The following is a 72,089-nucleotide window of genomic DNA, read 5'->3' as shown; positions in this document are numbered from 1 at the left end:
TAATTATCAATGTCCATAAATGCATCTATGGTTATTTAATTTGCTAACTGACAAAAAAAATTGCCTCTAAATGAATATTCATAGCTCTCTACTTCAGCTACATGAAGGCTATTGTAAGCTGAATAAATGACTCAAATATGTCCAATTCCCATTGCCCAGAACCTGTGAATGTTATCCTGCAAAAGGGAAATTACAGATGGGAATAAGTTAAAGATCATGTGATAGACTGTCCTGCATTATCGGACTGGACCCAGCATGATTGCCACAGCACTCCATAAGAGGAAGGCAGGAGGATTAAAAGGCAGAGGAGTAGGTGAGGCGATGACTGACACAGCAATTGAAGTGATGCGCTCTGAAGCTACAGAAAAGTACTACAGGGCTACATAGAAGGAGTACAGCAATCCCTGGAAGCTGAAAGAATAAGGAGATTCCCCCTCAGAGCTTCCAGAACGAACAAACCTGAAGACACCTTGACTTAGCCGACTAAGCTAACTTTGGACTTCTGGCCTTCCAAAACATGAAAGATAGATTCGTGTTGTTTTAAGCAACTAAATTTGCGTGGTTTTGCTGCAGAAGCAATAGAAAACATGCAAATTCTTTGCCAAATCATGAGCTTGTTATTTGTAGAGCAATGACAATTTTCATTAAAGGTGAAATAGGCCTGGAATTTCACTGAGGATTTTAGTTCTAAATTGATTTGGAAGCTTTAGCATAACAAGCCAAGACCATTTAATAGGAGACATACTCTGATTAAGTACTAGGCAATGTAGTCTTTATAAGAAATTAATATTCATGATTATGGTATATGTTTATAGGTAAATAATAAAGTAGAAAGTGAGCTAAATATACTTTAGTGGGTAAGTCCTGAACCAGTTCCCCTCTTACATTCTAAGGAACTAATGCTCACTTTTTTAAGTAGACAGAAAGAAGAAAAAGAAAAAAAAGCAAATATTAAAGTGTACACAAGAAACAAGAAGCAATATGAGAGTGGGTTTTAATTATCTTCTGAGGAGTGATGATATGCTCAAAAAGATGATGGTGAGGTTAAAAAAAAAGGACTTGTGAGGAATGTTTGGGATGAACTTTGGGAGCGAAAGAAAATAAAGAGAACAGGAAAATATATACCGAGACTCCTGAAAACTTAATCAGTAACAAATCTAATTTCTCCTCCTACCTTCTCCTATACAAGCTCATGGAACAGATGAGTATATGTTATCTAAATAAGATGACAACTTCTATGCTGCTTTTAGTATTTACATTAACCTTTTATTAAAGAACTTATGTCTCTAACAGAGTTCAATGTGTGCATAGGCAGGAGGGACAGGCATGAGGACGCAGGACGGAGTCAGGGCTCCCCTCAACAGCTGGTGGACCGCTGAGCACACCCCCGCCCTTAGAGGAGCATGGCGGTGTCTCTGAGACCCGCATGGAGAAGAAAAGAATCCCTTGCTTGGGGAAATTGAAGCCCTATTCTCTGATGTTTTCTTTTGTCTTCTCTTGAGGGTAATGAGGAAAACTTCTGTGTGGCACAAAGGTATATTTTAAAACTATGAATTAAGGTTAAAAATACCAAACTCAATATATATAAATGACAAGATATTTTTAAAATTCTAGGTCAAAAGGAGGTTAGAAGTTAAAAAAAGAGAGAGAGAGAGAGATACAGTTAGTTAGCCACAATTCCAATTAATCAATATTTAATTATAGTAGTAAACTCTCCAACCAGAAAGCTTGAGTTTTTCTGAAAATTCATATCGTTCTCTGCCAAAACAAGGAGTTCACGACAATTCACTGATCTTCCAGTAAAGTGAATTTCTCAGAAGGATTAACAAAGCTTTAAAGCGCAGATGTGGTGTCACCATGCTTGCAAGCATCTCTAATCTTTTTCTCCATCCCCTTCCTGAATCTGGCCAGGATTCTGAGGACCCAGTTTTATAAGAGTTGAGCACATAATAACACATTCATAAATATGTGTGTAGCCTAAAATCCAGTCATTCTCCAACCAATCTGCAAATATATAACCACTCTTGGATCAATTTTAGGATAATCTAACAAAAATATTATGGATATCATATTTATCTCTTCACTCTTTTCCTTATTTATTGATTATGATGAGATTTCCTAACATTAAGGTTTAACAGAAGCTTTGTTTTTCATTCCACTTGTAACCATTAGGTGGCAATATAATGCAAACAATAAAATCATTTAAAAGGAATTTCTACTTTGCTTTGCCTCACAAATAGTGTTATGCTTATCTAAAATTTAAATTCAAGAATTAGATCCTATAATCTATGTACTCATTTTGTATTTATTTCCTCCTGCCATGTTTTTAAAATTATGAATTGCATAAGAGAAACCATCTGCCTTACACACTTGAATATGAAGTTACTTCTAGATACATAATTACAACACAAAGTTATAATAATGATAATATTAAAATGAAACATATGAAGATGTAAATAAAAAATACTAGAGTATAGGAATATAAGTTCCATTTTGCAGTAAAATCAAGAAATAAAATTTGTAGGGGGGTTTTGTTTGCTTGTTTTTAAAAGAATAAACATATCATATCCAAAATAATTAAAAGATTTAAATACATTATCTTCTTTAATTCATCTTTGATATTCTAAAAGAGTATCTTGAAGATCTGCCAAGATACCTGAGACTTAAGTCCCAAGAGTCATAAAAACTCAAAGCCTCAGTGAACTGAGGAGCACAGATAAACTCCACAATTAGGGAGCTCAAAACTGTAAGACTGACTGACATTAAGCCCTTTAACCTACAATGTAGATAATCTATAGTTCAGATAACGTTTCCCACTTCTACCAACATCCCCCAAACTGCCTTTCCTTGTTTATTATCCTCTTAAAATTTCCTGTGCATATTAAGGCTAACCCATTTTCACTACTATAAAAGTTTTGGAGAAAATGAAAACACATACAGTGTAAATTGTTACAATTCCACAATCTTATTGCATTTGAGATGATCTTATTAGTAGAAAACCCTAAAGATTCTTTAACAAGAAAACTTTTAGGACTAATAAATTTAGCAAAGGGGCAGGGTACAAAATCGACACACAAAAATCAGTTGTGTCTATAGAAAAGGTAAACAATCCAAGATGGAAATTAAGAAAACAATTATATTTCTAATAACATCAAAAAGAAAAATACTTAGGAATTAATCATGGAGGTGAAAGACATACAATAAAAACAGCAAAATATTGCAGAAAAATTAAGAAAGACATAAATAAATGGGAAGACATCCATGTTCATGGACTGAAATACTTAATATTATTAAATGTCAGTACCCCAAAGCAATCTACAAATTCAACCTAATCTCCACCCCAATTTCAATAAAGATTTTTGCAGAAATAGAAAAATCCTTCCAAAATGCATATGAAATTTTAAGAGGCCATGAGTAGTCAAAACAATTCTGATAAAGAAGAACAAAGTTAGAGGGCCCATACTTCATGATTTTAGAATTTACTACAAAGCTACAGTAATTAGAACAATGTGGCACTTGCATAAAGACACATATATAGACCAATGGAGCAAGTAGGGTGACTTGCTTAAAAAGATATTACAGAGTTAAAGTAATAGTGACTGTGATATTGCTTCAAGAAGAGAAAATTGAACAATCTAACTGAGTAGAGATCCTAAACTATAACCCAAGGATAAAGAAACACTTAATTTTTGGTAAGTTTGGCACTTTAATGTAGTGGGGAAAGCAATCCTTTTTAATAAATGATTCTGGGAAAAATGAATACCCATATGGAAAAAAGGAAAATTCATTTTTTGTCCATATTTACACAAAAATCATTTAAAGGTGAAGTTGAATCTCAATAAGAAAGGTAAAATAATAAAAAATTACCAAAAACGCACAAGACAACAAAAGAAAAATCATAAAGAAAATATCTACAAATGTGACTATCATAGAATTATAAATAATTATTTATTTATAAACACTGTGGAGAAAAGAAAACCTCTTTAATAAATGGTGCTGGGGAAAATAGGAAAGCCACATACAAAAGAATGAATCTAGATAATTGTTTGTTCTCAATGTACAAAAAAATTAACTCAAAATAAATCATAGGCCTAAGTATAAAATCTGAAACAATAAATTACATAGAAAGAAAACTTAAGTACTAAACTTATGGACCTTGGTCATAGAGAACATTTAATGAATTTGACCTTAAAGGCATAGGAAGTAAAGTCAAAAATACATAAATGGGACTGTATCAAACTAAAATGCTACACAGCAAAAGAAGCCACCAAAAAACAAACAGCAACCAGCAGAATAAGAGATATTTGCAAACAAGACCTCTGAAAAGTGGTTAATATCCAGAATACATAAAGAACTCATACATCTCAAACACAAACAAACAATCCAATTTAAAAAAATGGGCAAAGGACCTGAACAGATGTATCTCCCAAGAACACATACAAACAAGCAGCAGATGTATGAAAAGATGTTCAACTTCACTAGCTATTGGGAAATGCAAATCAAAACTACAATGAGATACCACATCACACCTTTTAGACTGGCTATTATCAACAAGGCAGGTAACAACAAGTGTTGGAGAGGTTGTGGAGAAAAAGGAACCTTCATTCCCTGCTGGTTGGAAGGTAAACTGGTACAGCCACTATGGAAAACAGTATGGCAGTTTCTTAAAAAAATTAAGAATAAAGTTACCACATGATCCAGCAAACCCTCTCCTGGGTATCTACCCCAAAAACTTGAATACATTTATTTATCTGCAAAAATATATGCAACCCTATGTTCATTGTGGCATTATTAACACTGACCAAGACATACAAACAGCCAAAGTGTCCATAAAGAAAGGATTGGATAAAGAAGATTTGGTAGACATATGATTTTGCTCATGTGGAATCTAACAAGCGAACTGAACTAACAAGCAAAATAGAGACAGACTCATAGATAGAGAACAGGCTGACAGCTCAGGGTGCGGTGGATGGAAGGAGCAGAGGGATGGAGCAAAAAAAATAAAAGGACTCATCAACACAGACAATAGTGCAGTGATTCTGGGGTAGAATGGAGGTGGAAGAGGGGAAAGGAGGGATAAATGGTAATGGAAAAAATATAATAAGAGTGAAAAAAGAAAAAATTATGTGGTATTTATATACTATGAAATACTACTTAGCCATAAGAGAAGATGAAATACTGTCATTTGTGACAACATGTATGGACTTGAGACTATTATGCTAAGTGAAATAAGTCAGACAGAAAAAGCTAAGAACCATACACTTTCACTCATATATGGGATATAAAACTGAAACTCACAGACATAGACAACAGTATGTTGGTTACCAGAAGGGGAAAAAAATAGGAGGGGGGTTAGTAAAAAATAAAGGGGGGCAAATATATAGTGATGAAAAATTATTTTATTTTGGGCGGTGGACACAAAATGCAATATACAGATAGCATATCACAGAAATGTACACTTGAAACTGACACACTCCTATTAACCAATGTCACCCCATCAATTTTAATACAAAAATCAAGACCCCACAAATTCTATTAAAAGATATTTATATTACAGTGCCATAGAGTGCATTATATATCTTATTTTTTTCATATAACTTTTATCTTATTCTTGATTTCTAATTAATAAAAGTTAAAATGAAGATATTTAAATATCCAGAAAAGATATATAAGAGTGTTCAACTTCATTGATCATGAGGGAAATATAAATTAAAAATAAAATTCACCCTGGCCAGGGTGGCTCAGCTGGTTAGGCATTGTCCTGTAAACCCAAGGATCATGGGTTTGATTCCCAGTTAGGGCATGTGCAGGAGGCAACCAACTGATGTTTCTCTCTCACAATGATGTTTCTCTCCCTTTTTTTCTCTTTCCTTTTCCCTCTCTCTAGAATCAATAAAAGAAAAAAGTAAATAAAGAATTAAAAAACAAAATCCAATACTACTTTATATGACAATAGCTAAGGTTAAAAATAACTGACAAGGATTTCCTCCCAGGAACAAACTGGAATTACAACTAAATTGTGAAGAAATCACCTGGAAAACTACAGAATGATTGCAAGAGAGGAGCCTTGGAGCCTCGGACAGACAGTGGAATTGGCTTTTGCACATCCTAACGGGTGAGAAGTGAGGTGGAGGTTTGAGAGGGTGGGCTGGGAGCCCACAGGTGCCAACACCAGAGGCATATTGAAATGGCCATTTGGATCCCCCTAAAAAGAACAGGATCTGAATCATAAGTGGGGACCTCCAGCCTACAGCACAAGGGCCCAAAAAGCACACAGACAAAAGACAACTGCGAAAAGCGTAGTGGTGCTCTCTGTCAGAGACAGGTGGCTGGAGACTCAAAGAGATGCTAAAAGGGCCAACACAAAAATTTGCAGTGGCAGCCACCTCCCTTGATCTCTGGGCAGAAGCAGGGAGAGAGTAGGCTGGAGCCTGAGGAAAGATTGTTGAGGAAAGCTTTAGGGAGAGAACTGAGACGGTGGCCAGTGGGGCCCTGGTGAAGACTCACCACCAACTCTGCAACTTCCATCTTTCTCAGGCATAAAGGAAACAATAGCCCTGTCCTCAGGACACTCCACCCCGACCAGGGGTTTCACGCAGGTCTCGGTGCTGAGTGCAGAACAGCCAGCAGAGATAGTAGATCCCTGGCTAAAGGAGACACAGAGCTGCCTAGAGACACTTGAGGAGAGACTGGAGTCAGAGGTATTGGGGAGAGATCTGAGGGAGTAGTCGGGGAGTTTCCGGTGCTCACTCCTTCCCCATTCCGCGGTCTCCATCTTGCTCAGGCAGACCACTCCCCTGAGTGGCAGCAGCCTGCAAGGATACAATAGCCCTGCCATCAGGAGGCACTGCCCCACCCAGTGGTGCCTAAGCCTCACAGCTGAGGGGAGAGTGACTAGATTAACAATTGCAGGAGACAGTCACAGACAGTAGATTCCTGGAAGTCTCAAACAGACTGCCTAAGGTCAGATGGGGTCAACATCTGACATCATCAGAGGCAGACCCAGAAAGACAAGAAAAAAAAATAAAGACCTGCCTACTATTATAGAAGTTCATACCACAAAGTCAGGAAATTGAGACAGATCAATTTAAGAAGCAGAAGCAAAAAAAGAAGGGTCTCATAAATAATGGGAATGAAAAGAAACACCCCCTGAAACGAGGGGACAGGAGGAATCTCCACAGTGAGAACTAAATGAAATAGAGGCAAGTAAACTATCAGAGATTGAGTTCCAAACAACAGTTCTAAGAAAGCTCAATGAGCTCAGCAAGATCAAAGAGAACTATGAGAAACTACAGGGAAACTATCAGGAACTTACTGCAAACTATATCAACATGAAAAAGGACATAGAAACTATCAATAAGAGACAGGAGAAAATGAAAAATACAATTTTTGAATTGAAGAATACAGTAGAAACAATCAAAAGCAGGCTAGATGAAGAAGATTGAATCACCGAGCTGGATGATGAGGTAGTAAAAACCTCCAAGAAAGCGCAAGAAAATGAAAAAAGACTCAAAAAGAATGAAGAGGGGTTTAGGGAAATGCAGGACAACCTGAAACAAAATAATATCCGTATAATAGGGATACCAAAAAGAGAAGAAGAGGAGCAAGTGATAGAGTACCTGTGTGAAAAATTAATGATGGAAAATGTCCTTAATTGGAGGAGAGAAAAAGTCTCACAAGTCCAGGAATCTCAGAGGACCCCAATCAAGAGGAACCCAATGAGGCCCACTTCAAGACACATCATCATTAAAATGGCAAATATTGAAGACAAAGAAAGAATCCTAAATGCAGCAAGGGAGAAACAGGGAGTAACATACAAGGGAGCCCCAATATGGCTAGCAGCTGACTCCTCCCAAGAAACACTACAAGCCAGAAGGGAATAGCAAGAAATATTCCAAGGAATGAAAAGCCAAGGCCAACAACCAAGACTGCTCTACCCAGCAAGGCTCTCAATTAAAATGGAAGTGACATAAGGAGTTTTCCAGAGAAAAGAAGACTAAAATAATATGTCTCTACCAAACCAGCACTACAAGATATGCTAAAGTGACTGGTTTAAGAAGATGAAGAAAAAGAGTGAGAAAGAAAAGAACACAGGTTCAAAGGGAAAAAAATGAATAAGTACCTATCAATAGTAACTTTAAATATAAATGGACGAAGTGCCCGAATCAAAAGACACAGGGTAGCTGAATGGATAAAAAAACATGATCCACCTATATGCTGCATACAAGAGACCCACCTCAGAACAAAAGACCTACACAGAATGAAAGTAAAGAGATGGAAAAAAATATTCCAAGCAAATGGACAGAAAAAAAAGCAGGGGTAGCAATACTTATATCAGACAAAATAGATTTCAAAAAAAAAAAAAAAAAAAAGGCCATTAAAAGAGACCCAGAGGGACACTTTATAATACTCAAAGGAATTTTCTCAGACCACAAGGGCTTGACACTGGAAACCAACTTCAAGGAAAAACCTCAAAAATATTCAAACTAATGGAGACTGAATATCACGCTATTAAACAATGAATAGGTCAATAATAAGATAAGAGAAGAAATCAAAAAGTTTTGGGAACAAATGCAAGTGAACATACAACAGTCCAAAACCTATGGGACACAGCAAAGGCGGTCCTGAGAGGGAAACTCATAGCAACACAGACCTACCTAAAAAAGATAGAAACATTTCAAATAAAAGACCTAACACTACAACTTCAAGAACTGGAGAAACAACAACGAATAAATTCCAGAGCAAATAGAAGGAAGGAAATAATCAAGATTAGAGCAGAATTGAATGATGTAGAGACTAAAAGGACAATTTAAAGGATCAACCAATCCAGGAGCTGGTTCTTTGAAAGGATAAACAAAATCAACAAGCTTTTAAGCTGATTCATCAAGAAAACAAAGGAGAGGACCCAAATAAATAATATCAGAAATGAAAGAGGGGAAATAACAACTGATACCTCAGAAATACAATGGATTGTAAGAAATTATTAAGAACAATTATATGCCAAGAAATTTCATCGAAAACCTTGATGAAATAGACAGATTTCTAGAAAAGAATAACATTCCAACACTGAATGAAGAAGAAGCAGAAAGCCTGAACAGACCGATAACAGCTGGGGAAATTGAAGCAGTACTCAAAAAACTCCTGACACACAAAAGCCCTGGACCAGGTGGTTTCACAGGAGAATTTTACAAAACATATAAGGAAGAGCTAACCCCTGTCCCTCAGACTATTCCAAAAAAATCCAAGCTGAGGGAAGACTCCCAAACTCTTTTGATGAGGCCAGCATCATCCTAATCCCAAAACCGGATAAAGACACAACAAAGAAAGAAAACTGCAGGCCAATATCACTGATGAACACAGATGCTAAAATCCTCAACAAAATATTGGTAAACCGCATCCAGCAATACATTAAAAAGATCATCCAGCATGGTCAAGTGGGATTCATCCCAGGGATGCAAGAGTGGTTCAATATTCGCAAATCAATAAATGTAATACATCACATAAACAAAAGGAAAGACAAAAACCACATGATCATCTTGATAAATGTGGGAAAAGCATTCAATAAGGTACAACACACATTTATGATAAAAACACTTAGCAAAATGGGAATGAAGGACACATACCTCAACATAATAAAGGCCATATATGAAAAACCTACAGCCAACATCATACTCAATGGACAAAAACTAAAAGCTTTCCCACAAAGATCGGGTCAAGACAAGGATATACACTTGCACCACTTCTGTTCAACATAATATGGAAGTCCTAGCCACAGCGGTCAGACAAGAAGAAGAAATAAGAGGCATCAAATTGGGAAGGACGAAGTAAAACTATCATTGTTTGCAGAGACACGATAGTGAACATAGAAAACCCTATAGACTCCACCAAAAAACTACTTTACCTAATAAGTGAATTTGGCAAAACAGCAGGATACAAAGTCAATAGTCAAAAATCAAAAGCATTTTTGTACACCAACAATGAATTAGCAGAAGAAGAAATCAGGGAAAAAAATCCCATTTGCTATAGCAACAAGAAAAATAAAGTACCTAGAAATAAATTTAACCAAGGATGTAAAAGACCTTTATGCAGAAAACTACACAATACTGAAGAAAGAAATTAAGGAAGACACAAATAAATGGAATCATATACCATGCTCATGGATTGGAAGAATTAATATCATCAAAATGTCCATACTACCCAAAGCAATTTATATATTCAATGCAATCACTATTAAGATACCAATGACTTATTTCACAGAAACAAAACAGACATTTCAAAAATGTATATGAAACCATAAACGACCCCGAATAGCCGCAGCAATTCTGAGCAAGAAGAATAAAGCAGGAAGGATCACAATACTGGACATAAAACTATATTACAAGACCACTTTAATCAAAACATTCTGGTATTGGCACAAGAACCAACCCATAGATCAGTGGAACAGAACAGAAAGCCCAGAAATAAGCCCAGGTCTTTATGGTCAATTAATATTTGCAAAGGGGGCAGAAGTATAAATTGGAGTAAAACTAGTCTCTTCAACAAATGGTGTTGGAAGAGCTGGACAGCTACAAGCAAAAAAAAATGAAATTTGATCATCAACTAACACCATACACAAAAATTAACTCAAGATGGATAAAAGACTTAAATATAAATCATGACACCATAAAAGTCCTAGAGGAGAACATTGGCAGGAAACTCTCAGATATCCCACGCAGCAACATTTTCACCGATATGCCCCCTAAAGCAAAGGACATAAAGGAAAGAATAAACAAGTTGGACCTCATCAAAATAAGAAGCTTCTGCATGGCTAAAGAAAACATCAGCAAAATGAAAAGGGAACCATCGGTATGGGAAAATATATTTGCCAATGATATTTCAGATAGGGTTTTGATCTCCAAAATTATATATAAAGAACTCACACAACCCCATTCCAAGAAGATAAACAATCCTATTAAAAAATGAGCAAAGGACCTGGGCAGACACTTCTCCAAGGAAGAGATACAGAAGGCCCAGGGACATATGAAAGAATGCTCAGCATCACTAGCCATCAAAGAAATGCAAATTAAAACCATAATGAGAAATGACTTCACACTGGTCAGAATGGCCATCATAAACAAATCAACAAACAACAGGTGCTGGTGAGGATGTGAAGAAAAGGGAACCCTAGTGCACTGTTGGTGGGAATGCAGACTGGTACAGCCACTGTGGAAAACAGTTTGGAATTTCCTCAAAAAGCTAAAAGTGGAACTGCTTTTTGACTCAGCAATTCCACTGCTGGGATTATACCCTAAGAATCCCAAAACACCAATTCAAAAGAACCTATGCACCCCAGGGTTCATAGCAGCATAATTTACAATAGCCAAGTGTTGGAAGCAATTTAAATGCCCATCAGTAAATGAGTGAATCAAAAAAACATTGTACATTTACACAATGGAATGTAATGCAGCAGAAAGAAAGAACTATTACCCTTCATGACAGCATGGATGAAACTAGAGAGCATTATGCTAAGTGAAACAAGCCAGGGGGCAAAAGACAAATACCATATGATCTCACCTATAAATGGAACCTAACCAACAAAACAAACAAGCAAGGAAAATATAACCAGCAACATTGAAAGGAAAAAGAAACCAACAGAGTCAAGAGGGAAGGAGGGAGGTGGGCCAGGGTAAGGGAAGGGAAGGGTCAAGTCAAGGAACATATATAAAGGGCCCAGGGACAAAGGCAAAGTGGGGAAAGATTGAGGAAGGGAGGTGGGAGAGGGGCAGGGGAAAGTGGTGGCGGGAATGTGGAGACAAACATATTTGAACAAATAAATAAATAAATAAATAGTTTAATAGGTTAAATTATTGACCCAAATTTGACTTCTCCTTTTACTGAAAGAAAAAAAAAAAAAGACTGACTATAAAAAGTACTGGTGAGGATGTAGATGAGTTTTCATACATTGCTTGTGGGCTTAGAAATTGGTATAACATCTTTAGAAAGCAGTTTACTTTCTATAAAAAATTTAAGAAACACATAATCTAAGAGCCAGCAATTCTACTCCAGTATATGCACTAGTCAGATAAATTTATTGTGTGCACCAAGAAACACATGTGAAAATGGACATAGCAGCATTACTTGTACTAACAAAAAAAAAAAAAAAAAAAAAACCACTATCCAAATGTCCATCAAGGGGAGAATGGACGACATATATGGTGAAATCCATTTAGCAATGAAATTAAGTGAACTGCAGCCACATACAACAGCATGGGTGAATCTCACAAATTAATGTCAAGGAAAAGAAGCCAGACACATTGTACATAATTTTGTTTATGGACAGGTAGAGTTAAGACATAGATAGGATTTAGCAAAACAGATTTCGGTAGTGGAAAAAACAACAAAAAAAAGGACAGTGATGACCTGGAGAGGAGAGTCAGGGAACTGATTACCCTTAGTGAAAGGCCAGGACTAGGGATTCCAGGGTGAGACGTACAGCATAGTGGTTACACAATCGTATACTTTTCAAAGTGTTTCCCCCGATATTTCTAGTACCCACCTGGCACCATACATAGTTATTGCAATATTATTGACTGTGTTCCCAAACTGCACTTTACATCCCCATTACTTTTTTGTAACTACCAATTTGTACTTCTTAATCCCTTTAACTCACTCAGTCCCCCAATCCCTTCTCCTCTGGCAACCATTGGTCTGTTCTCTGTGTATATGAGTCAGTTTCAATTTTGTTTGTTTATTTTGTTCTTCAGATTCTTCATGTAAGTAAAATCATATTATATTTGTCTTTTGCTGACTGATATTTCACTGAGCATAATACCCTCAAGGTCCATCAACGCTGTCCCAAATGGTAAGATTTTATTTTATTTTTCCTATCACCAAGTAATATTTCACTGTATATAAATACCACTGCTTTTTTTACCCACTTGTCTATTGATGGGAACTTGCTTTCCCATCATTATTCAGTTGCTTTCATATGTTGGCTATTGTAAGTAATGCTGCCATGAACACAGATGTGCATCAAATTAGTGCTTTGAGGTTTGTTTGTTTTTTTTCCTTTTAGATAAATCCACAGAAGTGGAATCTCTGGGTCATAAGACAGTTCCATTTTTTTTTAATATTTTTGAGGAACCTCCTTACCATTTTCCATAGTGGCTGCACTAATCTGCATTCCCACCAGCCGTGCATGAGGGTTCCCATTTCTCCACATCCTTGCCAACGCTTGCTGTTTGTGAATGTATTGATGATAGGCATTCTGTCAGGTATGAGATGATATCTCACTGTGGATTTAATTTGCATTTCTCTGATGATTAGTGCCATTGAACATCTTTTCATGTCAATTGGTCCTTTGTAGGTCTTTGGATAAGTACCTATTCAGGTTCTCTGCCCATTTTTTAATTGCATTCTTTTATTTGTGGTGTTGAGTAGTACAAGTTCTTTATAAATTTTGAATTTAACTACTTAGCAGATGTGTCACTAACAAATATGTTCTCTCATTCAGCAGGTCTTCTTTTCATTTTGTTTTTTTTTTATTTTTGTTGTTATTAGTTTTGTTTTGTTTTGTTTTTTGCTGAGCAAAAAGTTTTATTTTGATGTAGTCCCATTTGTTTATGTTTTCTTTTGTTTCCCTTGTCTGAGGTGATATATCAGAAAAAAAAATATTGCTAAAAGAAATGTCTGAGAATTTACTGCCTGTTTTCTCCAAAGAGCTTTATGGTTTTGAGTCTTACATTTAAATTTTTAATCCATTTTGAATTTATTTTTGTATATGGTGAAAGAAGACGGTCCAGTTTCATTTTTTTCCCAGTAAAATTTTTAAACATAAAATATACATTTATTCTCATTTTGTTCTTCTTTTTATTCACTAAGAATAATAGAAATTTATCAAAATCAAAACTAAAAATTCACAGACTTATAAAATTAACCCAAGTATAGTTGAGTTTTTTAACTTGAAATTTTAACCCAGGATAAAGCCATTTCATATTCATTCTGAGGATCTGATCACCCAACCTAAAGCTGCCCTCATGATTTTCCATGTCATCTTGTTTTATTTTTCATCAAAGACCTACTTACTAAGTTAAATCTTACTGTTATTTCATCTGCTTCCTTATTTATTGTTATCTCTGTCCCCACGTCTAGAAAATAAACTCCAAGGAATAGTGACCTATGTTCCTAGTATTAACAACATTGTCTAGCATATACTAGGAGTTCAGATAATATTAAGTTAATGTTGGTGCATGTGACATTTCTCAAAATGTACATATGAATATTGTCAAGACATATAACAGAGTTCTCTGTTTCATTAAATATATCTTATATGTTACTTATGGTGATATTCAATCTCTAATAGCATGTCAAGGGCTGTTATCTTAAAGTGAAGTGAATTTTTTAACTGTGCTGATCAGGGCATTTTCCACATCTTGTATGAAATATTTTCTCACAGTAACAGGCTAGAAGCTTGTCCAAAATGAGCAGTGTGAAAAATATATTCTAAAAAAATTATGGCAAACTCAACAAAGCATACAAGAGTTTTCAGGCTGTGGAAATATTTGGTGAAAGTGGCTTCTAAAGTCCCTAATTCCTCATGGAAGACACAGTTGGGTAGCTGGGTATGGTGTTTTGCCAATCCTGGAAGAGGTCCTCTGGGTCACTGTGAACTCAGAATGGATGTTTTCAAACCTCTTGCACACTAAACATGTCACCATGAAACCTCAGCATAATTTACCTTATATGGTGGCAAAAACTACATTTTATAAACTGTATCTCCTGGATCTCACCTCTGGGTTTACGATATAAATGCCTCCAATGGCTTATACTATAATTATGATCAGGCATCAAACACCATGGATGTCAACTGACCTTACACTGTGATAGCAGTCCCAGGACATATAAATTTTTTGTTAGCACTATCTTGCAGGGAATGACCATCCTTGACCATACTAGGCCTATTGGCCTCCTCCACCAAGAGAACGCTTTAAGAAACAACAACCTTTAATATTCCAGGGAACTAATATTACATGTCAATGTTTTAGAAACACTAAGCTAGGCAATACAATAAATGTGTAAATATTAACTGAATATTTTTATCGAAAGTGTATTCTATGTAATCCTTGGGTGAAAATACAATGACAATATTTCAATTTTTCAGGCATGTATTTTGCTTTCCTATAAATATAGTCAATGTTACCTAACTTAATGTTTTTTAGGACATTCCAACTTACAGGTAAAACTTGTGTCACTCTTGATTATTTCAGAAAAAAAGTTCAAAATATAGCAAACCTTGTATTTTGTTCAATTTTCCTTTTGATATTGTAAAGTTAAGCAATTTCATCACTTCCTGTCATTGAGCTACAGAAAGGAGAAAAGCTTTCTTCCTCCACTTTTAAATTGGCATAAATTTCCCTGCTCCGTTAAAAAAAAATTACACAGGCTATTTTCCTCTACGTATTTATGGCAACCTTTCTGACCTACGGGCCAGAGCATCTAGGGAAATGCATAATTCTATCCCCTTCCATCAGCTAATGAGTGTGACCTTGTTGCAGAGGCAGAATGCTTCTAGGAGCTATTTCTCCAGCTTTTAGCCACAAGTAATGGAGGCAACAGAAGGTTTTGCATCATTACTGAAAACTCTTCTAGACTGATGCAGCATGCTGATTGTTTCAATAAGAGCTGCAGTGAATGATTCTCAGAAATCACCTACTGTCAAAAGCATACAGGCAGCCTAGCTTGAAGCATAACCCACCACAGAGAGATGTAGAGATTCTTTTCAAAGATGTAGACAGCACTGTACTGGGTACTTTTCATCTTTTCATCTTGCTGAGGCATCCAAATAGAGCTGTGTACTTGTTTCAAAGACTGGGCCCCTGGGAAGAGGGGAAAATAAGAATTCCCATAATCTCCTTGCATCAAATCAGAAATTGTTTTGAAGTTGTTATGCTCCTTTGTAGATCATATAAATGTCCAAGATACATGTTGGGTTTTTTTGTCCATAAATATATAGAGATTCTGACTCTGACCCTGGTCTCAGCATGTTTACTTATTTTATTATTTCTCAAAATAGGATTGAAAAACTGAGCAAAAGTTGAAAAGGTTGTCAGTGGCTGGTGGAAAAAAATTAGTCTGGAATAACTCTAACAATTCTCCAAAGTAAAGTGTTTGTTTTTTTTTTTTTGAGTATCCATTCAGAATATCTTCATTCTAAATCCTCATAACTCTAACCACCTGACACTATGCATACAATGTAGGAAATAAATCTTTAAATTGATTGTTATTGGATTAAAAGAATGAAAGAATTTCAGTGAATTTCAGCCTACCAATTTTGTTTTAAAAGGTAATGTGTTTTCTTTAATTAGCAATTTTCATGTTTCTGTCTCCATATACAACTTATATGTTCTTTCAGATAGTTAAATAATTACATTATGAATGGGTGTGATTCTAGTCATTTTTCTTCAATAAAGCTCAAGGTGCAGTCTTTAGTTCTCTTCTTTTTACTATAATTTCTTAATTTACATCAGCACTGCATCTGACATTGTTAGGTAGCAGCTAGAAATGAACGACCAGCCATAGGGGAAACAAACTCTCACCATTACAATCTAACAAAGAACTTAATATAGGAGATTGGAAGCAAAAGGAAGACATGTCTCACCAATTAACTCAGCAGGCCTGGACTCAGTTTATAAGATTGCCAGATGTCCCCAACGCCACAAGCAAAATAGCACAAGAGGAGGGGAGAGTGCTTGCGACAGTGCTGAGAAAGTTTGCTGGGTGTTCTAAACATCACAAGGTGGGAATTGCACAGGAGGAAGCGGGGAGCCTGTGCTGGGAATGGGGGCCTCTGTAACATTTTCACTAACTAAGACAAAGAGCTTGAATCAACTGAGAAAGAAAGTCTTTGTAGCTGGCCATTATCCCCAAAGGTAAGAAAGAGCAGCACCTAGAAGCCAGTGGAGATATATAATCCCTGAACCCCAATAGTCAGCATACTTAGTTTAGCTAAGTACCCACTTGTAGCCTCGGCCCAAGTGTACAATACAAACTCACTAACTTCCTAACAACTTTCTTTCCTCTGTATGTGGGACTTTTAGGCTAGCCAAATGCCTGCTTGTAGCTCCATGACTGTATCCATTTCACAAATAAACTTGCTATCTCATTTCTGCTATAGTGTTTGTTTCTTGCTTGAATTATCTTCTTGCCAGCAAAACAAGAACCAAGGCAGGGGAGAAAGAGCTCCTGACTCAGATCTTTCTCTCCCCATCTGTAACAGCATCCACTACGACCTATTTTTTTTTAAGCTCTGTCTCCTATATTCAGCCACTTAATAGACAATTTACATTTGAGAATAGCAAAGGGTGTCTCAGACATACATAGATCCCAGTTCAAGCCGTCAGCTCCTGAGCTGTGACTTGTTTATGGGTTGAATTGTGTCCCCTGTGAAAACCATATGCTGAAGGCTTAACCCTAGTAAGGATTTTCCTAATACATTGTATCACACTGTGAAAGGTACTATTAATAAGATACAGACAGAGTAGTGTGAGATTCCAGAGCAAGTGCCCCTTATTTAGCACTGTGATGACAATAAAAGACTCCTGGGAGTGGTAGAAGTGAAGCTGAATTACGAAGAGTAGCATGTGTCAGATCAGGGTGAAGGGCATGTGCTGGAGGACACATTAGAAGCATAGAGAATATGGTTCATTTATGGAATAGCATGAAGTAATATGAAAATATTAGGTTCAGGTAATATATGTGAAATGGCTAATCTGCCACTTGCTAAAAATGGGTTGTTTAGCTTTATACCTTCAAGTTAATTAAGCAATATTCAAAAAATTTGAACACAGAACTGATATGAACTCTTAGAAATATTCTGTTTCTTAACTTCTCTGTCATATTTTTTCTCTATTATGCATGATGAATAATTTATATTACTTTATTTATTTATTTATGTTTTACTTTAAATTTTAGTTGACTTGTTGGTCCTGTCACAGAATGCTTTCTGAGGAAATAATCTCTGGTCTATACTATAGGATTTACAAGGCAAAAGGGGATTGGAAGTGATTTGATCATACTGAGTTTCGGTTCAGTTAACAGGAAACATTTAGCAGCTGAACAAAACATAAATATTTATTTATTTCTCTTGTAAAAATCCAGAAGTACATGATCCAGAGATGGTAAACTGGCTGTGTTTCTCAGGGACCTAAGCTTCTTCCAGGTTACTATTGTGACACACGTATTGTGCTTCTCTAGACATTAAAGCCCCAAAAGATACCTGTGTTCCAGCCGGCAAGATGGGGGAAAGATCAAACAGAAGGTACAAAGAATAAGTTTCAGTTGTCCGTTAAAAGAAATACTAGGAAGCTACCATGTCAACACATCCTCTGTTAACCCAGTGGCCAAATTTAGTCACATAGGCACAGTATGTGATTTGGGAAGATATTTGCACATGATAAAAAGTATGTCTTGAACTCGGTCTTCCCCATGGTAGGCGCAGTGCCTCAAATAGTATATACTCAGTATATTTGTTAATTAAAAGAATAAATAAAAGAATAAAATTTGAAAAACTAAACTATTTTCTATCTTGATGAAATAAGGATCAGAATTTTGGGGAAAATTTCTGAAAATGAAACAAAGTCTAAGATTTTAAGCCTCAAAAAATGATGTTCTCAGACAACTAACACGGTATTGATACTTACTCTAGTGTCTCTGTGACTATTTCCCAGAGACTTCGTAAAAATATTTTGGCAATTCACAGTCAGTTTCATTTTGGCACATTTTAGATATCAGGAAAACATTTCAGGAAGAAATAAATTGAACATCCCTGAACTGTTCTGTCTGAAGGCAGCTTTGTCTTAATTAAATATTGGTTAAGAACAGCGAGTCTGACTGCTTCCTTGAATACAGTTAAACAGCAGGCTTCTGTCTACTAGAGGAGTGGTAAGTTCTTAAGTGAGCAGGAATTAGTTTTATAAGCACTACACGGAGGGTTATTTGGCACTCTGAATTTAAAGCCAGGGACATGAAGCTTCTTGTAAATGTCAGCTGCCTTTTATTTCATAAGGCTGTGCCATGGTAAATGCTGCCACATAGCACATCAGTTCACACTTCATTTTAAAAGTTACCAATAATAAGATTGTAAGAAATAGCTTAATTTCCCTTACTTTATTTTTCCCCAGGACCCTTCTAAGAAAACTCAAAAACCCTTCTTTAGGTTCATTTGCTCATATTTCCAACTGATATTATTTCAGTATTCATCTGAATTATTTCCCTAAAGTGAAAATCCATATATTGAACACCCTATAAAAGTACGAAGTAATTTAAATTGGATCAAGGTGAAAATCAGGTGCCATCATTTGCACAATGCTTGGAAACACTGAAAGATTTTCTGTCACAGAAAGCCTAACTACATTTAGGCTGTGGTTCTTAATCAGAGAAAAACTGATTTGTTTTAGTCTTGGTCGACAAGGCCCAGAGGAGAGAATCGATTTGTTGACCAGAGTAGCGGGGCTTTATAAAAAGATATTAAACTTTGGACGCTTGCTGCATAGATATCACAGAGCTAGTACTGCTCTCTCTGAGAAGGACTTTGCTGTCTCTGCTGCTGATCACATACTGAGCTCGATAAGTAAATCCGTGGAGCAATTCGCGCATTAACATGCCGATGGCACTGCATTTTGGGAGGGCTTTATGACATTATGAAATAAGAACTTGAGAATGGCTACAAGAAAATCCCTGTATACACAGGGGATCTTACAGTGGAGTCCACTAAGAGGTATATCTGGTTCTCTCTAGAGGGCGTGTTTCTACGGGGTTATCCACAAAGGGACAGGGTGAGAGTGAAAGGCTGCAACCGCTGTCTCCTTTAGCTATGCCGTAATCTATTCATTCAACAAACATCTTCACGAGTGTGTGCTGTGCTCCAGGAACGATGAAGGGAAGAGAAGTGAATAAGGCATAAGAGCTAACTTAAAGAATTTTGAACTGTTTTCAGAAAAGCATGCAGCCTATTATGACACCATGTAGTGAAAGTGCTAACGGGGACATACTCAATGTATTACAGCAGTGCGGAGAAGAAACAGGGAGAACTAACTGAGCTTTGAGAGTTGAGTCGGTAGGTTAGAAAATTCTTCCAAAAAGTGGCATTTTATGTTAATCTTAAAAAGAACGGGACACAATCAATTGGACAAGGGTAGGAGTAACTTTGAAGGAGAAGAAACGGCATGACAAAAGTGGGGGAGCAGAAAACACAAGGAAAGTATCGGTGTAAATGCACAGAGTGAAAATGAGGGAAGGTGAAGCCAGAGAGTTAGTCCATATCCTATATATTTGTGTGCATCACACTAGAGACTCTGTGGTTTATTCATCTGTGTTTTGATGCTTAAAGGAATTCAGAGCAGAGGCAATTTCAGGCTCATTTTCATTAGTTTCACAGATCATCGCTGTGCACAATTTTAAAGCCTTGTACTATTTCTGATTCTGTGAAATAAAATGTGTGAATCCTTTTTTAATATCAAGTTCCCCTGATTTCAAGTGTACTTCTATACCATCAACAATCATTCGACAGTCACTCAGATTGTTGATTCAAAAAATACAGTTACCAGAAATGAAGTTTTCCCCCAGATGTGGCACCTCAGCAGACTTCCTCCATCTCAGTGTTGGATGGAGGTCTGTGGAGTAAGAAATCAGGGCAGAGAAGTTAAAAAACAATGGTGCCTCCCTATTCTCTCCTGAGGATATTTACAGTTGTGAGTGGTAGTGGAGGGCAACATACTAAAACTTTGTTTAGTGATTTTAAGATTTCTAGTACTTTCACATATATCAGTTTATAACCATGTAAAAAAAAGACTGGAAATTTTAGCACAACGTAAATCCTCTTCACTGGTTTCCTTATCCAAGTTAATACTGATTTTTTAGCCTGGAACTTTATACAAGGCAAATCTATTTAAACCAAACATAGATTAATCAAGTAGAAAATAAATCTCTAAAAATGCCTAATAGCAAAGTGTTCTCAAATTTGACTGTTCAAATCACTTGGATAGCTTATTGAAAATTAAAATATCAAATTTCACTTTCAGAGACTGATTTACTAAACCTCCAATCAAGTCATAGAATGTATCCTTTTTCACTCAGATGAATAAATCTAGCTTCATTTGAGAAGTACTGATCTAGAGTCTGTAGTCCCCAATAATAACAAGTTCCAACCAAGTCCTCTGCTCTAACTTGGGACTTCTGCTCTCCATTTCTAAGTAAACTCAACCGACCTGATTAATTTGATAGTTTGGAATGGACTTGCCTTATTTGCCCACAAAGCCTTTCTTGGTGAAGAGTTTATTTAAGGAATAAATAGACCTTGTTTCTAATCTCAAGTAATTAATTAGCTCTATGGCCTTAAAACATGTCACCTCACTACTGTACACCTTAATGTCTGAGGAGTCAAATGTGTTGGATAGGAGAGAGTCACAGATCTCCTTCCTTTACAGCCAACCAAAGAGAGCATGGTTATGACAAGCACACATACTCCTCTTCACCAGGGGGAGAAGCTGTTTCAGAGGGAACTGTGCATCTGAGTCTATTATGATGCAGGATCAATGAAAGGGGAAAAAAAGTGGAAGCTGAAAGGTCCGGGAAGAAGGATGTTGCACTGGAGCTTGTAAACTCCTGGGGGCGAGAAGTCTGTCCGTCCTGTTCACAGCTTTAACCACAGTGTCTACCCTCAAATCTGGCATAAGCTCAGGATATATTTGTTGAATAAATGAGGCTAATTTGTTTTAAAATTTCTGTAGCTGCTATGAATAGTTTAAAAATAAGAGATTTCTCCCTTCAGTTAAAGTTTGATTCCAAGAGGAGGTAGCTACAATCATGCTAATAAATTTACTATGGAGAAATAAAAACATCTGAGAGCCTCATTATAAAGTTGTCATCCAGAAATTTTAAAAAATGATCAAAATGGGTACTGGAAGGTAATTCAGGGAAAATTACTTAATTATGATTTTATACAGTATCAATTCTAACTTCCCAAATTAATAATAGCATAAACTTGGAATTAAGTTTCTTAAATTTTAATTTGTCATTTTTGTCAATTAATTAGTGAGTCACTATTTATTAAACACTAAATGCCAGAGTTTTAGAAGAAAATGTCTTTGTTCTGTTAGTGTAAATTAAGGCTCCAGTTTAGTACCCAGTTGTTGTTTGAATGGACAAGCAAAGTTCTACCTGGCCAATGTCTATATATGGACAGGCTGTGTCCTGCACGAGAACGTCCGGAAAAGAGAGGGGGTGGACACAGGGTTGACAGTATCCTGGTCTTGTACCCAGGCACAAAGCTGTGTCCTTTAAAGATAACGACACCAAGCATCACTGCCGGGCTTGCTGGGAGGGCTTCTGTGATGGCTGTTCATCCAAGAGCTGGCGAGTGCCTGAGCGAGGCTGGGGTCCTCTGCCCCTGCGGGTGTGTGACAACTGCTAGGAAGCCAGGAATGTCCAGTTAGATGTTTCTGAGACACAGAGGGATGATGAAGGGCGGGACGGTGATTGCTCAGAAGGTGGGCGAGGCTGTGCAGAGCACTTTGGGAGCCGTGGTGACAGCCATTGACATACCACTAGGTCTGGTCAAGGATGCGGCCAGGCTGGCACCCTGGGTACCCGACCACGAGACCTTGGCGGCCGCACCTGCAGGAAGGACTTAAGCACCAAGCTCTCCAAGCACCGCTGCCGGGCCTACGGACAGGGCTTCTGGGACGAGCGCTCCCACGACTGCCGGTCTGTCCCTTCTGGATGCTGGGACCATCCTGTCCGGGTCTGCTTCAACTGCAATAAAAAGCCCCGTGATCTTTAATCCTGAAAAGAGAGGGGGCGGGGGGGGGGGGGGGGAGGAAGAAAGTTTACCTTTTTCTAATTTAGCCTAACAATAGCCCTGGTCTTTATGGGTGTTTTTATATACTTCAGCGTCTGGCCTGAGAAGAATCAGTTTATTTGCAATGTACATCCTAACAGAAGGTAAAAGGCAAGAAAGAGCATAAAGTTAAAAAACAAAGCAAAAAAAAACCTTCTTAATATATTTTTAAATAAAGTCAAAGATTAAGAGACTTATTTTATAATACTAATTGTTGTGTTTCACAAACAATAAAAGATTGGTAAAGGGTCAAATAATTGAACTTTAGGATATTTTTAGTACAACAAAAATACATTTGGGGAAAATGGCTTTTCTTTCAAATTCTTTTTGGCATGAAATAAAAAGCTGAATTATGTTTTCATATGCAAATAAATGTGAATGGATAATAGCTAAACTTTTATTTATTAAAAAGATAAAAAAGAGTTCCAGACTTGTTATGGTACAAATATAAAAATATAAACTAGAATTTTGTTGACATTTTATTATGGTCACTTAGTGATTATATTTTTCTTGGAAAACAGAAACTTATTCAAAAGAAAACAGAAATGGAAATATCTAGGTAGAATTTAACAAGCATATTTGAAAAGGTAATGCTTTAAAAAGCATTCAAACAATTCTTTATTCAATTACTGAGATGTATATATAAAAGATGAGAGTTTATTAAAATATTAAATTTGAGAATTTATATATTAGCACATTAATAAAAATACAAAATTGAAAATTACATTCTTAGGAATATTATGTTCATTTTCTTCATCCACCAAAAGATTCTACTTAAATGTTTTTAGCCATTATTTATATAAAATTTCAAATATGGAATTTCACCATCTAAAAAAACAAGTACGTTATCAATGTTGCCTTCTTAGCAAGAGACACACAGGAATTGAATGACAAGGTCACAGACTTTAGAGTTAATGTGTAAATTATATTGTAAATATTTTTATTGTCTCTAAAGTGGACACCTGAAACAGACATTTCCATACAGTATAACAATTCTTAATGGAATTTGCATTAAAATCTATGTTGATTAGAAGCATTCAGGGTCTAAATGGATGGGGACTGGAGATGTAAGGACTGGATTTACTACTTTTTCAGTTATGTTGAGATAAAATTGACAAAATTAAAAGATAAAGTATACAAAATGATGATTTGACATGTATACATTCAAGTACCAGTTTATGTTAGTGCTTTTTTTTTATATTTCACAAATCCATTTTTCCCATTCCAACTAATATCGTTTTCACCTAGGCATTTTTGTTTGTTTTTTTTCTCACAAGAGTCCTAAGAGACAAAAGGGAGGGATAATCCCTCCAGGCTGCCACAGGTAGCGAAGATGAGCTTCAACACCTCAGATTCTGTGTTGCTTCAGGGAGGACTGGGGACTTCCTCTAGATACCTGAGCTCATACCAAAACTTGTGAAATGTAACCTGAGCTGGGGCTTAAAAATCTGTAGCAAAGTATGTCTAGTCCATCTTATTAAAAAAGAAAGAATTCTTCGCCTGCTAATTTATTCACTCATGAATCAAATTATTTTGACATTTAATAAGGCTTTGTGCTAAAACTGGGGATACAATTTTGAGTAAGAAAGACAAAATTCCTGTCCTCATAAAATTTGTACATTCTAGTGATGAAATGATAGCTTATAAGCATGTAAACAAATAAATGACTATACAGTTTCAAGTTATGCTGTGTGCTATGCCAGTGCCCACCAGCCAAAGGCGAGCGGGAGCTCGCTCACAGTAGGGTGGGTTTACTGGTACTGGAGATCTCAGTCTGGGAAATCATGGGGCCTCTTAATTACAGGGTGCAAATAGAGGCCTTACAGAGAATTCAGGCTTGTGTTAAAAGACTTGGAGAATATTCCAGAAGTGTGGTTTTGTTCCGGCTTGGATGTTTTAAAACTGTGAAGACAATTCTAGGATTATTGTTTTTATGCAAGAGGTGGGAGAATAAAGCGAAGTAAAGCAGTAGGGAAGAAGCAGCGGTCACTCAAATTATGTGGGAAAGGAGGATATTTAATCATTTTTGTGGTTGGCATTGTTCTTGCTTTGTTTTTGCTCAGACACGATTACAAAGTGGTCCTGTTTACTGTCTTTTGCTGTCGTTGTTAGAATGATCCTGTCAGAAGTTTCAGTTCAATGAAATTGTTTATGTTTAACAGGAGAACACCGCAGCCTAGCTGTTGATGTCACGCCAGCTCTCAGATGAAGATTGTCAATGGCCGCTTTTTTTTTAATATGAAAAAAATAAAGAAAATTAAATGGTTATCTTGCCTCAGAGGTAAATATTAATCAAGACAGGATTTTTTTTAAAAAGGCCTCAGTCGACTGAGGGAGGAGTGTAGAGGTGGGAAGAGGGAGAAAAAGAAGCGGCAATTGCAATACCATAAACAACAAAATAAAATAAAAATTGAAAAAAGAGAAAGGCCTCATGGTACATACATACATGTGCAGATATCTAAATGATGTGAAGAAGTAAACCATGAAAAGTCCTGGAGAAGATGGTAACAATGAAAATAATTGTTGCTATGTTGTATCAGTGAGGCTGAAAAATGCAGTATCTTAAATATTAAAAATGCATTTCTCTATCAAGCAACAGTCTGGTTGGTCCAGGCAGCTTAGTAGCACAAAGTACCTAACAGCCTTAGCTGTGTTGATCAGTGCTAACCTCAAAAGAACAGTATCCATTTGTGTGGTTAAAATAAATTCACATTTAAGACAAAAAATTAGAAAAAAAGTCAAAATTCAGGAAAGATGGTTTCTCTTTAGGTTATAAAAGAACCATGTGTTATACACTTTCCTTTTTCCACTCAATATCTGATTAGCTTCAATTGTCCTTCTGGGTGACCAGGGAAGCTGGAAAGGCAGCCTCTAACGGGGTGTCCTCTGTGCTCAGGAGAAAGGGATTTTCTGCCTGAGAGCCTTCCAGAAAAGAGGTTTCAGCAGCTGTGATGGCTAAAACAAGCAGAAACAAGCTGGATGCATTAGAGGAATAACAAGAGGTCAGTGTGACTGGAGGAGAGTGGGTGAAATTAAATAGAGAAGTAAGCAAACACCAGATTTCTTGAGACTGCCTAAGACAATTTGGGTTTTATTCTAAGGACAATGGAAAGACATTGTGGGATTTTGAGGCAAGGAATACGGCCTCATATAATTTTAAAAATGTATTCTGCTATGTGAATATAGATGGATAAAAATGATAACAGAGGGAGCAGCTAGGAAGAAATTGCCATCGTCCCCAGAAGAGAACTGTGGCTTAGGGCGGAATTAGTTGGGCTCTCGCTAGGTAGTTGGTTAAAGCATCGTCCCGATACCCAGGTTTGCAAACCAATTCCTGTCAGGGCATGTACAAGAATCAACCAATGAATGCATAAATAATTGAAACAACAAATTAATTGATGTTTCTCTCTCCCTCTCCCCTTCTCTCTTTTCCAAAAATCAATAAAAAAAAAAAAGTAGGTGGACTTGAGATGTATTTTGAGTGCAAAACTAATAGAAGTTTTTAATGGAAAAAATGGCAGATGTGCATTAAAGGGAGGAGTTAAGAATGACTACTCCATTTTCAGCCTGAGCAGAGTGGGGGAACATCTACTGACATGAGGAAGTGAAGGAGAGAACTTCAGAAAAGAATAGACTGTTTCTCTAATTGAAATGAACAGTTCCTCCTTTGAAATGGAAGATAGAGGGGTAAATGCAATTCAGTAAGGAAAAGATATAATTTTTTCCTTATTGCTTTTAATTTTTAGTGAAATAATTAGAAAGTCATCTGATGTGAGGAGAATGACTAGTGTTGCAATTCAAGAAAGGAGGGAAGGTATAAAATGAACTTCAGTGAGAATTAGAAGTGAATTTATTAGGCAAATGAAGTAGGAGTGCTCAGCAGCACTAAAGACCCACCGGAGACTTGCGATCACACAGATTTTAAGTGTGACTTTTCAACAGCAGTAAGTGCTTCCCTCCAGCTATGTTCAGTTTCTCAGGTAACTGAGAACATTGGGGGAAATTTCAGTTTAATAGTATTTTCACAGGCTTACATAATTCAGAACAGAAAGTTGAAGGTCACAGGGAGCGATTTCAATCTGGTCTATAGAATCTAGGTCAAGTGAAGAGCAAAGTGCAGGCTTGAGTAGAAAGTGAAGGGTAAGAATAAAAAGTGGGCACAATGGATTAAATGGGATCATAAATGTTGGACTGAGAGTGTAAGATTATATGAACTGGAAAGAAAAGATGATGTTTAGAGAGTAGAGCGCTTAACATTGATATTTTGGAGACATTTAATTTATTGTTAGTGAAAAGTTCTGTGGCATAACCATGGAAACCATTGGATGAGATGGAATGCATACAATGTTTATTACTGGAAATGAAGATGTCAGGGACTGAGAAGGAAGATTATTGAATTGATCTTGCAGATATTTGTGGAAGTCCTCAAGGATAGTGGATGAAGCAAGGGATTACTTTGGAGATCAGCAGTTTTTCTAAACACAAAGGTGTAACGGGGCACAGCCAGGGCCCCCCCAAAGGGTATTTGTAACGGGGTCCAGAGATGGGGGTGTCCAAGAAAAATATATTCTCCCCTCCCAGGGCAGGCTGCCATGGGGGATGGAAGCCTGGAGCAGGGCCATTGAGAGTCATTTTTGTATGTCAATAACAGGATAGCTTCGTTCCTCATATGCAAAGAGGGTTATTTTGCATAACACCAAAGTTAATCAGAAAGGTTTCAAAGACTAATTACAGAACGTAAGGGAGAGGCAGGAGGAGAGACAGGGGTCTGCAGGAGAGACAAAGGGACACAGACTCTGGGGAACAGTGTGAAGACCACACAAGAAGAAAGAGGGGAGGAAGGACTCTTGCTAGTGGGCCATGAGAAGGTGCCACATGGTTATGGATTAAGAGCTGGAGATCGAGGCGACACAGTAGATGGTGCTGAGACCCGCGAGAGGCCTGCCTAGCCGAGCCCCGGACTTCTGTCCTTTTTCTTCTGAAGGACGGTACCCCTGACTGGCCTGACTGGCCTGACTGGGGAAAGGAGCGGAAGGCAGGATGGTGTGTGTGCTGGTGATTGTGTTAAAGGGATTTTGAGGTTTAAGGTTGACATTTAGCCATTAATCAAACCTGTGTAACTTTTGAATAAATAGTTCCTTTCCTTTTCCCCAAACTCTGCCATTAAAAGCCATAATTCCAAGGGCAGAGGGCAAAGGACCTACAACCGAGGGACCCCAGGGAAGGAGGGTGTCATCGTTTCGGTAATAGCATCTGGGCACCCCTTGACAGGTCCATTTGTTTGGTAACAAAGGTTTAATATGTGAAATTGTGTTATGCTCTGTAGTTTTTGGAGCAAAAAGTAAAAATGGTATAAAAGTGGCCATAATAACTGTTAAATATATGTTACGAATATGTTCCAGACAACACTTTTAAGCATTTTACATGTATCAGACTATTTTACCCTCTTCCGTATTTCATCATTTCCCACATTTTTTAATTGAGTAAACTGGTTAAATAAGTTGACCAGGGTTGCTAGTGATTAGTGAAGCTGAATCTGGGCACTCCAGTCACTATTAGTTTCCTTCTTAGGATCAATGATTTGGATGCTTTTTAATATTGAAGCTGTAAGATGGTAAAAGATGTTGGGGTGGTGGTAGTGAGAAGGCATGATTTTAACAGGAAAACTCAGAGATCATTTGGCTGCTCTTACTACTACTGAGTGGGGTTTAGCCTAAGGGACAGGCAAACCCATCTAAAGGACAGGGAGTTCTGAAGGCTTCTTAATTCCAGAACAACTCACACCCTAATATTGCCTTTCATAGACGCCACGGACTAGGTTGCAGTCCTGTGAGGAGAGGTCTTCTAAGGCGCTTGTAAGAGTGAGAGTCTAAGATGCCAGTACTATTGGAGAAATGTAAGGACTGTGAGAATTTATGAGTCCTACCACAAATACGGTCTCAAACAAAATTTATGATGAGTTTTTTCAAGTATTTTTTTGGCCTCAAAAATTCCCCCAAAACTGGAAAAAATATCAGTCACGTAGTCTTCAATGAAGTTGAAAATACAACTATCATTTACTAAATTATAGTGGGGGGAAAGCCAATAAATGGTAAACTTCTAGTGGAAGTAAATCTTAAGAGAAACCTGTGGTTCTGATGGCTTATTGTCTCTTTATTGGATATTAATTTCATTTAACAGGAAAGAAACCAATTCATTTGAAAGTCATTTATTAAGATAGGCATAATTATCAGTAGTTCATTAATTATTCTTTTAAGATGATCCTATTTTATCACTCTTACATCCAATACCTGAGAGACTCAGGAGTTGAGTCTTGGGGGAAAAAAACACATTTCTCTTGATTTAAAAAAAATCAGTCAAATGATAAATTACTTTTCTGAGTTAATGATATGTAAGCTAGACTTTACCATAAGACCCACTTATAAACTTGTATAATTTGGTTTAAAATGTCAAACATTTTGACTTTTTAAACAACCCATTAAATTCTTAGCAAAATTACGAAATGTTCTATATGTGATGTAATTAATATCTACTCCATTTATACACAACACATCATGCTCAACATGTAGATTTATTTTAAAATATTTAGTCCAATTTCCATTAATGCAGAAAAATTACATCCAATAAACCACAATTGTACAAGAGACAAAATAATTGTGTTCTAACAATTTCCACAGATATAATTTGATGTTTAATTTAAAAGTGATAAGTCACAATCACATGAAAATAAAATATTTATCCTCTCAGTAGTAGTAAGAACCTCTTTTGAGTATGTAGGGTCTTCTGGGTTTATTCGAATAAAGCTGCCGTTTCAGAATGTAAGGAATTTTTCTCTTTATAACTTCTTCTTTTTCACTTTTTTCATTTCCATTATCAAGAACATCTTCCTGAATTAACTGAAAGATAGACAGAATATTAATAAAACTAACAAGCGTAAAGTCTTCCATTTCAGAGTATTTTTCTACATCTTAATTGCTATTCAGACAGTAAAACATGTAAATGAGATGTAGGAGGTTCAAGGCAATTAATCATGTCTGGGGTTTTTTTTGTTTGTTTGTTTGTTTGTTTTTTGTCCAAGAACAGATGGCTCTCAAGTGGCTGAGAAAGAATGAGAACATGATTTTTCCTGATTCCCTATTCAGTGTACTTCCTAGTTCATCAAGCTAGCCTCTTCAATATGTCAAGACCATACAATAATACCTCCAACTGAAAGAACATACCTAATAGAACTTTGAGTATTTTTCAGGCTTCAATCATGTTAGACCAAAATGTTATAGAAATATATCATAAATCACAACAAATGGTTTTGAATCTAGTAAACCAAATTCAAAGATCAATAAGATTTTTGTTCAGTTATTCATGATGACTTAAATCCATTCCAAAGATCCATTATTCAATTATAGAGAAAATACCAACTAACACACTTAGTCATAGAAATTAACATATGTAATAGTTCTGTTTAAAAAATAGTAAAGATCTCTTTAGATCGGGATGCTTAATAATTAAAAGCAAGTTCAGATACAATAACTAAAGCAGTTACTCTCCAGGTAGAATATTGCCTAAAGATCTCATGAAGTATGTTCCATTCTAAAATTAGTTTCAAACATGTTTCCTAATAACCCTGCTCTTATTTGAAACTTTGAGCTAGTATAAAATATTTAAGAGCTCTTTGTAGAGTTTTGTACATCATTTACATAAAATTTTAAAAAATTAATGTTTAAGATAAGAATTGCACTCATATTGGCAATTGACTTCTAAACTTTGAATACTACACCAATACTGACAGAAGACTAAGTTTTTAGTTATAATGTATATCATTGAATTCATGAGTACAGGTAGTACTTTATTTCAACCTACAACTATTCAATTTTAGAGGATGAAAAAATCTACTGTCAGACAACCTTGTTTCTTAATCTTGTTTCTCCTTGCATACAGTCTGTAATTACTTGTACCATGCTCTGAATATTATCATGCTATTATAAATCACTCAGTAACATTTAAAATGGCAAAAGCTCTAATACTGTGTGCACCTGATTTGTCTGTATAATACTTTATTGAGGTTTTTTCCCATAGATATATAAAATATAATTGAAATTTCCCTATTTACAGTTAGTATCCTTCAAATGCTAATGAGTTAAGCAATATTTTAAAGACTAAATCATTTAGTAGGAATTGGAGTTATGGGATAATTAGTTCAACACATCAAATTATAACTAACTTCATGGTTATTTACCTAGAACATCTTTTGTGTGCAAGTTAGGATAAACACTAGAAGTTGTTCTGTCTTTCCTTTTTTCCACAGGGCATCTGTGATAGTTACAGAGATTTTTATATTAACAGGGAAGGCACCCTCAGATCCCTAGAGCTGATGTAAGAATATTATGCAAATAACTCTTAGAGGTTTATCTGAATAAAAAATGTTTCTCTTGTTGGGAAAATATTTAAATTTTATTTCCTTTAAACCATCTGTCATTCTCCCAAACAAGCAGGACATTCCCAAACCAAAGGTGGTGAGTTACCAGTGTAGTATTTCTTAAAACAGTTTCATTTAGTGTTTCAATGTAGTTCTATATAATAAAACTTGGCTGTCTTCACTGTGGTAGCTCAGGTTTAGCTGCCATGGATGCCTAAAATCCATACATTCAATTGAAATAGGAATATGTATGTATATATTTCTATTATATATATGTATGTATATATTCCTATTATATATACATATGTGTGTGTGTGTGTATATATATATAAACATATACCACTATCATTCTAGTTTTATTTGCCTAACATATTCAAATACTAATAGAATCTTTTTGTGTTTTGTGTTTGTTTATATATAAACACACATGACTTAGTGCTTCTAAGAAAACAGTTTAATTTCCCTAAATTTCTTAGGCACTGCTACCACAATGACCACCAAAAGTTGCCTAAACATGTATTCAAGTCATTTTAGCATTTGGATCAAAATCTGCCTTAAGGTATATCCACCTTTTACAATTGAAGAAAAAATATTTTGCTCAACTCTAAGCATCTGAAGGACATTTTGAAGATCTGAGGGAATATTAACCCCAACACATGGTTTATTCTTCTTTAATATTTATGTCTTCCTGTTTTGATATTGATCAGAATTTAAAAATGTTACAAATAAGAGATAACAATAATTATATTCATGTTTTGTTTTTGTTTTACCTCCCAGTGCTGAAAGGTCCTCCTGCGACAGATACTTCGGATCTGGTATATTGTCAACATTGCTTCCAAGCTAAAGTCATCTAAGCCAGTGGGAAATTTCCTTCTTGTAATAAGGGGCTCTCCTGTTTCCTCAGCTTGGTTGTTCAGGTTATTTATAAGACTGCAAAGATTCAGCAGGATCATTTTCCAAGAGGGAACACTTGGTTTACTGATCTGAAACATAAAAAAAGAAAAAAAAAAGATATTGCATTTAAAATTTAAATGAATATAAAATAAATTTTTATTGTGGTAAGCCATTATATTTTAGGGTTTAACTGTTACTGTACCCTAAGTACACTGTCATTAATTTAGTAACTTCACATCACAAAGTTGAATAGTGCCAATACCTCATATTATCTTTTAAAAAAATAGAGTCAGGCATACCATACACACATACATGAGCAAAGCAAGAAAGAAAAAATAAATGGCAAGAAGTAGAAATATATAAATATATATGTATATCACAAACAGATGAAAATAGTAAATATACCATTCTTTTTTTAAATTTTTGTATCCTCACCCGAGGACATTTTTTCTTCATTGCTTTCAGAGGGAGAAAGAGAAACACTGTCATGAGAGAAAGCCATCAGTTGGTTGCCTCCCATATGCACCTGGACAGGTGTGGTTGTGTCTGGGCCCAAGTGGGGGTTGGGGGATCAGGAATCAATCTTTTCAATTACAGAACAACACTCCAGTCAACCGAGCCACATCGGTCATGGTGCCATTCTCTCCTAATTATACTTAAGCTTGGTGTCTAATGGAGCAGGGACTAAGATGTTACTAAGAGATATGGACAACAAGAGTAGTGAGAGACCACTAGTCTAGTTCACACTTGAAGAGTTGTCATGGCGAGCATCACAGCTCACCAATATATTTGCAAATTCTAATATTCTCTAGATCTTGTCTGATGTGCCAACAATAATCAATGAGAAAAGATAAGAACATAGGAGAACTTCAATGTGAAATAATTAGTAAAAATTAACAAACATTTCAAAGGCATAGATGAAAGTAAGCACAAATTTTTCCTAAAGGAGAAAATTTGCAAAGCAATGATGGGAATGCTCAGTAACAATAGTGTCAGGTGTAAGTTTTCTCTATTATCCAAATGTAATCCAATTGCAAATTAACTTTCAATCTGGAAAATATAGAGACTGGGATTTAGAAGAGGCAATTTGTCAAAATAATTATAAAGTTAATTTGGAAGTATGAATGTATGGGCATAACCAAAAAGGTTTAGAAAAATAAAAAAAGTAATGAACTTTTTTTTTACCAGTTATTAACTTTTTTTAAATTTCAGGAATTAAAGGAGTTGATGGAGCATTAAAAAAACACAAAAATAAACAGAAGAGACTATAATGTTCAATAATGGATCCAAATATATATGAGGGTTTGCATAGAGCAAAGTTTGCATTTGAAATCCTTGAGACAGTTGACTATGAGGAAATCTGCATATATATCTAGTTATGACTTTTCTTGACATAGTCTAACAATATCCAGATGAGTTAAATATAAATAAAAAGTTAACAGTGTGTCAATATATAATATGTACAAACTTGGAAAGGTATTATTAAACCAATATCTAAACCAGAATCCATAAATAAGAAGATAATTTAAGTACAAAAATAAATATATTATCTCTCTAGGAAATTATCCTGAATTAAAATCAAAGCAAGCTACAGTATAAAAGCTGATACAATATGTTAGTACTCTTAACAAAGGTGGAACTCTTAAAAAAATAACAAAACAGGTGGATATACCCCAATTTAAAAAAAACTTAAAATATTTAACCTTGGATACTAATGTGAGCAAACGTCACAGAATCACATGTGAAAGAAATATGAAGAATGATGTTCACCTAGGTTACCATTAGATCAGATTTTAAAAAATACAAGTACATGCAATGGTTTCTGGAGACAGACACTTCCTTTCATAAATATTTCTTGGTCTGGGTGTAGATTAGTACAACTTCTTGATGGATGTTTTGGAGATAGGTATTAAAATTATAAATGTCCATACCTTCGATTAAGATTTTTATCCTAGGGGCGGGTAAATCTGTGAGTACAAAAACATTCACTATAATGTTTTCAACGGTCTGGGAATTCTTTCAGCTATGTTCCCTGAATATGATTATCCAGTCATTGCTTGAATTTCTCTGCTATGAAAACTTAGAGGCAACATGCTCCATTGTGCGACCACAGCACCTTATATTCTGCCAATTACTGGGACACTATAATTTTACATTTGGGAAGCTCTTTAGAGATCATCTAATTAAGCTTTTTCTATAGTGTATTTCTTTTTTTTTATTGTTCCAATACATTTGTCTCCATTTTCCCCACCACCTCCCACCCTCAGTCCTTCTGCACTTTTGCTTTGTCCACAGGTCCTTTATATATGTTCCTTGACTTGACCCTTCCCCTTCTTTTCCCCCTTACCCTTCTTCCTCCTCCCATCTGGTTACTGGCAGTTTATTTTTTCTTACAATGTTGCTGGTTATATTTTTCTTGTTTTTTTGTAGATTAGGTTCCATTTACAGATGAGATCATATGGTATTTGTCTTTCACCCTGGCTTATTTCGCTTATGTCTTAGAACACTAGTTCTGCACTCACGGTTTTTAAAAAGGAATTCCATTGTCAAGTAAATTGGAAAACTTCAGTTTGAAGGAAAGTAAAAGTCTTCCTGAATTTAATTATCCTCTGCACTTTTGACTTGAAAATATTTGTTATAACTTTTCAATAGTACCAATAAAGTATCCAATGTTCTCCAAACTAATTTGATCACAGAAGGCTTTATTCGTAAAGTATCTGCCAGGACTAGTGTTGTCATTTTTTTTGGCGGGGGGAGGGGAGGGATGAGGAAACAGTTAATCGTCTTTTGCCAATTAAAATAGTCAATACATCACTCAACACTATTGTTTAATGTCACATTAACTAACCCCTGTTATACCTAGGAAACACAGCAGAGAAAGTACTCTTGACCAAAGGATGTCTAAGTAAACATGTGTTTGAGAACATTTAGTATAAGGTTTAAACTACTTCACTCCGGAAATGGACAAGGGCTCTCTCCTTAACCTAATCTGAGTCAGGCCCCTCTGAGCCCTTGGCTTTTGTCTTTGGTCTGCTTAGTCCAGTTTTAGCACAAATCCTGCTGAGTCAATATAGCGAAAATTCCTCACCCATGGCATCTGATCACCCTAGATATATCTGATATTTAACCAGATTTCCACCCGCAATATCAGAATACTGTAGAGCCATTGAGGAAAAATTGTCTTACCCTTAATGTTTCCTCTTAGTAATTTTTTATCCACTCACCCCCACCCTGCTCCTTGGCTATAAATCCACGTTTATCATTGGGTTCAGGGTTGAGTCCAGTCTCTACAAAACCCCTGTTGTAATAAGTCCTCTTGAATAAACTCTATCTTTAACAAATGTCATGAATAATTTTTCTTTAGGAATAAACAATGTTACTTATTAAATCATTTTATATAAATGTTTATAATAGACCTAAGCCTATAAATAAAAAATTTTGAATAATGTTTCTTCTTGTTTTTTGAGATAAGGAGAATTAGAATATTTACAGTTCCTACTTACCAGTATTTGATTTAACCTTCTAATACTAAATAAAATCCTGATTAGATTTCTGTTTCTTCAATTAAATGGAACCTAATCTATATGACTAATACTACCTATAATATACTGAACTTAGATGAGTTCAACGAATGGTGAATTTAAGCATTTCACTAAATTTAGCATAATTAAAATCATCTGTGGTGGAACCCTGAAGTTTTTACAGGTGAATGCAAAAGGGGAAGGCTGTTCACGAATCCTAGATTTCCATTTTTAGTTCATAAATATTTATTAAATTTTTATTGCATAAAATGCATTGATTTTTGATCACAGAAAATTATAACATTTTAGCAATTTTTTGAAAGTCTGAAGTAAACATACTGTACCTGGTTCTCTTTCTTAATAAGAGTATACCAAAACACTAACAAACATAATTCTACATATATAGTAAAGACTGTTGTACCTAAAACATGCTTATCCAAACCTGAGATGGCAAGACCTGAGTTGGAACTTCTAGGCAGGAGCTTGGGACACTTAACCTCCTTGCCATGACATCTGTTGAGTCCTCAGCCTTGGTGTCCCAGTGTTCTAACAGTGATTGCAGCAGGTGGCTGTCTCACCTCAAAATGTACTTTTCTTTAAGAAACCTCTTTTGGCTAGGAACTCTGTTCTCTAACTCTACGTTTAGATACACACTGGGTAAATAAAGATAGTGTGGTATCATGGTAATCAGGTGTATTCTAATTAAGTTTTATTCCTAGGTACAGGTGAGAGTCTAGGAACCATGTTTTTAAGACCCCAGGAGAATAACAGTATAACAAGTTTTACTTGATTCAGTAAAAACAATGAACAGGCACAGGTAACACTCTAATAATAGGAAGAATTTAAAACCAGGAATGAATTTAATGTAAAAGTCTGGGAGATCATGAATTCCAACCACAGCATTTAAAAATTAAAAAATAAAAAAGGCAACCACTGGCAACTACCCACTTGGTTAAGAGCAAATAGTTCGTAAGTCACAGTTGCAGGATTAAATCTCAAAGATTCTGTTTGCCAATCTATGGCTCTTTACACTCTAACAAATGTCTTCCATGGATTGTCATGAACTTTCATTTTTAATTTAGGAACTCCATTTTACTTTCCCCAATATAATGAAAAAGGCAAAATATGTCACTTAATTCTCATTTATGCATTTAATTGGAGGCCAGTATACCTTTCATCATGTGCAATTTGATAGGAATGGAAACAGGATTCCTTTAAATACATGAACATGCCCCCATAAATAATATGTGACTTTTAATTAAAATTACAATATACTGATTGATAGTCACTATAATTTTTTTCCCTGTCACATCAACACACTTAACTGCTTTGAACTTAAGGAAGTTTCCTGAAAAAGGAAATGCCTCCCTATGAACTTTTCAGCCTTTATGGAAAATTATTACTATAGGACAAGGACACAATGTTTATAATGAGAGTTCCTATGTTTTTCAATCCTTGGTTTAAAAAAAAAAACAACTTACCTTTGATGTGTGCACATTGGTCAATAAATCTGTTTCTAACGCTTTCATTTCCTCTTCTGAATCTGAGTAAAATCAAAACCATATGTTTACTATATAACCACATATCATATAATTACATTTTAACCTGCAGGTTTTATATTAATCTAAAAAATGGCCTCAGAAGCATGTTGTCTTTTCTATGTATGCATCCTACTTAAAATAGTATTCAGAAAAAAATTATAGTTTTATTTTAGACTGAGAAGAAACCAGAATAATCAAAGCACTTATAAGAAAATAAACACCTGATTATATGCCAAAAGAGCTATTGATGATTTGAAGTTGTTTATTCTCTAAATCTCAGAATTAAAAAAGCGATTGTATGATATAGTAGAAATGTCATCAAATATGTTGGTTAATTTTCTCCAGCAATAATTTACATATATAGAATATATGCATGTTGATATTTAAAAAACAACATAATGAAAAGGTATTTACAGAGACTTAAGACAAAAAAAGAATTGCTTACTGATAATTTTAAAATAAGAAAGACTTTAAAATCTACTTGAGATACTATTTTACAAAACATACATTGTAAGGTTTGTTTTTCTACTTTAAACAAGAATTTGAATTACGTGTACTTAGCAATTTTATCATAGCCCATTAAGGAAATTGTTTAAACAAAAGTGATGTCCATTAATACCTGTACAATAACATTAAAATGAATTTCTGATTTTTAAAAAGAATATCCTTTCCAGTTTCCACTAATAAATATTCTAGAGAGAAAAACTTTAAACTACTATAATGCAATAAAAATAGAGAACACTACATACAATAAAGTGATTTAATTTAAACTCACTAACCTAGATGTCCTAAATCAAAGATGTTAAAATGACACTGCCTTCCTTGCACTTTACACACTGATTAAAAGGAAGTGTGACACTTGGAGAAACCATTTGTTAAATTGTATCTTGGAACTAAAATGCACCAGAGATCATTTTTTACTATTTTTTTAGGGGCCCAATCTTTTTCACAAGGAGTCACAAATTCCTTTAGCCATTTATTTAAAAAAGTATACCAAAATCAACATAAATTTTGGTTTATCAGAGCAAAGAGTTTCAAAACTTAATAAACAAAGTATTTAATTAATAACTCAGTTTTTCTCACATGCTCTAAGTATACTTCTGCATAATGGTAGACAATTTGGTATTTATCTCATAAAAGATGTGCAAATTTAGAAGTTCAAGGTCTGTTTAATGGTCAAAAGAATTAAAATTTTTAATTAACATTATGTCTTCTAGATTTACTTTTATAATTTAAATGAAATCATAGGAGGAGTTTAAATTAAACATTTCAATGTCATTTATAAGATAACAAAGTATAAAACAGGTTAAGTCATTTTCCTGCACTTATTCTGTTTTTTTTATTTTGATGTGATCATTTGATTATTTAATTATTTAAATCATTAATTGAAGTATATTACAATCATATTTCTTATTCCTCTTAAATTTAAATTTAATTTTTAAGATGAATTATTAATAGATATTTAGCAATAAATGGCTGCTCCGTAATTATCACATGCAAATCACTCCATATAAATAATTTTCTTTAGAGAAGAATGCTAATTTTCTAAATACATTTTGTATCAACTTAAATGGCATGCAAAAAAATAATAGGATGTCTATTATTTTTCACATAGATTTGTAAAATGTATTCTTAAAAGGGACTTGGAATATTTTTGTGTTTTTCTAGAAATAATTTTTTACAAATAATGCTTTATTCATTTATTCTTTAATCATCAGTTTTCAAATTGTTACCTTAACACACATGCAGTTAAAAAATAAACTAGGGAACAGAAAAGCCACTACCTCTTGAGAGAATAACTGAGAATGAGACAAAATATCTTGAAGGGAACGGATTTTAATTAAGCATTCGCACTTTGACAGGCACTGCATCTGTACTTCTCATTAGATAGTGGCCAGCCTAGTTTAAGTTTTAGCTGTTTTTTTTTCCTCTAGTAATTATATTCCAAAGGGGGACATGAAGTGTTTCATTCAAATCCCTTCTATTGCTTTACAGATTTAAAAACAAAAATTTTTCAGTTCTTGTAATCATAAAGACAGAGAAAGAAAATATTCAGCTTCTTCATATTAATAAAGAGCAAACCCAGAATAAGGGAGAATCTCTTCTCCCCGGATACATTAACATAAGTAGCAATACACTACAAAAAAGGAAAAAGAAATCACTTCAGGGAGTTGTGAAATGCAGCTGAGCTTACCTGAACACAGACTCCAGGAGCTGAAAGCCAGGAGCACCATGCATACCAGCTGGATTTTCATCCCTGCCATCATCTTGAGATTCTTAGGAAGCCAAGTTCATAAACGTCAGAGACACGCTGAAGGGAAACCTCTCTCTAATGCTTCCTCTTGCCTTCAGCTGATTTTGAAAGTGACTGAAGTATGAGAGTTGCTTTGGCCATTCCTTATATATATACATATGCAGGAGGATGATGTCATGAGAGTGTACAGGGATTATCTTTTCAGGATGGACCCTCCCTCCCCTCATCGCCATCCCTCCCCTCCTCTGCCCACTTCCTCCTCCCCTTTTCCTTTGCCCCTCTTCCATTTCTGAACCTCCACTGAAGGTGACGTCCTCCCTAATTTCAGCTACTGCTCCAGATTCCTGACACACAGAAGGAATCATTCAAAAGCAATACTATATAGAACATACTAGAAAAGAACTTCCAGTACAATTCTTTCCCCATTTCCTCTCATTCCTTGACTCTAAGAAGTTGTCGTTTTGATTTTATGAAACATGAGGTCTGTCATTGCTAATAAGCAACAACTCTAAATGAATGACTTGACACGAGTGATTCTTTAAGTTTGGCAAGTTCTTAAAGAGTTCGGGGTTCTTTTCTGATAACTCACACTTCTGAGTGTTTTGTGGTTTCAGGACTAATACAGATCTTAGATGAGACATGCTAAAAGAAGGAAGAAAATAAAAGATCAGAGAATCAGTTACAATATTGGGGCTAAACAAAAAACTTTACATAAAAAAATAAAAAATACTAGTAGGAAAATAGGACATTATTTCCTAACAAATTAAAGTTTTTATAATAAGTAATTGGGAGAATGACTTAATTGTATATGCTGACTTGATTGTCTTAGGAAAGCAATTTCATGGTTTTATGAAATTCACTATAAATTATGTGTTAACAGGTGAAAAATGTATTATTATATCACTGATTGCTGTTTTCTGACACTTTCCTCTTTCTCACTCTTAATGCTATATCCTATTCATTATATAATCCTCTTCTCACTGCTTTTCACTGTTGCATTACATTCGTTTCCCTGTTACAGTTATGAAAATGAAATTGCACTTCTGGAAATGAGACAATCACCACTCACCAAAGTCACATTTTTAAGAAAGTGTCTTCACATAATTTGTAGGTTACAATGATACTCATTCCCTAAGTTCTCAGAAGAAAGTTGCTCACAATGTCTTTTGGAGTGAAGTGATCCTCTTGCATTTGTATTAGGGATTTCGGGGTACCTGGAGTCATCTGCTGTTGGCAATGTCAATATTTGAAAGTAAAGCTTTGTGTCAGGCTTGTTCACTTCTTAGATATTATCAACCCTGTAGTAACAATCAAGAAAAGAAATCTAGATTGATTTCTACAGAAAGTTGACTTACATGGCATATGTCTATGACATTAACTTCTCCATTTTGCCTTAAGTAAATAAATTAATTTGAATCATTTAAAATTTATTTAAATGAGCAAGCAATCATTCATATAATTTAATGTTAAGAAACTTAACAATAGCTGATGCTTTTATTACCTTTGGTTTGCTTTACAAACTTTCATACAACACAATATTAAACATGACTCACTTGAGGAAAGTTTTATTTAGAGGCAACTTAGTAATTGGCAAAGAAATTTGAAATATATGTGCATTTTTCCTGTTTTGCCCACTAGGGGGCAAAATAGAAGTTTAAAAGGCTTTATTTTCACTTAACATCAGAGAATTATGATTTTGCTTAGTTTCTTCTTGCTATTAGAGCAGCTTTATGATAGAATACTTTTAAATCCACTTTTAAAAAATTATATATTCTTTGCATGACATGTAATTGGTTGTTTTGTCTTCTTTTGAATTGCAAATACAAAGATTTATCTTTTAAGATGTGTGCTAGCTAGTAGCCTAATTGTAAAAAGGAAGTACGACTCCTGTGTTCTTCAAGTGATTTCTTTAATACATGAAGCTCAGGGAAGTGTTGACAAAATTTATTTGTAGTTAATTATAAAAAAAGGGAAAAATGAGTGAAGAAATTAATTTTGTTTTAATATATCCCTTGGATATTAGCTATCAATGTAAGAATTGTTTTAAATATATGATCTGAAAAAAATAGGGAAATAAGTCAAATGATTTAAAATCAAATATATGCTATGCACTATTTTTCTTTTGGCAAAAAACACGTGTAACTTTTGTAGTAAAATTTTATATATATACAGAATATATATATATATATATATATATATATATATATACAGTCTGTTCTCTAGTTGGTATTTTTAAAAATCCGTTATTCCTTTCCTTTCTCCCATTAATCTGTCTTTTTATTACAGAGGGGTTTCAGCCAAGAACCTAAAGAGGTGGAGGAAAAACTTTTTTTACTCTCCTATAAATGGAAACTTCTAGAAGAGAACTGTCATTCATTGGGGTATACCCGCTTCTTCCAAGGCTTATAATCTTTAAGTGTCCAATATGTGTTTACTGAACTGAATCTAAATACTGATTTTTTAAAATTTCTAACATGTTTTTTCATGTTTCCATTTGTAACATTTCTTTCAACCACATCTCTAATTTTGGTGATATAAAATTGCTTTTTATCGTTCATCTTAATATTTGATGATGAGCCTCCAACTAAGTCAGTTTTCTCAGCATTTGCTGTAGTCATTCTTTCCCCCACTAAAAGGGAAAGTCAACTTGAAAAAGTTATTTAAGAACTGAACCCTGGGATTATGTGCATTCAACAGCTGAGTGCTTAGGGTGTGGGTTTACATGATTCCCGTAAATGAGTCTCTGCTTTGGAACCTTAACCCTGATTCATCTGAACAAACAGTGATCTTAATCTCTTTGTAAACTGAATTGATTTTTCTGTTCACTTAAAGTCCATTTTCTAGACATACAGGTAGTTATATGCATGTACACACCCAAGCCTTCTTATAGTATCTTTTACACGAAACGCATATTACCCAGACCTTGGAGACTTAAGTAAATGTAAACCACATATCCAATTTCCCAATCTATATGTAACCATGCTTTGCCCATAATCTCTATAAATACAAAGCTCATTTCCCTTTGGTTCTCCCCGTCTCTGCTTTTGCATCTTTATAGGCAATTAACTTGGGAAAATTGATGATAGATTTCTGTAGTTAAAACATTTTGCCACTTAAACTCCAATTGTAACACAAGCTTTGCCTGAGATTCGCATGATAACAAGTTGTATTTAAGGAAAGATGTTCCACATTGTAGTTACTGCTGATATCACTTATAATCTTGTTTCTCATATCTAAAAAAACTGTGATGTACACAAAATTACTATGCACTATGTGTAATGCTCAAGTAATTGTCCTTATAAACATCATTTTTTATAAGACTAAAATAAAAGCATTACAGAAAAAAAACGTTCCTAACAGTTTTCTTTTACTTACCTTTACAAATTAAAGTATAATTATATAGAGTAAAAAATGAGATAAATTTTCATTGAAAGAAAAGTCACCCCCTTTATTTATGTTACAAAACCTAAGAAAATTGCTCTAGCACCTAAAATACCCAAACCGAACAGATGCACTTGAGCTGCCAGGAGCAGATTCAGTGGAACACTTTATCTTAAAAAGATACTAGATGTTGAATTTAGAACACAATAGTTTATATTATTAGCATTTTGTAGTTTTACTATTTTTTCAACTATATTCTTTCCCTAGTGATCCTGATAAGTTTCATGGCTTGGAATTTTATCTGTTCCTTAGTCACCTCCCAATGTGAGTCTCTGCCTACCCCAACTGTATAACCGATCACATTCTCAGCAGCTTTACTTGAAGGATCACTAGGCAAACTTATTGTCTCAAGTAAATCATTTGATTCCTCCAGACACCTTTCTAAAAATATTCTCTTCCTCTAGTGTTCTTCATTTTGGTAATTAAAACCATCATTTACTGAGTTGCACAAATCCAAAAACTAGAAGCCATTTGCAATTCTTTTTCCTCACCTACCATGTCTGAGCTGTGAAAGCCCTCTGGAGTACAGGTCTGCCACTAAAATATATTCCGAATCTAATTACTTTCTCTTTCCCCATTATCATCACCCTGGTATAAGCAACCATCGCTCCCCTCAGCTGCAGCAAGAGCCACTTGAACTGAGTCCCTCTGGTCAGTTTTGATCCATTTTAAAGCAGTCACCATCTAGTAGCTGGGGAAAATTTCTTCAGTGTGAATGTATGCTTGTTGCTCTATGCTTAAAACCATCTAAAGGTTTCTGATTATATTTAGAACAAATTCCTGGCTGTGGCCTGTATTGTTCCAGGTGGACCTCTGCCTCCTCTCTGCTGTCACCGCCTACCCTTCTCCCCTGTCTGTGTACTTCCAGCACAATGGACTTCAGGCTTTTTCTCAAACATGCCAACCCTTTCCTCAGATATCTTCAATAAAGACTGTAGTTAGATTACTGTTCAGCCAATACTTACTCCCTGCCTCTTCCAGAGTCTGTGGAATATACTCTCCCACTTTTTCACTCTGACTTTGGCCATGAGGTTTGCTTTAGCTAATGAGATGGTAGCAGACATAAGAAAAACAAAGATTTGGTAGGAGTGTGCTTCATGCGGTTTGCCTTCTTATTCCTTTTCTATTGCCACAAAACCTTTAACTGGATGATCCCCAAATGAGGAGAAACAGGAATCAAAGCCAAACTGCAGTGTGAACCATGGTCACCCAGCTAACTCACAGACATGTGTAAAGGATTAAATGATTTGTTTTAAGTAGCTGAGTTTCACAGCAGTACAGCATTTTTGTGGTCATAGTTGATTACTACCCCATTCAATCTCTAGAGTATTTGATCATTTATCTTTTGTCTTTCATAAGTAAAAGCAGGCATTTTTCTTTTACATTGTTTCTCTCACTCTAAAAAACACAAAATAGCAATTCTCCATAATAGGCACTCAATAAATAGTTACCTGCATGAATTAATGAACTACTGACACTCCAAACATCTCTCCCTGGTGGTTTTAAGGTAACTACCTCTTACTCACTTCTCACAAGAATGTTGTTATTCTCCAATGTGTGAACAGTGAAACCCAGGAAGCAAATCTCTTTTGGAGAAATTCCTAGCCAAATGGAATGAGACCATGCTTTCTTTAAAGACAGTTTGGAATAGTTTTTGAAATTGCAATTGACATTTTATAAGTTACCCTTCAGGAAAAGTGGAAGCATGGTGGTCGTAGTCCTAATGGCACATGTTTTTCCATTTTGGTGAGTCAATCTGTGCAGAAAGAATGGGTAGAGGCAAGTCGTTACTAGCAGAGGACTAGAGTGAACAACATAGAGTGTCTGGGTCTAGAAACAGCAGCTGTAACTAATACCACAGGCCTCTGAGTAATCTGAAGATTAAACCTGAAGTCCATTTATTAAAAACCTACTCTATGACAGGCACCATGCCAGGTTAATTTTATTTCATGTAGCATAGCATACTGTGAAGCCAGGTTCACAGAATGATATTATTTCCATTGTGTAAGTTTAAAAAATAAAGAGCTGTAGAAAGTTTAAATAAGGGTAAGGGTATTTATTAAGTAGAGCTTGAATAGCACTAAACAATGCTTTTCATTTCTAAAGCAAAAGCTAATCTTTTTAATATTAATACCGGATCCAATAACAAGTCCAAGAGAATCTTGCATTAACATGTTGTGGAAAAGTGTATGGCAAATAAAAGACAGACAAACACTTTTAACCTAAATGTACATTTAGTAAAGAATAAGGCTGAATTCTATTCTCAAATTAATTCTACTTCATCACTTTAACCTTTTTTTCTGTTCCCTTTCCAGGCTTGGGTGTGTTATACATATTAAACAAATAAATAAACTGTTTATCTAAGAAACTTTCTCATTATTATAAAGACTATGTGGTACTTAAATGGGCTCTACATGCATTAAATTATTTTAATTGGGGTGGGAGATGAAAAATATGAAAGAAGAGTCAGAAGGAAAGTGAGGTTGCAGCAAAGGGCCGGGATAGTGAGTGGCCTGGGAAAGAGAACATTTCCCATTTTATACTCTAGGTGGAGGCACTAGTATGTATAGCATGAAAATAGCAGGCAACCATTCCTGGGGTGCTTGTAATTTTAATGTAATCCTAATTCATGAAGCCAAAGGATATTGGTAATTAAAAGGCCTGTATGAAACACCTAGTCTTATACTTTAACTTTATGGAGGACAGACAGACATAGATATTCTACATGGGTTAAAAATTTCCTATGCTTTCTAATTCTTAATCACACTGACCCTAACTGTTCCAAGTCCAACCCCATTTCTTATCCCAGAGAAGGGTTATTCTAATGTTGAGTCAAATAATTTTAAGAAATCAATTTATCGTGGCACTTCCAGGCAAGATGGCAGTGTAGAGAGACACAGCTTGCCTCCTCACACAACCACATCAAAATTGCAATTAAAATATAGAACAACTATCATTCAGAACAACCAGAAACCAAGCTGAATGAAAGTCTGACAACTATGGGATTAAAGAAACCACATCCACCCAGACTGGTAAGATGGGCACAGACGCATAACAGGCTGGCCCCATATCCACGTGAGGTGCATGAAAATTCAAGAGAGATATCTCAAGAGTAAGGAGTCCCAGCCCTACACCTGGCCCTGTAGCCCAGGGTTCCAGTGCCAGCAGAATAAGTCCCTATAACTTCTGGCTGCAAGAAACAGAGGGGATTGAGTCAGTAGAAAAAATTGTTGGAGCCCGAAGCCATTGCTCTCAAAAAACCTACACACAGACTTACTTAGACTCACTCCCTCTGAGCTCCAGCACAGGGGTAGCAGCTTGAAAGGCACCAGAGGCATACAGGGAGAAACAGAAGGATCTGACATCAAGGTAAGCAGAAGTCATTGTCCCTTTTTGAAACTCTCCTTCCATAGAGTCTGCAAGCTGGTGCCATATCTGAGACTCGGTCAACCTGGCTAACACTGTTTGACCCATCTTGGAGATCCCCAGAGACTCTGTCCCACACAAATGATGGACCCACCCAAGCTATTTTTCCATATGAATGGCTGGACAAGCCTCATGTTTCACAACTTCCTAAATCCTATCAAAAAAGCAACAGCTGGCCTCAGTGAGCTGCAGGCCCAGCACTAGCAGCAGAAAGCCTAAGTTCAGAGCATTGCTTTGCCTGGGAATCTCCAAGCCCAGCACAAGCAACAGCCATCCCAGATTGCTTTACAGCTCCGGAAGGGGGGGCCCCAGACAAAACACAGGTGAGAGCTGACCTTGACCTGCACCACCCAGCAAGCCCCAGGGCCAGCACACCCAGTAAACAGCTACAGGCCACATAGGAGGACCACCACCTTGCCCCTGCATAGTTGATCTTCCACGGAGGAAAGAGGTTGGTTGTCACTGGTCACAGCCAGTCCTTACAGCTGACTTACCTGGGTAGATCCTCCATGATCTTCCAATAGCAACCAAGACTCAACTACAAAAGGAGACTATACTCAGCCCACCCAAAAGACACACCTTGAGTACCCAGCTTCTGTGATAAGGGAGGAAGTGCCACTGGACCTTAGAGGACACCTACTATATTAGACAACACTACCAAGACATGGAGTCAAAGCAGCTCTACCTAACACTAGAAACAAACACAGGGAGGCTGTCAAAATGAAGAGGCAAAGAATGAAAGACCAGATCAAAACTCCAGAAAAATAGCTAAATAAAATGGAGATAAGCAATCTATCAGACGCAGAGTTCAAAACACAGGTTATAAGGATGCTCAAGAAACTTAGTGAGGACCCCGACAGCATAAAAAAGAGCCAGTCAGAAATGAAAGATACGCTAACTGAAATAAAGAACAACTTACAGGGAAACAACAGTGGTGTGGATGAAGCGAAGAATCAAACCAGAGATTTGGAACATAAGGAAGAAAAAACAACCAATCAGAACAAGAAGAAAAAAAGTCCAAAAAAATGAGGATCGTATAAGCAGCCACTGGGAAAACTTCAAGAGATCTAACATTCACATCATAAGGGTACCAGAAAGAGAAGAGAAAGAGCAAGAAATTGGAAATCTATTTGAAAAAAATACTGAAAGAAAACTTCTCTAGTTTGGTGAAGGAAATAGACATGCAAGTCCAAGAAGTGCAGAGAATCCCAAACAAGATGGGCCCAAAGAGGCCCACTCCAAGACACCTCATAATTAAAATGCCAAAGATTAAAGATAAAGAGAACCTCAAAAGCAGAAAGAGAAAAGATGTTAGTTACATACAAGGGGTACCCATAAGGCTGTCAGCTGATTCATCAAAACAAAGTTTGTAGTCTATAAGGGACTGACAAGAAATATTCAAAGTCATGAAAAGCAGGGACCCACAACAAGATCACTCTACCCAGCAAAGCTATCACTTAGAAATGAAGGGCCGATAAAGAGCTTCCTAGGCAAGAAAAAACTAAAGGAGTTCATCATCACCAAACGATTATTATATGAAATGTTAAAGGGATTTATTTAAGAAAAAGAAGATCCAAACTATGAACAATAAAGTGGCAAATAATAAAAATCTATCAAAAATTGAATCTAAAAACAAACTAAGCAAACAAGAAGAACAGAGACAGAATCATGGATATGCAGAGTGTTTTCAAGGTTGCCAGATAGGAGGAATGGGTGAAGAAGTCAGGGATTAAGAAGTACAAATAAGTAGTTACAGAATAGCCTACAGAAAGTACAGTATGAGAAATGGACTAGCCAAAGAACTCATACACAGGACCCATGGACACAAACAATGATGAGGGGATTGTCTGAGGGAGTTGGGGGTGATGGTGGATGGGGTGTAAAGGGGGAATATCAAGATAACTGTAATAGCATAATCAATAAAATATAATTTAAAAAATAAAAAATCAATTTATCTTCTGAGAGCTTTTTCTTTTTAATTATTAGTACAGCATCCCCAGAAGTTGGAAAAAATCCAAAGGGTATTAGGTACTATAAAATGGACTATTCCTTTTGGACAGGCCTCTCTTCTTTTGTCTTTTTCTGTTACATAATATTGTACTTTTGGCAATATCAGTTTTCATTTTTATATTTTAATTGAAAAACCTGTTATATCTCCTAAATCATGGATTCTCTACTCATGTGATCTTCTGTTCTCCTTTCACTGTGTAATATTGTCACTTTTTTATGTCTTCTCTGGCACTCAAGTCAGATAAACATGATCATAAATCAGAGATCATTATTCAAATACATGCAAAGACCAGTCCAGTGACATATCCATTTAAGTCCTATTAGTGAGGCCATCTACTTGCTACTGAGCTTCAGATGATTTTTCTTCATGTGGAAACATAGAACCAAGACAGCATATTTTTTAGCACTCCTGATAATTTATCTGAAGAAACCCAAAACACTAATTTGAAAGGATATATGTACCCTTATATGTTCATTTCAATGTTATTTACAATAATCAAACTATGGAAGCAACACAAGTGTCTATCAACAGATGAGTGGACAAAAAAAGCTGTGGTACATATACACCATGAAATACTACTCAGCTGGAAAGAAAGAAAAGAAAGAAAAGAAAGAAAGAAAGAAAGAAAGAAAAGAAAGAAAGAAAGAAAGAAAGAAAGAAAGAAAGAAAGAAAGAAAGAGAGAAAGAAAGAAAGAAAGAAAGAAAGAAGAGAAAAGAAAGAAAGAAAGAAAAGAAAGAAAGAAAGAAAGAAAGAAAGAAAGAAAGAAAGAAAGAAAGAAAGAAAGAAAGAAAGAAAGAAAGAAAGAAAGAAAGAAAGAAAGAAAGAAAGAAAGAAAGAAAGAAAGAAAGAAAGAAAGAAAGAAAGAAAGAAATCTTACCTTTTGCAACAGCATGGATGGACCTGGAGAATATTATGCTGAGTGAAATAAAACTTGAAAGATAAATACAATATGACTTCACTCATATGTGGAAGCTAATGAAGAAAATGAACTAACAAGCAAAATAGATACACAGGAGGACAGCTGTCAGGTGTGGGGAATAGTGGGTTGGAGAGACTGAGCAAAAAAGAGAAAAAAAAGAAAAAGAATTCATGGACAACAACATGGTGATTTCCAGGGGGAGGGGAGAGGCGGAGGATGATATAAAGGGTATAAACGGTGATGGATGAAGACGGACTTGGGGTGGTGAACACAGTATGCAGTGTACAGATGATGTGTAGAATTGTGCACCTGAAATCTGTATAATTTTGTTAACTAGTGTCACTTCCAATGAACTAAATAAAAAGCAGGAAAAAAAAATTTTCCAGAAATTTAGATTTGTATGAAAATGTCACAATATTTAGATGCAAATATTTCCTTCATTTTTTTAAATACTCAGCAGACAAATTGAACCGCATATGTACTGAATTAATCCTCAAGAATTATCATTTTTGCTAGTCTCTTGTTTAAATCATATTCCTATGACTTTCTACATATGTGGCCTTAGATTTTAATTCTCTGGGCTTCTTTCATCATCTGCAATAGAAGAATAATAATTGCTGCTTAAAAGGTGGTAACATGGCTTATTTTTGTTCCTATATAGTCACATATATCCCAGGGTGTATATGTAATAGGCCTGCGATAAATGTTAGCTTGTGCATCTGATTGTAAGCTAGTCTAACTCCCCACACTTACTCATTTATTCTTACTTTTCTCATCTTTTTTGTACTTTATATTTTATCCATTTTTTTTTAAAGTCATATAAGTATCTGTTCACAAAACCTTATATTAGGCTCCTTCTCAGGATTCTCTGTGAAAATTATCCTTCTTCCATCTCTTCAAAGTTGAACATTCTTCTGCCTCTTTGTTTTCCAATTTTGAGGTCTTTTAATGGTACTCCAACACATAACTTTTGTCTCTCTGTTGCTTGTTTTTTAATTGAAGTATAATTTACATATAATGAAAGACATAGATCACTAAGTATAAAGTGTAATGGATTTTGACAAATGCTTGAATTACTGTAAGTCAAACCCCAACAAAGTTCTAAATTATTTTCTTTACACACCAAAATTTTCTCATGCACATTCTCCCAGTGAATTCCTCTGACACCTCAGGCCTATTCTTGATCTTCGTATAAATGGAATGAGCCCTGGCTGGTGTGATTCAGTGGACTGAGCTCTGGACTGCAAACCAAAGAGTCACCAGTTCTATTTCCAGTCTAGGGCACATACCTGGGTTGTGGGCCAGGTCAGGTCCCCTATAGGGGGCGCATGAGAGGTAACCATAGATTGATGTTTTTCTCCCTCTCTTCCTCTCTCTCTAAAAATAAATAAATCTTTTTAAAAAAATTTTCAAAATGGAATGAAACATTGTGTGGGTTTTTTTTTTTGCAAGTGTCTGCTATCACTCAATAGAAAGTTTTGGAGATTGATTTATATCATTGTACATATCAGCAGTGTGTAGATCTTTATTTCTGAGCACTACTCTTTTGTAGAAATACACTGCAGTTTGTTTATACATCTCCTGTGGGATGGATATTGTGTTTTTCCACTTTGGAGCTGTTTTATGAATAAACCTCTTTGAACATTCAGATATAAGTATTTTCCTGTAAATATATTTTCACTGCTCTTATATAAAAGTACTAGATTATAGAGTATATATGTGCCTAACTTAAAAAGAAATTGCAAAAAAAATAAAAAGACAAATAAAAAAATAAAAAAGAAATTGCCTGTTTCCGATGTGGTTGTAGCATTTTAAAACTCCACCAGCAATATCCTCGCTGACATTTGGTGTTGCCATTCTTTTGAAGTTTAGCCATTATACTGGGTGTAAAGCATTTTCTGATTTTAATGTGCTTTTCCTTGATGACTAATGATGTGAACTCTTTCATGTGCATGGTGGATGTTCTTATATTTTTCTTTAAGAAGTGTTTGTTTATGTATTTACTCATTGTTTAATTGGATTCTTTGTCTTTTTCTTGTTGCATTATGAAGTTTTTTGACAAATATATGTACTGTAAATTTTATCTCCCAGCTTGCAACTTGTGTATTTTTATAAGAATGCCTTTTAATGAGTAAAAGTTTTCAAATTACTTTTTTCATTCTGGTTAGTACTCTTAATATCCTATGAAATCTTTGCCTGCCCCAATATCATGAAAATGTTTCTTTTTATTTGCTTATAGAAGTTTTATAATTTTACCTTTTAAATTTAGATTTGTAAAACATCTCAAGCTATTTTTTATGAATGCCATAGAGGTCCAGATTCAAATTTGCTTTTTGATATTTAGTTGCTCCAGCATCATTTGTTTGGGATTGCTTCAACCTAGAGACCAAATTAAGGATAATTGACATTTTTAAAATATTGAGTCTTCAATATTGTATATCATCCACTTATTTAGGGCTTTTATGACTTCTCTCAACAATGTTGAAGAAACTCAACATTGCACAAACTTTTCAGCTAGTGTTCTGTTTGCTAAATTGTACTTTCTAATTGTATTTTGTTAGCATATAGACACCAGAGAGATGTTTATATATAGTGTCACTGTATCCTGAAATTTTGTTAAATTCACTGATCAGATCTACTAGTTTTTGGTATAGTCCTTGAGTTATTCCACCTAAACAATCATAGAATCTGTCAATAAAACCAATTTCATGTGTTCCTTCTGAACTTTATCATTTGTTTCCTTGTTGCTGCTGCTGTTGTTGTTTTCAATTAAATTTTCTAGGCCCTCCAGTACCATGTTGAATAAAAGTAGCAAGAACAGAAATTCCTAACCTAGTCCTGATATTAAGTTAAAAGAGTTTAATATTTCACAATTAAGTTTTATGTTAACTCAAGTTGTTTTTTTTCCTAGTTTGCTGGGAGTTTTTATATTTAATGGGTATTTAATTTTGTCAAATATTTTTTCTACATTTGGGGTATCATATGAATTTTGTCCTTTCTCTGTTAACATTTTGAATTATTTTTATTGATTTTTAAGATAACAAATCAACATGCTGTTGTTGGAATAAATCTCACTGTATCTTATCTTATTATCTTTTTCATAAATTTTTAGTTTGTACTTTAAGTATTTTAGGGGGGAGTCTTTACATGAGAGACAACGGTCTGTAATTTTCTTGGAATACATTTGATGAATTTTGGTATCAGGATTATTCTGGCCTCATCTAATAATGTGGAGACCAATATTTTCTCTTTTATCTTGTTAGAAGTTTGTATAAGATTGGTATTATTGTTTTAAATTTGATCAGAATCTACCAGTGAAAACACCTCAGCCTTGTGAAAAAGTTTAAATTTTTGAAAAATTTTGAAACAAATCTCATCCTATTCATATGTTCTACTTTGTTTAATATTTTAATATTTTAATTAGAATATTTTTATTCTAAAACAAATCACAAAGTATGACAGATAGAGCATCTATGCTTATTTGTAAGTCTTTTCATTTGTGTCTACAAATGCTGAGAAGGTATCACACATTATTTAAGACATGGATAATTAATAGTTTAAATGAACATAAATGTTAAGGCTAAGGCATCCCAATAATTGTATTTTATTGTGCTCATGCTAGGAAGCTGTCTAACTAAATCTGACAATATAATCAAAATACCAATTGAGATGTGTGAATAGGTATTCCACTATTTATAAAATATTTTTTTGCTTATGCTATCACAGTTGTCCCAGTTATCCACCATTTGCCCCCCTCCACCCAATTCCCCCCACCCCGCCCAACTCACTCAGACAACACCCACTCCACTGTTCATGTCCCTGGATCATGTATTCATGTTTTTATTCCACTATTTTTAAACATATATCCTGATACGATAAATCATTATTTTAGTGACAAATTCATTTTAATGATTTTTACTATATTATCTAATTTATTAAACTCATTCATACATATTTGCTCATATTTCTTCATTATATCTTTATTATCTGGAGGATCTATAGAAATATTCTTCTTTTTATTGCTAATGATTGTGTTTTTCTTTTTTCTTATCAATTTTGTTAGAGATTTTTCAGTTGTTTTTATCTTTTCAAAAACCCAACCTTTGATTTTGTTGATTTTTTCCATCATTTGTTCTTATTTTACTGATTTTTCAGTCATACTATTATGACTCTCTTTAACTTTCTTTTGATTTAAGTTATTCTTCCTAATTATTTTATTCAGGTTAGGCTTAAAACATTTCAAACTTTTTCTCTTTTGTAATATAAATATTCAAATCTATAAATTTCCATCAGCTCATGGTTTTAGCTGTTTTCCACTAATTCTTAGAAGTTGTGTTTTCATTACCATTTATTTAAAAATATTTTTCACCTGATCAGTGTGGCTCAGTGGATTGAGTGCTGGCCTTAAAACCCAGCGGTCACCAGTTCGATTCACGGTCAGGGCGTATGCCTGGTCACAGGTCCCCAGTAGGGGGCACGTGAGAAGTAACCACACATTGATGATATTTCCCTCCCTTCCTACCTCCCTTCCTTTCTATCTAAAATAAATAAATAAAATCTTTAAAATATATATATTTTAATTTCCTTGTAGACTTTCATTTAATCCACAAAGTGTTGGATTCCACCCCTAGAGTTTCTGATTCCCTGGATCAGGTTGGGGTCAGAAAATTAGCATTTCCAACAAGCTCACACGTGATGCTTGGTTGCTGATCTGAGGACCAGACTTGAGGGACCACAGCTCTCAGGCATGGTTCTTATTCTCAAGGTGTAGCCTTTCTGACCTTTTTCACTCTAGCAGTTTGGAAATCTAACTTCTTCCAACACCTGGCTACTTCTAGGATCTCTGTTCTGCTCTCTTTGTTCCAACAATTATTCTGTGCTAGACCTGCGGAGTCAAGCCTTGCACTGCAATGATTTGTGTTTAGCCAAATACCTGAAGGGGCCACTATGCAGACTTCTGAGGCTCCTTCTCTGTGCAACTCCTTCACCTCTGCCGCTTGTGCCACAGAACACAGCAGACTTCCAGTTCCCACAAAAGAGGACCACTGTTTCCCTCGCCCAGAGAGGCTATTGCCTTCTTTTGGGGTTCTTCTTCCTCGTGCCACAGTTTGGGAAGTGCCCAGGCAGAAAACCAGAGTGAATGGGGTCTCAGCTTATCAGCTACCCTTCTTTTGGGAATTATAGTTATACGCTGTGTTTTCCCCAAAGCCTAAGAAGAGTTGTTTGCGTATTTTATCCTGTTTTGTTGATTTGTATGGCAGGAAGGTAAACACCCTGCTGTGGCCAGGACTGGCCCTGTATATACTCGTACATCGTTGGTGCAACTCCTTACCCTCACGGAATGAAAGGTGTTCTCTCAAAGAGCTGGTTGCTTTTCTTTTCTTCCAGTTCTTACTTGCCACTCTCCAACTCCTGCTCTGGTCATAAAAGACAAGGCAAAATATTTAACATTTGGAACTCAATTAAATGGGACCATCAAAGCACCAGAAACAACTCTCTAAGTAACACCGTGATGGAAACAAGGTAAATGCCAACAAACAACCTGATATAAAGGAATCCGTCTTCTTTTTTATTGTTGTTCAATTACAGTTGTCCCCTTCCCCCCCCCCATTACTCTCCCCTGCCCTGCCCACCCCGCCTCTCCTACATTCAATCCTCCCCACTGTTGTTCTTGTGAATGGGTCCTTTAGACACGTTTCTTGACTTGACACTTCTGCTTCTTTCCCATGTTATCCCTTTCTCCCCTCCCCTCTAGTCACTGTCAGTTTGTTCTTCATTTCAATGTCTCTGGTTATATTTTGCTCATTACTTTGTTTTGTTGATTAGGTTCCACTTGTAGGTGAGATCATATGAAATTTGTCTTTCACCACCTGGCTTTTTTCACTTAGCATAATACTCTCTAGTTCCGTCCATGCAGCTGCAAAGTGTAGGAGTCCATTCTTTCTGTTGCATTGTATTCCATTATGTAAATGTACCACAGTTTTTTGAGCCATTCATGTACTGATGAACACTCAGGCTGTTTCTAGCATTTGACTATTGTAAATAATGCTGCTGTGAACATTGAGGTGCACAGGTTCTTTTGAATTGGTTTCTCAGGATTCCTTGAGTATAATCCCTCAGTGGAATCGCTGGGTAAAAAGCAGTTCCATTTTTAGTTTTTTGAGGAAATTCCATACTGTTTTCCACAGTGGCTGCACCATTCTGCATTCCCTCCAACAGTGTACTTGGATTCCCTTTTCTCCACAACCTCACCAGCACTTGTTGTTTGTTGATTTGTTTATGATGGCCATTCTGACAAGTGTGAAGTGGTATTTCATTGTGGTTTTAATTTGCATTTCTCTGATGGTTAGTGATGTTGAGCATCCTTTCATATGTCTATGGGTCCTGTTTATGTCCTCCTTACAGAAATGTGTGTTCAGGTCCTTTGCCCATTTCAAACCACTGTCTGAGGTATCATTGGCAAATGTTTTCCCATATGGTTGGTTCCTTTTTCATTTTGCTGATGATTTTTTTAGCCATGCAGAAGCTATTTAATTTCATATAGTCTTATTTGTTTGTTCATTCCCTTATGTCCTCTAGGGCACATATCAGTGAAAATATTGCTGCTTGGGATATCTGAAATTTTCCTGCCTATGTTCTCCTCTAGGACTTCTATGGTGTCTCAAAGTTGTATTTAAGTCTTTATCCATCTTGAGTTTATTTTGGTGTATGGTGTAAGTTGGTAGTCTAGTTTCTTTTTTTTGCATGTACCTTTCCAGTTCTCCCAATACCATTTGTTGAAGAGGCTATTTGTATGCTCCTGTTCCCTTTTTCAAATATTAATTGACGTAGAGACATGGGTTTATTTCTGTGCTCTATGGGCCCTCTGAATGTCCTCCTTCTGTTCCATTGATCTAGGTGTCTTTTCTTATGCCAGTACCATACTGTTTTGATTACAGTGGCCTTGTAATATAGTTTGATATCAGATATTGTGATCCCTCCTACTTTGTTCTTCTTTCTTAAAATTGCTGAGGCTATTTGAGGTCATTTATGATTCCATATAAATTTTTGAAATATTTGTTCTGTATCTGTGAAATGTCATTGGTATGACATTTTGATATGGATTGTGTTAAATCTATAAATTGTTTTGGGTAGTATGCACATTTTAATGATGTTAATTCTTCCAATCCACAAACATGATATATGCTTCCATTTACTTGTATCTTCCTTAATTTCTTTCTTCAGTGTTCTGTAGTTTACTGAGTACAGGTCTTTTACTTCCTTGGGTAGGTTTATTCCTAGGTACTTTATTTTTCTTGTTGCTATAGTAAATGGGATTTTTTCCTAATTTCTGTTTGTGATATTTCATTGTTGGTGTACAAACATGCCTTTGATTTCTGCATATTGGAAGCTGTTTTTGAATCACTTTTAATTCATTCATTCTTTTACATTTATTGAACACTTACTCTTTGTAAAGCAGAGAACTAAAGATAGGATATTGGACATTAAATAAGAGAGAAGTAATTCTTTTATTATGGTTTTGAGAGATAAAGTCTGAAAGAAAAATCTCATTGCAGAAAAAAAAAAAAGAAGAACATTCCAACACCTTCGATGCCAAGTCTTCTCTTTTGTTGCATTTATCTTGGTGAATTTGTCATGGTTTAGGATCCAGAAACTGTTTATCTCTTTTATTTCTAGATATAATAAAATCTTCAGCAACTAATTCATGATAACTTAATGTACCAGAGAGTAAAGTAGATCAGCAATTTCTTAATTTATTCTAAGACCTCTAATTACCACAGTGTCTACTCTCACCCCCTCAGGCCAAGACATTCTTTCATTGAACACAGGTCTATTATAATCAGGAATTGTTTTGTGAGAATGACGTCAGCACAAAAACTCCTTAATGATAAGAACAAGTTCTGGCACCAGGCTCTGAATTGCTTCATCTCCACAGCAATATTGGCTAATATTTATTAAGCCATTACTTTCTCACAGAATTCCAATGTGTTACATACAATGTGTTAAGGCAGAATTTCTCTGTTCCTACCTTACAAATAGAAAAACAGCAACAGAGAGTTTGAGTAACTAGTAAAGCTGGAATTCAAACACAAGGAGTCTGACTCAAGAAGCTAAGTTTTCAATCACTCTCTTTATAAAGCTATACAGAATCCAAAATAGCAAGATCTGATCAATTGATTCTTAGGATGATAGTATATATACTGAGATTGCTGCAGCCTGTCACTTCTTTCTCGCTATTTTTCTATGTTTCAGTGGCTGACTAATGTCTCTTTAACTAAATTATTATTTCTTTAGATATAATAATGAATTCAATCATATGTCAGTGAAGTTTATCAGGTAGCTTTAATAACTCTTCCCAACCCACTATTGTAATTTTATATCAACCTGGATCACTGTTGGTAGTGTCTGCTCTCAGAAATATTATATTTGGCTTTTTAGCACCTTTAAAAATGTAATTTGTTGCTCTATTTAATATGACAAGATTTTACATTTTTAAAAATTCAGATTTTCATAGATTCTCTTGAAAAAAATTAGAAAATTTAGAAATAATGGATCTGCATTCTATATAGTAGCAATCTGCTAGAGCTATTCACACCACTCCATTAACATCACCTTCTTAATAACTTGAGGCATTTTCATTAGCAATCCTTGATTTATGGTTTAACTTGAAGAAAAGTAATGGCCAATATTTCATCAAATTGTATATGAATCTAACTTATTTTTAATATTCATAGAATTGCTTATAATTGGAGTGCATTTTTTGTTTAAACATTTTCATTACAATACATTCAAAATATTTCTTTTCATGAGAAGCAGCATATTGTAATTGTTAAGAGCATGGTTTTGAAACTCTGCTACTAGTAGCTTTGTGACCTCAAGGAAATTATTGCACTTCTCTGCATCCCAGTTTTCCATATTTATAAAATGGTGATTAAAGAATAAGCCTATCTCATAGACACTTATAAGGATAAAGGAAGTAGCTGATGGATAATTTGTTTTTCACTATTGTACGCCGTGACACAAAGTGTACCTTTTTAGGCATTTGTACATACTCCTTTAGGTTGATATTTTTGAAGTAGAACTACTGACTTATGTATATGTGGTAAACATTTATAGATAGCATATTGGAAAATTAGTCCCCAGAATGTTTCAATTAAATACTAATTAATAATATGTACCCTGATAAATATCAGCATTTATCGTAATTTTTAAAAATTTGGCTAATCTAATGTTTAGTAATTGACTTTTTAAAATTTGTATTTATGTGATATTTAGTGATCTGGATTGTAATAGTTATTTAACTCTGTGTGATATTGTGATTTATACTAAGAAATACATATTTGGTCTTTATCCCTACTTGTGGCACAGAGGTCCTAAACCCCTTGGAATTTCCTAAGTGAGAGAGAAATAAATGTAACTTCTGTTATATTAATGAGGCAGATTGTGGACACCACCTAAGGATGGGGTATTGATTATCAGAAAAACCAACCATGTGTTTAAAGGAAATTTCAGTCTCCCAGCCCTAACCTCAAGGGAGGGGAGAGGAGTTGAAGATTGAGTTCCTCACCAAAGGCTACTGATTGAATTAATCATGCCTAGGTAATGCAGGCTCCATAAAACCCCAAAAGTACAGGGTTCAGGGAACTTCTGAGTTGGTGGACACAGGGAGATGCAGGGAGAGTAGCGCATTCTGACAGGGCACAGAAGCTCTGCACCTTTTCTCCCAAACCGTGTTCTATATCCACCTCTTCCTTCCAGTGTTCCTGAGTTATAGCCTTTTTATAATAAACCAGTGATCGAGTAAGTAAAATGTTTCTCTGAGCCACTCTAGCAAATTAATCAAATTCGAGGAGGGGTTCATGGGAACCTCTGATTTATAGTCAGTCAGTCAGAAGTACGGGTAACAACCCTGACTTACCATAGGAGACTAAAACTGGGGGGTGGAGGTCTTGTAGGACTGACCCCTTCAGCTGTGGATCTGGTGCTGTCCCCACGCAGACAGGGCCGTAATTGAGTTGAATTGTTAGAACACCCAACGGGTGGATGTCTGGAGCACTGCTTGAAGGTGTGGTGGAAAATCTCTTTCCTGTATGCAACATATTGGAATTGTGATTAGGACATGAATACTTTGTGTAACAATTTACCCCAAAACATAACAGCTAAAAAAAAAAAAATTATTAACTTAGGCAGTTTGAAAGACTCATGAGTCTGAGAGCAGCTTTACTGGACGGTTCTACCTCAAGGCCTCTCCTGCGGTTTCAGCCAGACTGTCAGCCAAGGCTGCAATATCTGAAGGGGCGGGGAATCTTGCTTCTATGCCCACTTTATGTCGCTGTTGGCAGGAGGCGTAAGTTCCACACTGTGTGGGATTCTCCACAGGACTGCTCACAACATGACTTTCCCCGAGCAACATGGAAACTACTTGTCTTTTATAACCTAATATTAAAAAGGACACATCTTTACTTCTTCCATTATTGTTATAAGCAAGTCAGTCTATCCTACTGCTTAATGAAATGTGCCACTGCAACTTGTCTACACTCTAAGAGGGGGGAGCGTCGAAGAATCTGTGGACACAGTTTTAACGCCTTAGCACTGAGCTTCTTTAATCCTTCTGTGGACTGCCTGTTCACAGCGTGGCCATTTACTCCACTATGTGGGAAAGTCTACAGGATCTAAGCTACTATACTGGGTGGCAATACAATCACCCAGTTATTTATGTTTCTCCCATCACTTACTGGAGTAAATGCCTATATCCCTCAGCGGATGCTTGAAATAAGGATAATACAAAACCCTAAATATGCTATGTTTTTTCCTATACATATACTCCACATTTTTTTGGACATATCCAGATTGTCAACACCACTACTCTTGTGCTTTGGGACCATTATTAAGTCAAATAAGATTACTTGAATATAAGTGCTATGGTGCCATGACAGTCAATCTGATAACAGAAATGGCTGCTAAGGGACTAAGGGCGGGTAGTGTATACAGTGAGGGTACTGTGGACAAAGGGATAATCCATATCCCAGGCAGGATGGAGCAGGACAGCATGAGATTTCATCAGACTACTTAGAAAAGCACCAATTTAAAACTTACGAATGTTTATTTCTAGAATTTTCCATGTAATATTTTCAGACCATTTTTTGACCATGGGTATGAAACACCAGGAAGCAAAACAATAAATGAAAAGACTATTGCATTCATCAGAAAATCTAATACTATCTCTCCTACTCTCCTACATTTCCCTCCTTATCTATAAAATAAAGCAGTCTTCCTTACAGAGGATATGGGAAGGAAAATTTTAAAATGTGAACAACTTTCTTGCAGTTGTAACTTTTTAGCTGCCCTTGTTTCAATTGCTCTCACAGGTTTCCATCTCAAAAACTGGATCCACAAATTCAGGTCTGTGCCCACTGACCTAACATGTGCAGATCTCTGCTAGTGCAGAAAAGGCAACTTTGAAGGTCACTTATTTCTTTCCAACCTACACTAACTAGCTACAAATTTTAAAGCTTAGCTATAATTTGGAAATCAATGGTAGTTGTGTCTTGAAATTTTCCCAGAATGAGTTCTTCATCATAAGGCTACAGGTGTTTCAATAGAACATTAGTGAGAAAGATGTGACCTGTGAACTTCCTTACAGTTGGTTTCAAAACACTGTTAGTAACCCTGGAATCCTTTCAGTACAGAATGGCACTTTTAGTCTTTGAGAAGTTCTATAGCATTGAATGTCAAAGGGAAGGTGTGGACTGAGATCCATGAACTGTTCAGGCAGCTGTCAAATCCAGGTGCAAACTCACCCACCTATTCTCCCAGGACACAAAGCGATTAAAGGAAATAGTGTCTTTCCAAAGAGCAAAAGGTACTGTGATGTTCTTCCACAAGTAAATTTAGTCCAAGTCCATATGCTTCATATTATTGGTCTATTAGCCTGTTCAGGCTCCAAGAAATACTACAGACTATACAGACTGGGTGTCTAAAGCAACAGAAATTCATTTTCTCAAAGTTCTGGAAGTTAGATAGAAGTTATTCACCAAGACGGTGGTAACTTGGTTTGCTGTGAGACATCTCATTCTGGTCTGAATCCACATGCCTTTTCCTCTGTGTCCTCAATGAAAGGGATCTCTGGGATAAGGGACCTGCCCTTATGACCTCATTTAACTTCATTTAAACAACTCCCTGATACTTCAGGTAGCACGGGGCTCCTGGATCGGAGGGTCACTGTACAGGGCCAGCTGAGGTGGGAGCAAGGGCTCTGATCCTGCAGAGCCTGTCCTGGGGTTGTCACAGATGGGGCAAACAAAGTGAGTTATTTCTGTTTGCCAGGAGAGGGGAAAGGGCTGTTCTCTCTAGTGGAAAAGCTCTGAGACCCCATGTCCAAAGGCTTTTATTGAGAATCATCTGTGCAGGGGTATACAACAAAGCTCATCAATCAATGTCAAAAGACTTTGTTTACAGAAAACAAATAGAGATAATGGATAACAATTGGAGGAACACAAGAGACCTGCCTCAGGTCAGATTCTATGAATCATGTAAATCTCCTTCCCAGTATGAACCAGTTATTGTAGCTTTTGAAGGAAGAATAAAGCATGTGTAGAGAAACTTCTAGGCTTGATTGTCCCTGGGAACTGCCTGGTCCAGTTTAGGACTGTATCTGCCTTTAGTATTGTTTTAAGCCAGAGCCAGGTGGGCAGAGCACAGCCACCGAGAGATAAGGAGACTCCTTTCAGATAGAATGAGGACTCGGGCCATGTCCTAGCTGAGCCGAGGGGTGTAGGACTTTTTGCCCTTTCTCTGTGTCCCCCAAGGCCTCTTCCTGCCGCCCATACTTGCCAATGTCTGTCTTAGGTCGTCTCTCCACATGAGAGGACTTACCCATCATCAACAACTGACCATCACAGGGCCAAGCAGGGTGATGTGAGGGCCAAGGGTACAGGTTTCATCTCCTCGGTGGCCTCTTTTCCCAAGGCCTCCTTGATGATTTCCAGCCTTGGGGCCCTCTTGCTTGTTGGTGGGGCTACAGTCCCTGAAACCAGGCGGGATGGTTCCCAACACCCTAAATGCCCTGTGTCCAAATATAGTAACATTGAGGGTTAGAGATTCAACATATTAATTTTGGTGGAACGCAATTTAGTCCATAACAATTGGTATTAGTGTTTTGATACATATTAAATTAAGGAAATTAAATACATAGTGTTATCTGTATTATAAGGAAAGATGTCTGGTAGGGTGGTGAACTAAAATTACATTCACAAATTCTTTTATAGTTAGGAAACAGTTCTAAATTTACTTAATTAAATATCAATTAAAGGCTATGTAAGTGTATCATAATTCTTAACCATTATTGCTTCTAACATCTGCAAATAGCAACAATAACAACTACTTCTTAGTTGTTATAATTTTCCCCAACCCTCCTTAATAGACTTAATTGCTTTTCTCCCATATCACCACTCTACTTTATTTATAACTTAATTCAAGGAATAATACTTTATATTATAAAAGTTTTCCCATTTAATCCAAGCTCTTTGAAAGCCAGAAATGAGCCATTTAGCCCCTGAGATCAGATGAGATTGGGTGCGTTCAGGGTGGTACGGCCGAAGACTACTATTTAATCTTTAAATATTAGGCTTTTAATTCGGTGCCTTGCATACTCCGGGGTTAAAAAAAGAAACTTATCATGTCAAAGACCTAATTAGCTTCAAGTGAATGTGTTTGTTAAACAAGAACCAAATTTCTATGGTAAAGAATATGATTAACAGATTTATTAAGATTACATTTATATATTTTTAACATTAATAATTTAACTATTTAACATTTATTAAAAATCAACATTTGTTATTATATAGCATTCTCTTCAAATTACTACAGATTAATTTGAATCACTCACATAAGGCATTTCATAGCAAAAAGGAGATTTAAGGTTTTTAATTTTGGTATTAATAATATTTGAGAAAAATCTCAGGGTCTTAAACCAATAAATTATTATCCTTTGTAACATCTTTTTAAATGTGCTGATGTGAGAATATTCTAATTATTTTCTACTGTACAGGTATTGACTCTTTTTTAATGTTTACTGATAATATTACCTAGTCAGACACAAAGAATGACCATCAATTTGTAATTCATTTCAAGTAGTAATTCTAGCAATTTCATGAGTGAGTAGTTAAGATGGTACGAAGAGATGCTCTTAATTCTTCTAGAAACAATGTATTCCAGAAAAATAATTTTTGCCTGAATCATACATACCCTTAATGTCAGGAACTGTTGGGAGATGGAGCTAATATGTATTGACTACATATAATGCACTTAGAACGTTGTATGTATTACTTATTTTAATATTCAAAACCATCATATTAGGTATGAAGTCTATTTATTGGAGATTGGTAGGAAATTAAGATTTATAAAATTTAAATAACTTGATGTTCCAATGCCACACAACTAGTAAATAACAGAGGCCAAATTCAAATTCAGGTACGTCAGATTCCAGAATTCCTGGTCTAGGTCAGTGGGACTATATTACATGGCAGTAGTTCTTTAACTCTCTTAGAAAACATTTGATATTTCTTTAAGGGAAAGGAATATTGACTGAGAGTTTTCTATTATTGGTATAAACCAAGTTCTGAACACTTCCTGTTATACATAGATTTTATTTATATGAGTCATACAATAAGATAGGATAATTCAATGGTTTTGCTTTTACTCAGCCTCCCACCCTTGACATTATGTAATATCATGTCCCTGAACTTTTCCCCACCACTTAGTTTATACACAGAAAGTGAGTCTTTTGTCTCTAGAATCTTCCAGATTCTGTCTAGAGACAGATCTCTAGAATCTTCCAGGCAGCTATACGGTGTCTGTCCAGGAAAGTCCAGCCATTGTTAATATAACAAGAATGGTTTGCGTGATATTGATGTGACCTGGCAGCCAAGGAGAGTGGACTGGAATGCGCACATGTGAACAATGATGACTTCACTTTACTAGTCAGTGGGGGCAGTAGATGCCATTAAGTGAGCATGCGTTCTGTGTAGTGCTCTCATTCAAAAGTACTGAGTGACTAGAGCAACGAATCTGCATCACATTTTGCGTTAAGCTTGAACATTCTTCTGCAGAAACTTTTTAGATTATTTAGAAGGTAGCAACTATGGGCAACTGGTGATTGGCAACTTCATCACGACAATGCACCCACTCATGCATCACGTTTCATGCAGTTTTTTGGTGAAACATCAAATCACCCAGGTGACTCAGCCTCCCTACAGCCCACATTTGGCTCCCTGTGACTCCCGGTTTTTCCCAAAACTAAAAATCAGGACCCTTGAAAGGGGAGAGATTCAGACCCTTGATGAGATTCAGGAAAATAAAACAGGACAGCTGATGGCGATTAGGAGAACTCTGTTAGATTCCAAGGTGCCTACTTTGAAGGCGACTGAAGTGTCATTGTCTTACATACAATGTTTTTGTATCTTGTGCCTTCTTTGATAAATATATTTTTCATATTACATGGTTGGATACCTTCTGGACAAACCTCATTCATCGACAAACTACCTAATGTCAAGTTGTATATGATTTAATTGTCCTCAGCTTCACATCCTTCAATATTTTTGACCATGTCAGCAAGGTTAGAAGTCTGAAAACTATTTTTCTGAGACACTTTGCCAAGCTAGCAGCTTAAGTGCTTATTTCTCTTAAATTCTGACATTGAGAAATAGGAGTAGAAGTTTTGAAAGTGGGAGGATCTGAGAGAATTACAATTGTTGACCCAGCACATTGGACTGCGCACATCAGGACTGCTTGTTTCCAGGAGCAGCCCTGAAGTTTTAACAGGTGTGGTTGGTTAAAGAAGTTTCTCCAGTAGCTGTGGCTGGTACATGGCTTCCAGAACAGGTATGGTAGCAGCTTCCCGGTATTCTGCATTTGTTTCTCTATTCCTTTCAACACTTGTGTAACCAATTCTTTGCACCAAACCTTGCTTGGCTTTGGTGCAGAGAGCTACCTAAAGTGTTGTTTTATGTCAAGACTGAGAATATAGGATTTTCTTTCCTTACCAGCTTTTATTTCCTTATCAATTCTGTATTTGTTAAAGGAGGCTTCTGAATTTTAAAATTATTACTAGTCTTTGACACATCAAAACTTGAAAACTAAATTTCTAGTAATAAAACACAACACATATCTTTGTAAAACTTAATATTTTTCCAGGAAAAATGTTATTAGTGCTTCACCAGTTCATGAAAATTCTGGTCACTGGATTATTCATTGTCCAATACTCCATCTTTAGTTCTGCACTTTACACACAGTAAGTGTTCAATACATGTAAATAGAATGAATGTTGAATGAATAATCCAAAACCAAATTCCTTTATATCAGGTTGTTTGTTGGCATTTACCTTGTTTCCATCACGGTGTTACTTAGAGAGTTATTTCTGGTGCTTTGATGGTCCCATTTAATTGATGGTCCAAATGTTAAATATTTTGCCTTGTCTTTTACAACCAGAGCAGGAGTTGGAGAGTGGCAAGTAAGAACTGGAAGAAAAGAAAAGCAACCAGCTCTTTGAGAGAACACCTTTCATTCCGTGAGGGTAAGGAGTTGCACCAACGATGTACGAGTATATACAGGGCCAGTCCTGGCCACAGCAGGGTGTTTACCTTCCTGCCATACAAATCAACAAAACAGGATAAAATACGCAAACAACTCTTCTTAGGCTTTGGGGAAAACACAGCGTATAACTATAATTCCCAAAAGAAGGGTAGCTGATAAGCTGAGACCCCGTTCACTCTGGTTTTCTGCCTGGGCACTTCCCAAACTGTGGCACAAGGAAGAACCCCAAAAGAAGGCAATAGCCTCTCTGGGCGAGGGAAACAGTGGTCCTCTTTTGTGGGAACTGGAAGTCTGCTGTGTTCTGTGGCACAAGTGGCAGAGGTGAGGGAGGCAGAGGGTAGGCAGAGACAAATGTATTTGAAAAAATAAATTAAAATGAAATTTAAAAAAGTAAATAAATAAATATATTTATTTAGTATTTCACTAAAAAAAAGTAAGGAAATTGAAAATATTTTAAATAAATGGTAAGGAAAACACAACTTATCAAAATTAGTGCAAAACAGCTAAAACCATGAGTTGATGTAAATTGATAGATTTAAACATTTATATTACAAAAGAGGTCATTTAGGTCTATGAGTATGAACCCATCATTTAAATGCTTGGAAGTAGAATGAACATATACATTTATATAATTTAAAAAAGAATACTGAATTGGGAGAATTGTGTGTTAAGCCTACTACTGTGTGGTTTTGAAATTAATTTATTCTCTGTTGTCCTTAGCAGGAAATGAGTATTTGAATGGATGAATTCTATGGCCTGTTTAAGTCCCTAGATTTTTACTTCATTCTATTTTACATGTTAACTAAAAAGCTAATCTGAGTTATTAATACAGTCGACAAGGTCTATTCCTGATTTTCCTCCATATTAGCACATGTCTTTGAGCAAGTGTATTTATCTCCAAGTCTCATGTTCTTCGTTTACATAATGATAGATTTTGAGTAAAGGGTATCTTTTTTACCTACTCTAAAATCACGTTTGTTTGCAATCTGCCTTGTTTTGAGTAACAGTTCAATCATCATATAGCTTGTGACCTCAACCTTTTAATTCATAAATTTGAAATAATATTTTCTTTCTTGATGACCAAATTAAGATCAAATGAAATATCAGATATAAAAATGCTTTGTGTACAACAGTACAATATCATATTATAATTCTATTACTTAGTATAGTAGGTGAATGCCTATTTGAGCATGTTTATATATTCATATGCACACATTTAATTTTATTAAAGTATCTGTGCTACACAACACTTTAAGTTGAGCAATTTATAGTAATACCCACCTTTAAAAGGATTTGTTAACTTTACCTCTTCAGACTAATAAAAGGCATGGCTACAAAGTGAAGAAATTTGGCCGTTTATTTAGGACATAGGTATCTAGTTAACACCCAACAAGTCAGCTATTCAAATACTGTTTAATTAATTAAAAGCTTATTGAAGCTGGATGACTAATTAGACACACGATTATGTAAGTCCTACAAAAACTTAGGAGTGATATGCTAAACTTTTCTGGAAAATCAAAAGAACATTGCCACCATAGAATCCCAGAGCTGAAATAAATTATCTGCTTCTGGGCTTTTTCTAACATTCAAGACAGTTGTGTCTTACATGCTCAAATGTCTTCGAGAGATTAGTTCACTACTCATGATATCTACATCCATAATTTAAAAGAGCCTGTGAGAAAACCCATACCCATTCCAGTTTTTAGACATGATTTATTTTACCATGAGCAAAACTAAGGCAGGAAAAACTTACAAAGGTAGATCTTCATTGGAATAAAAAAATAATAATAAGACTGGAATTCAGGTTTTTTTTAATGCTCCACTAACCTTTTTTTGAGGTTTTTCTCCCTTTCTATGAACTATTCTGTTCTGCATAGTGCCCTTTTGTTGCATCTTGATTATCCAAAGATTCTCATCCAAGTGTTGATCCCACTCTCCTGGCCATTTTCAATTACTTGTGAGTTCTCCTCTGTCGTCCAAACAAAACAGATTCTGTATCTGCTATTTTAACCTTAATTAAGCATTTTGGTAAGTTAAGCATATGATTAACTGACTTATTATAGCAAGCTGTGTAGTATGTTATCCCCTCACAAATTATCATATTAGTAGTGATAGATTAGCTCAACCTCAAGTAACTGTGTATAATCCAAGATCTAGAATCTCAGATCTGCTGTTCTTTCCATGCAAGCCCTGGGGAAAACTGGCTCTTACCAGCACAGATATGTATAATTATACCAGTAAACCAATTTAATCATTATGTGAAGAGTAACTTCTCATACTGTAATAAGAATACAACACATCTGTACAAGACAATATTTTGAAAAGAAAAAATCCTCTTAAACTTCCTTTTAATGAAAAATGAGAATACATTTTTATTATTTTCTTCATTTAGCAGCTCAGAAAACTGAATTAAGGAATTTGCCCGAGAGCTCTACTAGGAAGTGGCAGAGCTATAACATTTATCTCTGCAGCCCAGTCCATGTAGCTTCAAAACTCATGCTCATAACTCCTGTACTACATCTACTACCTTTTAAGCAAAATTTTATGTTCTAAAATTAAAAGTCAAAAGAGTTCACATAACAAAAAGCCCCGAATGTGATTACCAGAGGTGGGGAGTGAGGGCTGGATTGAAGAAAGCGATAGAAAGTACACACAGAAGGTAAGTAAGTACTAGGGATGCAAGCATAGCATAATGACTATAGCTAACATTGCTGCATTTTATATATATATATATGTGTGTGTGTGTGTGTGTGTGTGTGTATAATACATATGTAGATTATATATAATATATGAAAGTTGTTAAGAGAGTAAATCCCAAGAGTTCTCATTACAAGAAAAATATTTTTTTTCCTCTTTTTATTATATCTGTATGAGATGATAGGTGCTAACTAAACTTATTGCAGTTATATTTCCCAATATGTATAAACCCAACCATTATGGCGTACACCGTAAACTTATATAGTGATGTATGTCAATTAGATTTCAATAAAACTGGAAAAATTCAATTAAACAAAAAAAGGACTCCCTAAAATAGAGGTTGGTTCCATCAATGAACTAGAGCAATAACTGAAACATTTATTTTCTTAGCTCTACTTCCTTCAAGAACAGTTTTCGGCTTTCGCCCAGTGCACCTGACTGCGCAATGAAGTCTGAAGCCTCGCGCATACGCTGTCACAAGGCTGTCGTGGAGCGTGGATTTGCGCTCCTGGACTGTAGCGAGGTCCGGGCATGCCGGAGGCCGCTGTTAAATCTCTCCTCATCTTGCATGGAGCGCCACGTGTGGGCTCCTGCGCGACGCCCTGGCCAACCAACCCAGATCCCCGATTTGTTGTTGGAAAAGATGAAAAAGGCAGAGTGGTCCCAGAATATCTGGTTCATTTTAATATTTGGAACACAAGCTGGGATAGGTAGGAAGCTGAAAATCATATCCTCTCTGACACCGATACAAATCGGAAATTACAGTGTAAATTGGCAAGAAAAGCTGTAGCTTGCCTTAGCACAGGAAGAAAGAAAAAGGCGCTGCCTGATGTCGATTCTGTCTTTAAAAGTTTCCCTGTTGAAGAAAAAAGATTAAAATGATGAGAACTCAATAAGCACTTCTCCTGATGACAGTAGTGAAGGATGGAGCAATAAGTGAAGAAAGTGACATAGAAGAAAAGACGGGAGTGAAAGGAGAGCTGGAGCTGCATACAAAGGAAACGAACTACGGAAGAAAGGACAGCAGCTGCAGATATCCCCAAAGTTCTGAAGAAGAAGCTGGAGGACGATCGTTATTCTATCAACAGGAGGAAAGGGTCAGTGAAACTTTGGTCCCAGATCAACCTTTCAGCCAGTCACAGGCCTTGTCATTATCATGCTGTGTCATATGCCAACATGAATGTGCATTATCCTCGTATCCTAGCAGAAAAGAACACTGACCTTATGAAGGATAACCTTTGATTCCACTCTCCCGTTGGTTTTGCTGTATTTGTATGAACAAGTTCAGTATAAAAAGGTGATACTGTCCTTTTTTTTTCTTTTGATTAGGGAAAAGTGTCGCAAGTACTAGTAGGAGCCAGGAGGAGCTCTCTCCAAGCCCACTTTGATGAATCTGTCCACAAGGCGGTCCACGGAGAGTCAGGCACCCACAGGTGAACTGGCCATGCTCAAAAGGCACGAAACGGAGCCTTGCAGTCTCGGAGGCGGTCCTCACGCCAGTCTGCCAACAACCACATGCTGTCTGAGAACAGCACATTCCTCAGCCCAGAGCCTTCGGCAGGACACCTACACCAGCATGCCCAGGCTGTTCTGGGCCTAGAAGACACTTGTGCACAACAGATCGTCTTCACCTGCTCCTGGGACCCCTAGCAAGAAAGTGAGAGCGGTGTTTGCCAGATTTGAGGGCAGAAGAACTAATGAAATAAATGAGGTCCTGCTTGGAAACTTGTACCTGACAGTCACTTTCCAAGTGACCAGCCGGCTCTACCCTCTTACATTTACGGGGCACAATGGCGCGATTGTTAGTGAAACTTTCAGAAATCCTTGGGAAGTGTCTTTTTCTGAGAAGACTTTGAAGGATTTACTGGAGCAGTTTGATCTCTTTCTGAGGTTTTTAGCAGAGTAACATGACCACTTCTTCCCTGAGTCTGCCTAGGTGGCTGCTTGTGAGGCACATTACCGCACGAAGAATCACAGGGCGATTTATTCAAGCTTCCATGGCCCTGGAAGAAGAGTTTCTCGGCGTAGCGTTGCACACTAGGCCCCCAGTGGAGAACTGGGGAAATGGAGATGGGATGCCCACCAAGGGGCCAGGGAGGCTTTAGCATTGCAGGTCCTGTTATTTGAGTTGTTACATACTATAGTTTTTTCTGTGAAAGAGCACTTCCTTGGTACCTGAACGGTCCCCGTCAACACGTCACCCTCGCCACTGTACACTCCTCTGTAACAGCAGGGAAAGAAGAGCTACGTTCCCAGTGGACGTTATTAGCAACAACCACATTTTTTTAGTTATTTATTAGCACTAAGCTAAATTGTTTTGCAAACTGTTTTCATTCTTATGATAATATAAAGCAACTCTGTCCAACAAATTTTAGTTTTGCTTGGATAGTGCAAAGGAAATTGATATTTCCTTTGGAATATCAATTGATATTGGAGGCAAAAGAAATTGATATTGGAGGCAAAAGAAAATTTTTAAAAAATGCTTTTTTAAATTGATATTGGAGGCAAAGAAAATTTGTGGCTATACATTTTCTTGCTACAGTTCCATTTCTATAAAACCTTATTTTTGGTGACCTAAAAAAAAGTGTTGCCTGACTTGAGATTTTACAGCTATACTTTGTTGTGTAATGTTATGATTCCCATTCTGTAAAAATGTCATTTTTGATGTTCTAAATAAAGCAGAGGCCCCATCCCCCTCCAAAAAAAACCACAAAAAAACAAGTTTTTATCAGAATGCATGTTTTAACGCTTTTTAGCTTTTGAGATCAACTCAAGCACAAATTAAATAATTTTCATTTGATTGAGAAAAATATTCACTCATTCCTTCATTATCAAGTGTAATGTACCATCTTCTATGTTTACTTTTCCTGTTAATTTAAGTATATAAGGAAAAATTGAACAATAAAAAACTTTTTAAAAATAAATATATAAGGAGATATGCATTTTCTATTTCTTTTGGTTGGGCTTCTAACTCATGGATGAGCAAAAGGACATTTTAACTATTTTCTACCTTCAAAACTTATTTTACACATTTTGTCTTCTAAGAAAGGTAGGGATTATACACAATCTTTCTTCTATGAAGATTTCCTATCTGTTCAGAAAAGACTGATGCATTCTGAGTTTTTAAAAGTATAATTTTTAAAATATCTGAGATGTATGAATCTCATACAAATATATTGTAGGCTCAAAGATTGGTTTAATTTATTAATGAGGGATCCAGCAAAATTATAAAGCTGATCCAAAAGAGGATAAGAAAGACTGCTATATATAATTAGTGAATTAAAGAAAGAATGCTGAAATAAAATTTAGATATAAAATTGGTGATGTCTTATAGGTCAATAAAGCCATAATCTTATGAGTTATCTTTCTACTGAATAAAAGACATTTGTATCACTCCGGAACAAAAATTATTTTCAACTATTCTTTTTTCAATTTAATGTCTAAGTTTTCAGAGTATGTGCCTAACTAATAGTAAAAAAAGTACATTTAAAAAATGCCTTCTTCC

General features: G+C 35.8%; 1 protein-coding gene and 1 pseudogene across 1 annotated transcript; one reads left to right on the top strand and one right to left on the bottom strand.

Moving 5' to 3' along the window:
- Window positions 1–29,616: 29,616 nt before the first annotated feature.
- NTS (neurotensin) lies at window positions 29,617–39,509 on the bottom strand. Its single transcript, XM_054579839.1, has 4 exons — window positions 39,437–39,509; window positions 37,183–37,244; window positions 32,057–32,269; window positions 29,617–29,769 (listed from the first exon to the last, which is right to left on the bottom strand). Exons 1-4 carry the CDS (start codon window positions 39,507–39,509, stop codon window positions 29,617–29,619), a joined length of 501 nt encoding a protein of 166 aa, XP_054435814.1.
- Window positions 39,510–69,029: 29,520 nt separating this feature from the next.
- On the top strand, window positions 69,030–70,625 carry LOC129075742 (male-specific lethal 3 homolog; annotated as a pseudogene).
- The last annotated feature ends 1,464 nt before the right edge of the window (window positions 70,626–72,089 follow it).

The sequence above is a fragment of the Pteronotus mesoamericanus genome, unplaced genomic scaffold (genome assembly GCF_021234165.1).
Source record: "Pteronotus mesoamericanus isolate MK-2021 breed Mesoamerican mustached bat unplaced genomic scaffold, CSHL_Meso_final contig_56, whole genome shotgun sequence".
In the NCBI taxonomy this organism is placed as follows: Eukaryota; Metazoa; Chordata; class Mammalia; order Chiroptera; family Mormoopidae; genus Pteronotus; species Pteronotus mesoamericanus.
This window is presented reverse-complemented; position numbering and strand designations above follow the sequence as displayed.

Coding starts and splice junctions, on each gene's coding strand:
- NTS (XM_054579839.1), bottom strand. CDS start 39,509: ATGATGGCAGGGATGAAAATCCAGCTGGTATGCATGGTGCTCCTGGCT. Junction 32,270..37,182: donor CCAATGTGCACACATCAAAG/GTAAGTTGTTTT, acceptor TTTATGTTTCAG/ATCAGTAAACCAAGTGTTCC. Junction 29,770..32,056: donor GGACCTTTCAGCACTGGGAG/GTAAAACAAAAA, acceptor TCTATCTTTCAG/TTAATTCAGGAAGATGTTCT.